Genomic DNA, 71,221 nt, shown 5'->3' with positions numbered 1-71,221 from the left:
TAAAAGAGGCAAAGGCAGCGGAGAACCAAGGAAGGAGGAAGTAACTTGTGGAATGCTGAGAAAGGTAAAAACACCTTCAAATAAGGAAGAGAAACAGGCTATGGCCTAATGCCCGCTTGGACCAGTGTAAGCATGCCAGGGCAAATATTTAGGCTAAATTGTGGGAGCTAAGAGCATAAAGTACATTGATTTATTACGGCTAGCAGATATTTAAGAATGTCAGCACAGGTCTTTGGATAAATTTTGCTTTGCTTCTAAGAGAAGTTACTGTTTATTTCTAATAAGACGGGGGGGAGAGTCTCTTTGAAGGGGAACCTCTACTTTACTTTTTACAACACCGTTGGTTTTAGCTGCTCCTAATTCCAGCAGTGACTCCATGGGGACTTGGAGCCCTGGCCCTGGTAGGTCACGGTGGGGTCGGTGTGGAGACGTGCCCCGTGCTGCCGTCAGTCGCGCTGAGCATGGGAGACCAGAATGCAAAGGCGGCAGCTCCCAGTCCCAGGGAAAGGATCCCGATGGAGAGTCCGGGCCCGCTCACCCCGCCCAGTGGTCCTGAGTGCTCTGAGAGGAGTCTCTCGGTGGCTGCAAGGTGACAGCCCTCCTAGACACAGCTGCTTAATGACTTTCTGCTCATGTGTTTCTTCCCAAACCCATTTCTGCATAGCGGAGAGTTAGAAGGTCATGTTTTCAAATACGAAATGTCTAAGTTTTATTTTCCTAGGAGTCCTGAACAAAGTAAAATGGAACATTTCCATATTCCTTCAGAGGAGTGTTTTATGCCAGTGTGCGTGCCTGGACTCTTGACAAAGCCAAGGCCCACCTTTATGCCCGGGGTGCTTGGAGCAGAGGCCTTGACCCAAAACTGCGTGGTGCCCGCAGAGGCTCCAGATGTCTGTGCATTTCCACACCCAGGAGGTTGAGTGGAGGAGGGAGCTGACACCAGTTCTTGCCCTCTCTGCAGGCCAAGGCCGAGCCCCTGAGGGTGGCTCCCCAGTGCCAGGCACCTTCTGGGGTAGAGCGCCTCAGAGCAGAGGCCCCACACTGGCCCCAGGACCAGCTCCTCTTTGCCTTCCCCAACCCCGGCCCTCTTACCTCAGGCGACCGTGTGCCCGGAAATGAATTTTGTGTTGGTCCCTCCTGCAAGCCCTCGTATTCAGGAGAGGAGACTGAACAGGCTCCCGTGCCCTGTGTGGCGGCACGGACACGGGCTCAGACCCACGCCGGCCTCCACGACCTCCCAGAGACTCCGTGTCGTGACCAACGTTCCCAGCGCGCTCCATCTGCAGGGCAGCTCCTGGCCACATCCTCTACCACCCAGGCGACACAAACCCTGCTCTCTGGAAGCGCATCTGAGAGCCCTGAGAAAGGGCGGCCCGTCCACATGCAGCCTGATGGCCACACACTGCCTCCCCCACGTGCCTGCTCTGGGTGCCTCTGCTGCCATTTCTGGCCATGCTGGACGTTTGAGGAGAGTAACCGCCGTGGTGATATTTAAAAGGAACATTCACACCTGGGATCTGGGGATGGAGCTGGGCTGTCGGTGGGCCTCCTCCTGATTCCCCGGACTTTCTTTTTCCTTCAGCTCTCTGACAGCTGATGCCTGCTGTGCTTCCTCCATGGCTCCCGGCCCACATGCAAACTCCACAGCCACCTTCCAGGGCCACCTTCCTAGGCCACCTCCCAGGATCACCCCACAGGACCAACACCCAGGGCCACATCAGGATCATCCCCCAGGGACACTTTTCAGGGCCACCCTCCCAGAATCACCTCCCAGAATCACTGCTCGGAATCATCTCCCAGAATCACCTCCCCGAGTCACCTCCCAGAATCACCTCCCAGAATCACCTCCCAGAGTCACCTCCCAGAGTCACCTCCAAGAATCACCTCCCAGAATCACCTCCCAGAGTCACCTCCAAGAATCACCTCCCAGAATCACCTCCCAGAGTCACCTCCAAGAATCACCTCCCAGAATCACCCCTCAGAATCACCCCCCAGAATCACCTCCCAGAATCACCTCCCAGAGTCACCTCCCAGGGCCACCCCCTAGAATCACCCCCCACAATCACCTCGCAGAATCACCTCCCAGAGTCACCTCCCAAGAATCACCTCCCAGGGCCACCTTTCAGGGCCATCTTTCTAAGCCCCTTCTGGGGCCACCACTGGGCTGTCCTTGCCCAGGTTGACAGTTTCTTAAAGAATGTCTTGTTTTCTCCCTGTATTTCTTTACCATCAATTTTTTTCTAATTAACGCCTCGATGGCCCCCTCCTGGAAGATATCTATGCCATTCTAATTGCTGTTAAATCAGCATTAACAAGCTGCAAATGCCCCCTGTTGTGTGTGTTGTGTGGCGCTGTTTTACCTCCGCTCCTGCCTCGAGATGTTTCCTTTTGCGTGTGAACTAAGCAGACAGGGAAAGGGCTGGGGAACTCCTCTCTCCCCTTTGCCTCCCTTTGCTGCCGTGGAGACCACGTCTCGCCCATCAGCTCTGTGGGGTCCCAGGACAGGCTCTATTCCAGAGCCACAGATGCCCAGTAAGGGGCGAGGGGCGAGGGGCAAAGGGCAAAGGGCAGCTTCCCCTCCAGGCTGCATGACCAGTGAGTCTCAGTAGAAGCCAGGTTAGTTTTCAACACCACCTAATACGTTAAACAAAGATCAATTTCACATGCCAAGATTACGTTAGACAAACAAAAATACTTTTATTATATAAATAACGAGTTCCAGAAACACTGCTCTGTCATCACCCACACCTGGCTTCATCTCCAGCACTAGCTCCAATCACAGCCACCAACTTTTCAAAGGAAGAAAAGCTTTATTGATGTTTTTCATCCTGGGAAAGGGGGGTGGTTCTTGATGGTTCTCAAAGAATGTCTTTTAATAATATGCACATTTAGAAACACACTTTAAATAGCAGATCATAAGCAATAAATCATTTTTGAAAGTATGTGAGGCGCCCACTTGAGAATTGCTCATGCTCTCTCCCTCTCGTCTCCCTCCCTCTCTCCATCTCAATCTCCCCTTCCCCCTCCATCTCCCTCTCGCCCTGCATCTCCCTCTCCCTCTCAATCTCCCCCTCCCCCTCCATCTCTCCCTCCCTCTCCCTCTCTCCCTCCCTCTCCCTCTCCCCATCCATCTTCCTCACCCCCTCCATCTCCCTCTCCCCCTCCATCTCCCTCTCCCCCTCCATCTCCCTCTCCCCCTCCATCTCCCTCCCTCTCTCCATCTCCCCCTCCCCCTCCATCTCCCCCTCCCCCTCCATCTCCCCCTCCCCCTCCATCCCCCTCTCCCCCTCCATCCCCCTCTCCACCTCCATCTCCCCCTCCCTCTCCCCCTCCATCTCCCCCTCCCTCTCCATCTCCTTCTTCCCCTCCCCATCCATCTCCCCCTCCCCATCCATCTCCCCCTCCCCCTCCATCTCCCCTCCCTCTCCGTCTCCCCTTCCCTCTCCCCTTCCATCTCCCCCCTTCCCCTCCATCTCCCTCTCTCTCCATCTCCCTCTCTCTCTCCATCTCCGTCTCTCTCTCTGTCTCTGTCTTACTCATTGCATATCTATTGATAGATGACATAGATAGATAGATAGATAGATAGATAGATAGATAGATAGATTATCATCTGAACTTCCTCTGCTTCAGCCATTTTTATGGGAGGAATATAATGCTAAAAGTTCTAAAATGGCAGACTTGCTTTCTCATTGGAAATGTATAACATTTTCTTGAATGATTCTGGGAACACAGGTGCTATCATGGGGGTGGACATGCGTTTCCTGTAAGCTACTAGGTAGAAATGTACCAGTGCCAGTCACCCACAGTTAGATACTAATGTGGTAAATGTGTTTCCTTTTAGAAATGGAGTTGGTTTTCCACACTTCACATCATTCTGGCTTCTTAGGAGTAGAAATGAGGCTCCCGAAGCCTCTAAGAAGATCCCTTAGGTCTCAAGGCAGAGCCGTGAACAAGAGTGGCATGATCCGTGCATTCGCTCTAAGCTTTGGGGGTGGGGGGCAAGCACGGACTCTGGTTCCAGCGAAGGTGCAGCACAGCCCACCTGCAGGGCAGCGCTCCAGCCGTGCTCTGCCACACGGATGCACCTGCACTGACCAGGAACCACCTAGATCTGGGCAGAGATCCTGGTTTTGGAGGAATCCAAGCAGAAATTCCTAGTGAGGTCTTTATAACCTATGGGTCTGAAGCCAAGCTAAGCTGTGAAGCAGTGAAACTAGGCAGGAAGCATCCATTTCTGTTCCTAAACAATGGGGACTAGCTGGGCCTGGTGACCCCAGGCAGCTCCAGATTTCGGCATGCCTTCCAGATCACCAGGGGCTCCTCTCAGCCATCACCTGGACAGCAGATCAGTGTGTCCAAGCATTGGGGTGCAATGGTCCTAGCAGGCCACAGCCTTGATTGGAAAAGAGAGAGGGGGATGTGTGTGTGTGCGTGTGTGTGTGTGTGTACCATTCACTCCTATTTTGAAAAAGAATGGAAAAATAAACCAAGACAATTTTTATTTCGGCAGAGGGAAGGAAGTGGGTGCAGGTGATAAGGACAGAAGTGACACTTCTCTCAGTGTTCCCTGCTTCATGGTTTTTAAATACAAAATGAAATGAAAAAGAAAATAGGCACCAAAATGGAAAACAAACAAAATTGATTATCTTTCGTTAGTGTCATAACATGGGAAACCTTTACTGATGGTAACTTTCGTTTGTTTTTTAACGTCTTAACTTTACTGAGGAGGCGTCATAGGCATACAATTTACCACATATCCACAGTGCAGCTTGATGCCCTCTGGCGTTTGGACACCCATGAGCCCATCGGTTAGGACGGGCAGCGTTGCCCTCTCCATGGCCATGGTGTCTCTCCCAGCTGCCCCTTCCTCCCTGGGCCCCTCAATGCAGGACTGCTGCTGCTCTGCCTCCTGCCACAACAGATGACTCTGCATTTTCCAGAGTTGTATGCTCATGAAATCACACAGCAAATTGCCTAGAGAGGTCCAGCTCCTTTTGCTCTGTCATGATTCTGGACCTGCCTGTGCTGCTTTATGGATCAACAGTGCCTTCCTTTTCATTGCTGAGTAGTATTCCATTTTGTCAATATACCACAATTTGCTTACTACCTACGACCTTACTGATGGCAATTTGAGTTGTTTCTAGTTTTTAGCTATTACAAATAAACCTACTGTGAATATCTGTGTGCAGATGTTGTAGACACTTTATTTTCTCTTGGGTACACACCCAGGGGTGGGACAGCTAAATCACATGGTGGGTGTGTTTATCTTTCAAAAACCCCCCATACCATTTTCCACAGCTGTGTCATTTTGCTTTCTCACCTGCAGTGCACGAGAACTGCACTTTTTCCACATCCTTGCCAACACCTGGCATGGTCATTCTTTATCATTTACCCATGTTAAAGTGTAGATGGAGGCCTCACTGGGGTTTAAACTTGCATTTTCTCAATCTCTAGTAATGTTGAACATCTTTTCAGGTCCTTATCTGCCATCTACCTATCTTCTATAGGGAAATGTCTGTTCAAATGTTTCGCCCATTTTTTAATCAAGTTGTCTGTTCTCTTACTGAGTTTTTAGAGTTCCTTATGTTCTCTGGATGTAAATCCATCATTATCAAATATGTAATTTGCAATTAGTTTCTCTCAGTTTGTGGCTTACCTTTTCATTCTCCTCACAGCATCTTTTAAAGAACAGAAGTTTTTAATTTACGTAATTTATGTTTACAATATGGGTTTTGTATGTGTGTTGGGTTTTGTTTGAGATCATGCTTTTGGTGTCATATTTAGGAAGCCTTTTCTTAATCCAATGTTATAATGATTTTGCCTATGCTTTTCTCTAGGAGTTTTCATAGTTTTAAGTTTTACATTTAGTTTTATGACACATTTTAAGTTTTTTTTAAAATATAGTGCATGGTATGGACAGAAGTTTTGTTTGCTTGTTCGTTTGGAACACATAGGTATACAACAGTTTCAGCACCATTGGTTGGAAAGATTATCCTTTTTCCACTGAATTGTCTCTAAACACTTTCTGAAAGTCAAATGTCCATATATGTGTGGATCCATTTCCAGACTCTCTAATCTGTCTTGTTGATTTGTCTACCTTTATGCCAGTGATACAATGTTGTATATAATATGTTGTATACCACAGGTTTACAATAAATCTTATTTATTATGGTAATCTAAATATTATCATGCATTTACAATACATCTTGAAATTAGGTAGTATCGGTCTTACAATTTTGTAATTATTTTTCAAAAGGCAATTTCAATCAAAATCACTTACGGTATTTTTTTTTTTTTTTGGTAGCAAGTGACAAGCTGATCCTGAAATGTGTCTGGAAATGAAAAGGCTCTTGAACAGCAGAACATCATCTAGTTCTTCACACTGTGCTACCACCTCTTCTGTAGGTTTGTGATTATTTGAAAAATAAGTGTAGTTTTTAAAAAATTAATCAATTATATTTCCCAAAAAGTTGAAATCCTTGCATTCAGCTCTCTTTCGTTCTAGAAAATAGCCCTTCAACTTTCTTGTTCAGAAATAGAAAAACGAACTTCATTCCTCATGTATCCTCATCGTGGGTCCCTTCAGTCTTCATGTTATCACCTTTTCTGTGTTCAGCTGTGACGTGCATACTGATTTTAAACAGGATTAAAACATCATTTTGTTTTCTTACCTCTCTCTCTAAAATTCTGACATCCTCGAGAGTTTCCCACAGTTGTTAGTGATTCCCCATTTCTAAATATGGGATCGCATCTCCCACAGTCCTCTCAGGCTGCAATTGTGCACACATGTTAAAGTAATTACGGGACACTGGGAGGACAGCAGTGACTCTATTTGCTTGTGCTGATGTGCTTCCTCGGGGTAGCTGTGAAATTACACACAATTAGTTGAAGATTCTCCTCGTGAACAAAAAAATAACGCCATCCACATAATAGGTGGTATCATCATCCCTGAAATTCCAGGCCCTTAGAATGAGCAGCATACAAAGACCTGTGGTTTCCTCCCACCAACACGTGAAGGGGAAAGGGTCCTCGTTACCAGCCAGTGTGAGCCAAACACATCCCTGATGTGAACTGCACATCAATGCCCCTGTTGAAAGAAAAATTTTAGCAGAATTAAGTTTAACAGAGTTTAATTGAGCAACAAACGGTTCACGAATCAGGCAGCCTCCCGTGCCAGAACAGGTTCAGAGAGACTCCAGCACAGCCACATAGTGGAAGAATATTTAGGACAGAAAAAGGAAAGAGATGCACAGAAGACGGAAGTGAGGTGCAGAAACAGCCGATTGGTTACATCTCGGCACTTGTGGTATTTGAGCATGGTTTGAACAGTTGGCCACCTTTGACTGGCCAAAACTCGGTGATTGGTGCAAGAGTAGGCTATGGTCCATTTACACCTCTACAGAGAACCTGTAGGTTGAATTTAAAATATGCAGATAGTGCAGCTTTAGGCTACACTTGATTTAAGAGATCGCAAAAGCTTCCCAAATGCTCAGCTCTCAAACGTGCCGGTTCCGCCAGCTGCTCAAAGATGTCTCTTCCACCTCTGCATGCAAATGATTCTGTGTGTTAGATAATCAATAGTGCAAGCAAGAACCCTGCTGCACCAGTAAAGTGGTATTTGTTAGCTAGGAGACCAAAACCATTTAATAGTAATGATGATAATTAAACATTCAGATTGGTGTCTGACAGGAGCGTCCTGGGGGAGGACAGACGCAGCTGAGACAAGGAGCAAGAGGATTGGCAGGAGGAAGCGCCGGAGCATGGGGTGCTCACATCCACTGAGGGCTGCCCCTGCTGGGCACCATCCTGGGTCCTGTGCGGTGCTCACACCAATGGAGGGCCGCCCCTGCTGAGCACCGTCCTGGGCCCGCTGAGGTTCTCACACCTGCCTGGGGCCGCCCCTGCTGAGCACCGTCCTGGGCCCGCTGAGGTTCTCACACCTGCCTGGGGCCGCCCCTGCTGGGCAGCGTCCTGGGCCCGCTGAGGTTCTCACACCTGCCTGGGGCCGCCCCTGCTGAGCACCGTCCTGGGCCCGCTGAGGTTCTCACACCTGCCTGGGGCCACTCCTGCTGGGCAGCGTCCTGGGCCCGCTGAGGTTCTCACACCTGCCTGGGGCCGCTCCTGCTGGGCACCGTCCTGGGCCCGCTGAGGTTCTCACACCTGCCTGGGGCCGCTCCTGCTGGGCAGCGTCCTGGGCCCGCTGAGGTTCTCACACCTGCCTGGGGCCGCTCCTGCTGGGCACCGTCCTGGGCCCGCTGAGGTTCTCACACCTGCCTGGGGCCGCCCCTGCTGGGCACCGTCCTGGGCCCGCTGAGGTTCTCACACCTGCCTGGGGCCGCCCCTGCCGGGCACCGTCCTGGGTCCGCTGCGGTGCTCACATGCTTGATCTTCTCAGCGTTTCTGGAAGTGGATGCTTTTGCACATTCATCTCACAGGTGAGGAAAGTGCAGCCTGGGGCGTTTCCAAAGTCGGGGAAAAATATGTTACCGTTGGAGCCCGAATTTGAACCCTGGTCTCCCTGAGTCCAGACCTGCAGGAAAGAAGGGAGCAATTTAAAAAGAAGCAGAAAGAAGGTGCCAAGGGAGGCACGGAAGCAAAGGGAAGGGGCTAGGTGTGGCCACGGGTTGTTTCTGCAGACAGCGTGTCACCGCCTGGTGGCCGGGGACCGCTGGATGTGAGATGTGTTTGTCACTTGCTGCAAGTGCTGGGAGATTTCTCTGTAATTCTCATAAGGAAAGGGGATGCCTTTTGCTGCGTTTTTGGGAGGATTCTCTGCAGCTGCCTCTTTCTGGAGCCCTGGGTCAGGCTGAAGATCCCCGCGTCCCCCCGGCGTGGACACCAGGGGGCACCCCACCCGCACCAAGGAGGTGCAGGCTCCCACAGCCATAACAGGGAGGAAGAGTCCAACCCACCCACGCAGACAGGCGGCTCACACTCAGTGTCGACCTGAAGCAAAGCATTTGGAGTTTCCGTGTGCCCTGACTTTGGGGAGCCAGGCTGTGCGGGGACCGAGTCCTTAAGTGCAGAGTTCAGCTGTGACTGGGCTGACAGTGACCCTGCTGTCTGTCCAACACGCAGGGCAGGAGGCTCCTTCTAGAAGCTGCTGCAGTCTGCAGAGCACGGTGGCTCTGGGGGTGCCCCTGGGGTCCAGTGCAGGGTGGCACGAGGCCAGGTCAGCTCCAGAGAGATGCAGGCAGCACTGCCCACCGGGCCCCACTGCCACCCCTAAGGCAAAAGACCCTGTTTTTGTCTCTTCGCAGACACCTGGGCTTTTTATTAAAACACAACATCCCTAATCAAGCAATAAAGATGGAATCTGAATCCTATCTCTGACATCAATTGTCTTCTCCTTCTTTTTTTTTTTTTTTTTCTTTATTGAGACGGAGTCTGGCTCTCTCACCCAGGCTGGAGTGCAGTGGCGCAATCTCGTCTCACTGCAACCTCCACCTCCCAGGTTTAAGTGATTCTCCTGCCTCAGCCTCCTGAGTAGCGGGAACTACAGGCGCCCCCCAGCATGCCTGGCTAATTTTTTGTATTTTTAGTAGAGACGGGGGTTTCACCATGTTGGCCAAGCTGGTCTTGAACTCCTGACCTCAGGTGATCCACCTGCCTCGGTCTCCCAAAGTGCTGGGATTACAGATGACATCAATTTTCAGTGAACTGGGTTGGAACACTTTTGAAGACATCGCAGGCTGTTCTCTAGGCAAGGGTACAGGGAAACTGTATTGTTAATCTGCGCCAGTTGTAATTACAGTGGTCTAACAATTGCTCTAGGAAAAGTACCCAACGACAGATGGCAAAAGCTACAGAAATACTATGTCCTTTACCTGTTGAATCCACACAGAGGAATCTCAGCTAAGAAAAAATCCTAAGTATGGAACGTCATTACATATAAAATATGTTCATCAAAATCCCATTTCTAATAAAAATTGTTCAAAAATTATTTGAAAGCCTTAAAGTAGGGGTAATGTAACTCTGCTGAGTACCTCCACTCGGTAGAATATGGTGCAGGCCTTAAGATCTGGGTTCATCATTGTACACAACATAGAAAATGCCCTTTACCGCATTTGTGACTATGTAAAAGACAGGCACAGGAAAACAAAGCTAGAAGAAACTAAGCCAAAATATTAGTGCATTTGTGTTCCAATAATGAGATTCTAGCTCTTCTTTTCTGGGCTTTCGAAATTGTATGTGATATGGATTTATTTTGATTAACAATTGGAAAATAAATAAAACGTATTTCTTTTTTAAAATAGATTTTAAATTTATTATTATGAGAATACTGACTGTTGCTCAATAGAAAGCCAAGATCTACCGTGACTAAGTCTACACCTCCAAGAGTGCATTAGCCAGAGTGCTCCCCAGAGTGACGACGTGCAGGCTTGGCAGGAAAATAATGGCAGCCAAGGCTGGGGAGAGCCTGTGGTCCCGCTCCGCAGCCCAGGGGAGGGAGGCTGCATCAGGGTCGGCAGCGAGCAGAGGACTCCTGGGCAAGCTACTTCCCTCTGCTCTGCATCAGTTTATCCGCCTGTAAAAGGGGTGTGAAAATATGCCACACCTTGCAAGCTTTTTGCAAAGATTCAAATGAAATAATTCATATTGGGCCAGGTGCAGTGGCTCACGCCTGTAATCCCAACTCTTTGGGAGGCCAAGGTGGGCGGATCACGAGGTCAAAAATTCGAGACCAGCCTGACCAACATGGTGAAACCCCATCTCTACTAAAAGATACAAAGAAATTAGCCGGGCATAGTGGCACGTGCCTGTAATCCCAGCTACTCCAGTGGCTGAGGCAGGAGAATCGCTTGAAACAGGGAGGCAGAGGTTGCAGCGAGCCAAGATCACGCCATAGCACTCCAGCCTGGGCAACAAGGCGAGACTCTGTCTCAAAATCAATCAATCAATAAATAAATAATAAAAAAGAATTCATATTAAAACTCTTGTATAAAAGATGATTACAACAAAAAAATCCATAACAATAGATGCAGATCAGGTTTCCTCTTCCAGGTGACACAATACTAATTCATTCATTCACCAAAAATGTCTTGGTCTCATCTAACATGCAAAGCATCCGTCAACGTGCTTAGCACTGAGGACCTGAAGACAGAGGAGACATGATTTCTTCCCTTGAGCATTTTACAAAATCCATATGGAAAAGCCAAGAGAATCTTCGACAACTAAGTCTAATGCCGTGCTTCTCTGGTTGGGGATATGCTCTATGTGTTTGCATTAGTGGTAGCAACCTCAAAGTCACTTTATGTCACCCCACACTGCGGTAATTTCTTGATTTTTAAATTAGTGTGAATTTTTGTTTCTTCCTGGATTGTTCTATAATCACCCTTGTTCTCTGGGAAAAGAAGCACTTTCCATTTTAAAGAGGAAAACAATTTTGGAATTTTGTTTATGTGGTTTAAGTGGCAAATAAGAAAGACAAATGAATTTCCATATTTCCAGATAACCTCAAGGAAAGGAGAAATGCTTGAGGGTCATTCCTCCTCCAGTGTGGTTAGTCTGTGGATATAATTTGCCTCTGTCTGCCTTGACTAGATGCTCCCAGGGGCCCCACCCATTCTCTGGTGTCCAGAGGGCTTTTTCCCCTGCTCTTCATTCATTTTGGCATATTAAGAAATTGGGTTTCATGTTCCACCTAAAACCACAGGCGAGGTAGTTCTCTCGCGCAGGTGTGTAGCTCTCTCGCCTTGCAAAGCAGCACACACTAGGACACTCCTCAGGAGCCCAGCCTGGTTCGGGTTTGTATCGCACTCCGGGTTTCTCTCCAGAGTAAAGATGACTTCACGGTGGCAGCAGGGGCTTCCCAGTCGCTTGGAAAATCCTACCAAGAAAATTGTTCTGTTCATTCCGTGAATCTCGCTATTCCATTTTTAAGTGCATTACCCTCTTCTGGAACCTCACAGTTGCCCATAATAATCCACACAAAAAGCCTCGTGTGTGTGCGCTTGATCATTGGGCAGTCATGCCAGTTCTATCAGTGGTAAGTAGAGGCGTGTGTTCCCACTTTAGAACGCTTTGCTCTCTGTGTACCCGATGACGAAAACAGAAAAGCAAGGAGCATGCTTCTGTCGTTTATCATAGCAGAAGAAAAGCATTCAGCCAACATTTGCTATCTTTCGACTTCCAGGTAACAGCCCTTCTAAGGGATGTGAGGTGATATCTCATAGTGGTTTTGATTCGCAGCTCCCTGATGGCCACTGATGTTGAACACCTCTTCCTATACCTGTTGGACATTTTTATGTCTTCTTGGGAGAAAATGGCGATTCAGATCATTTGCCCATTTTTTAATGGGGTTTTCTACTATTGAGTTGTATGAGTTCTTTATACATTTTGGATACTAACCCTTGATATGGTTTGGCTCTGTGTCCCACCCAAATCTCATGTTAAATTGTAATCCCCAATATTGGAGTGATTAGATCTTGGGGGCAGAGTTCTCATGAATGGGTAGTATCATCCCTCAGTGCTGTTCTGGGGATGGTGAGTGAGTGAGTTATCATGAGATCTGGTTGTTTAAAAGTGTGCGGCACCTCCCCCCACCTCTTTCTCCTGCTCCAGACATGCCACGTGCTGGCTCCCTGTTGGCCTTCCGCCGTGACTGTAAGTTTCCTGAGGCCTCCCAGAAGTTGAGCAGATGCCAGCACTGCTCCAGCCATGCCATGTGCTGGCATTCTCCTGCTCCAGCCATGCCATATGCTAGCTCCCTGTTGGCTTTCTGCCATGACTGTAAATTTCCTGAGGCCTCCCCAGAAGCTGAGCAGATGCCAGCACCATGCCTCTTGCACAGCCTGCAGAACTGGGAGCCAATTAAATCTCTTTTCTTTATAAATTACCCAGTCTCAGGTGTTTCTTTATAGCCGTGCGAGAATGGACTCATACAGCCCTTTATCAGGTCTATGGTTTCCCAATCCATGTGCTGCCATTTTATTTTGTTGATTATTTCCCTTGCTTTGCAGAAGCTTTTTAGTTTGATGTAGTCCCATTTATTCATTTATTTATTTATTGCTTTTGTAGCCTGAGCTTTTGATGTGACATCCAAGAATCACTGCCAAGGCCAATGTTAAAGAGCTTTTAGCTTCTGTTTTTTTCTTGTATTTTTATGGTTTCAGGTTTTACATCAAAGTCTTTAATCCATTTTGAGTTGATTTTTCTGTTTGGTGTAAGATAAGGGTCCAATTTCATTCTTTTTCACATGGAAATCCAGTTTTCCCATTACCATTTGTTGAAGAGACTGACTTTTCTCCATTGTGTCCTCTTGGTGCTCTTGTCAAAAACTAGTGGACCATCCATGTTTGGATTTATTCCTGGGCTCTCTATTCTGTTTCATTGGTACATGAGACTGTTTTTATGAAAGTCCTGTACTGTTTTGATTACTATAGCTTTGTAATATAATTTTAAATCAGGAAGTGTGATGCCTCCAACTTTATTTTTCTTTCTCATTCTTGTTTTGGCTATTTGGAGTCTCTTATGTTCCATATACATTGTAGTTTTTTTTTTCTATTTCTGTAAAGAATGCCACTAGGATTTTGATAGGGGTTGAATTAAATCTGTCCATTGCTTTGGGCAGTGAGGACATTTTTGCAATATTAATCATTTCAAGTCATGAACACAAGATCCTTCCATTTATTTGTGTCTTCTTCAAATTTCTTTCATCAATGTTTCATCGTTTTCTGCATACAGATCTTTCACCTCTTTGGTTAAATTTATTCCTTGGCATTTTGTTTTTTTCTATGTGTTGTAAATGGGATTGTTTTCTTGATTTCTTTTTCAGCTAGGTTATTATTTATATATCCTACAACTTAACTGGATTCATTTATTAGTTCTAACACTGGTTTCATTTTGTGGAACTCTGAGGTGTTTTACACATATGATCATGTTCTCTACAGATGGAGATAATGTTACTTCCTCGTTTCTGCGGATGCCTTTTCTTTCTTTTTCTTGTTTGATTGCCCTTGCTAGGACTTCCATGCTATGTTGAACAGAGTGGCAAGAGTGGGCATCCCTGCCTCATAGCAAATCTTGGTGGAAAAGCTTTTAATTTTCCCTCTTGTACACAGTTGGTGGAAATGTAGATTGGTACAGTCATTATGAAAAACAGTATAAGCTTCCTCAAAAAATTCAAAATAAGAACCACCATATGACTCAGCCTTTCCTCTGCTGGATATAGATTCAAAATCCATGAAACCAGTGTCTCAAAGAGACGTCTGCACCTGCATGTTTATTGCAGCACTGTTCACAACAGCCAAGATGTGGGGGGGAAGAAAACCTTAAGTGTCTATTGGCAGACAAATGGTTAAAAAAAACTGTGGTACATACACATCATGAAATATTATTTAGCCCTAAAAAGGAGTGAGATCTTGTCATTTTGCCACTGCATGGGTGAGCCTACAGAACATCCTTCTGCTGAGTGAAATAAGCCAGACACAGAAGGAAACATATTGCATAATCTCACATGTGGAAACTAAACAAATATTTTAAATCAAATATACAGAAAGAACAAAACAGTGGTTTACAGGGACGTGGTGGGCGAGGGGAATGGGGAGACGTAGCAAATGTGTAGGTGTCTGGAGATCTCGTGTACAACATGGAGAGATGTAGACGTGTAGGTGTCTGGAGGTCTTGTGTACAACATGAGGACTGCGGGGAAGGAAGCATTTGGAATTCGTGCTGAGTAGATTCTTGCCACTGCTGTGGTCAGGCTGTGTGTCCCCACCCACCTCATCTTGAATTGTAATCTCCAGGTGTTCAGGGAGGGACCTGGTGGGAAGTGATTGGATTAAGGGGCTGTTTCCCCCATGCCGTTCCTGTGACAGTGAGTGAGTTCTTACGAGATCCGGAGGTTGTATAAAGCACTTTTCCCTGTTCTTGCTCTCTCTCTTTCCTGCTGCCGTGTGAAGAAGGTCTTTGCTTCCTGTTCAGCTTCCACCATGACTGTAAGTTTCCTGAGGCCTCCCCAGCCATGCAAAACCGTGAGTCAATTAAACCTCCTTTGTTTGTAAATTACCCAATCTCAAGTAGCATCTTTATAGCAGTGTGAAAACAGACTACTACAGCCACCTTGTCACAAAATCAAACAAACAAAATGAGTAACTAGGTGAGATAATGGATATGTACTTTGGTTCATCATAGTAACCTTTTTACTGTCTATCTGTACCCCATAATATCATGTTGTATACTTTAAATATACACAATACACACACACACACACTATATATATATATATATATACACATATATATAATTTTTTTAAAAAAGAAGCATTTGGGTCTAAAATAGGCAGGGTTATCTGGGAACCTGAACCCCTAATGTTTCTCTTCCACTCTCCACTCATCTCCACGCCTGGAGGAACAAATTCTGATGACATCGAGCATCAGAACCCAGCTCAAGCCCGGCATAACTTTGCCCTAAGAAACAATTTTATGGAATTATTCATGAGGATGTACTTGCAGACCAGCTGAGCATAACCTACGTGTCTCTCTCCCTTGGAGGTCTCCATGATAAATGTAGGAGGGACCTTTTCTTTAGGTGAACATCTGCCTTCTGCAGTGGCTGCCATCTGGGCCCAGGGCTGGAACCCACCTTGGGTTATTCTCTGTGTAGATCCCTCCTGACAACAAGGGCATGGACCAACACTCCATAAAGGGCAGGCAGCTGCCGTGGTTTCGATCAGCCCTGTTAGAGTGTTTAACTGGGGCTTGCAACAAGAAAAGAAACTTTTTTTTTTTTCGAGATGGAGTTTCACTCTTGTCACCCAGGCTGGAGTGCAGTGGTGCAATCTTGGCTCACTGCAACCTCCGCCTCAGGTTCAAGCAATTCTCCTGCCTAAGCCTCCCAAGCAGCTGGGATTACAGGCACCTGCCACCACACCCTACTGATTTTTGTATTTTTAGTAGAGATGGGGTTTCACCATGTTGGACAGGCTGGTCGTGAACTCCTGACCTCAGGTGATCCACCCGTCTTGGCCTCCCAAAGTGCTGGGATTACAGGCGTGAGCCACCATGCCCAGCCAAGAAAAGAAAATTTCCCAGAGTAATTTATCATAGAAGAGACTGATTTACGAGCAAAAATCACTGCATGCCCAAGTGTGCTGGCAGCATCTAACGGTGCCCGCACCTTCCAGGGTGAGCGTAGGGCAGTGCAGCACCTGAGGATGGCAGCGGGCAGCCTTCCCAGAGGCCTGGCCCAAGCCTGCATCCCTCTCTCCAGGCCCGCTCTGCTCTGCACCTGCTTTTCATGCCAGGGTCAGCAAACTGCAGCCCACCAACTGTTCTTGTAGTGTCTGTGAGCTGAGGATAATTTTATATTTCAAAAGATTTGAAAAAATAATCAGAAGAAGGAGAAGACTTCGTGAGGGGAAAATTATATGACAGCTAAATAAACATCCATGTCTAAAGCTTTGAATGTCATCTTTGCTTTCTCTGCTGCCACCTAAGTACCTACATCGTACCCTCAGTTTTACCTCCTGTCCCACAAGGGCTAAAACACTTGCTCCCTGGCCCTTTGTGGGATAAGCTCCGACCCTGCTCTGTGTGGGAGTGACTACTCTTCCCCTGCATGAGGCTGCTGCCGCCCCATGAGACAGACCCAGGACGAAGTGTTGACTCTCTTAATTCTGGCCTCAGGGCCATGCTCCAAATCCTGGTCACTTCTTTCTGGGCCAATTCTGAACCGTCCCCATGAGGTGAGGGGGCTGCTTATTTGTGCCATGTTTGCTTATCTTCATGAGCAATGAGTTCATGTTACATGGAAGGGATGGGTGGAGGAGAGGGGCCTGTGAGCTGGGCGAGCGAGGAAGGGGCTGGGACACCAGGGTCTCCCCGCAGGTGAGAGAGGAAGGGGCTGGGACGGCAGGGTCTCCCCGCAGGTGAGCGAGGAAGGGGCTGGGACGGCAGGGTCTCCCCACAGGTGAGTGAGGAAGGGGCTGGAACACCGGGGTCTCCCCGCAGGTGAGAGAGGAAGGGGCTGGGACAGCAGGGGCTGGGACAGCAGGGTCTCCCCGCAGGTGAGAGAGGAAGGGACTGGGACGGCAGGGTCTCCCCACAGGTGAGCGAGGAAGGGGCTGGGACACCGGGATCTCCCCGCAGGTGAGCGAGGAAGGGGCTGGGACAGCAGGGTCTCCCCGAAGGTGAGCGAGGAAGGGGCTGGGACAGCAGGGTCTCCCCGAAGGTGAGCGAGGAAGGGGCTGGGACAGCAGGGTCTCCCCGAAGGTGAGCGAGGAAGGGGCTGGGACAGCAGGGTCTCCCCGAAGGTGAGCGAGGAATGGGCTGGGACAGCAGGGTCTCCCCGAAGGTGAGCGAGGAAGGGGCTGGGACAGCAGGGTCTCCCCGAAGGTGAGCGAGGAAGGGGCTGGGACAGCAGGGTCTCCCCGAAGGTGAGCGAGGAAGGGGCTGGGACATCAGGGTCTCCCCGCAGGTGAGAGAGGGAGGGGCTGGGCCAGTAGGGTCTCCCCGAAGGTGAGCGAGGAAGGGGCTGCGATACCAGGGTCTCCAGGCAGGTGAGCGAGGAAGGGGCTGGGACAGCAGGGTCACCCTGAAGGTGAGCGAGGAAGGGGCTGGGACACCAGGGTCTCCCCGCAGGTGAGAGAGGGAGGGGCTGGGCCAGCAGGGTCTCCCCGAAGGTGAGCGAGGAAGGGGCTGCGACACCAGGGTCTCCAGGCAGGTGAGTGAGGAAGGGGCTGGGACACCAGGGTCTCCCGGCAGGTGAGAGAGGAAGGGGCTGGGACACCGGGGTCTCCCCGCAGGTGAGACAGGGAGGGGCTGGGACAGCAGGGTCTCCCCGCAGGTGAGAGAGGAAGGGGCTGGGACACCGGGGTCTCCCCGCAGGTGAGACAGGGAGGGGCTGGGACAGCAGGGTCTCCCCGCAGGTGAGCGAGGAAGGGGCTGGGACACCAGGGTCTCCCCGCAGGTGAGCGAGGAAGGGGCTGGGACAGCAGGGTCTCCCCGAAGGTGAGCGAGGAAGGGGCTGGGACAGCAGGGTCTCCCCGAAGGTGAGCGAGGAAGGGGCTGGGACAGCAGGGTCTCCCCGAAGGTGAGCGAGGAAGGGGCTGGGACAGCAGGGTCTCCCCGAAGGTGAGCGAGGAAGGGGCTGGGACAGCAGGGTCTCCCCGAAGGTGAGCGAGGAAGGGGCTGGGACAGCAGGGTCTCCCCGAAGGTGAGGGAGGAAGGGGCTGGGACAGCAGGGTCTCCCCGAAGGTGAGCGAGGAAGGGGCTGGGACAGCAGGGTCTCCCCGAAGGTGAGCGAGGAAGGGGCTGGGACAGCAGGGTCTCCCCGAAGGTGAGCGAGGAAGGGGCTGGGACAGCAGGGTCTCCCCGAAGGTGAGGGAGGAAGGGGCTGGGACAGCAGGGTCTCCCCGCAGGTGAGGGAGGAAGGGGGTTCCACCACTTGGGCAACACTGAGGTTAACCAGCGAGTGGAACACGTGCTTGCAGAGGGTGCCAGGAGACACGTGTAAGCATGTTGAGCAGCATGGTGGTGGGGATGAACGCCCTGCAGGCAAGAGGCCTGGAAGAGCAGCTGTGGCGGGATCACGGAATACGGCACTCTACAGTGAACACGTGGACCCACTGCTCTCCACACATCAGCAAGCACAGACCTGAAACACGGCACTGAGTGAAATAGCAGGTCAAGCTTACAAATAACCAGGGCTTCCATTGGTGTTCAAAGGTGGCACTTCTACTAACTCATAATACAGTCAGTTGAGACATACAGATTATGATCATCCATTGAACAGATCAGGAAACTGAGGCTAGGGCATCATACTGCCTCTGAGTATCAGAGCTGAGACCGGAAGCCAGGCGCCTGGAGGGCTCTTCACAGCAATGCCATAATCAGAAAAACACAGTGTGATTCCCTTAATATAAAGTTCAAAACCAGACCAAACCACAGATGGGGAAAATGTTTAAAGATAAAATTGGGTGGGTGACAATCCCAGCCCCTGAGTACTCCCTCCCGCTGTGCGGGACGAGCCTGTGCTCTGGGCGGGTTCTCAGGAGTCTTGCCTTTTTAAGCAGGACAGTGGTGTCCTGAGTGCTCCTCTTGCTAATTCATACTCTCTAGATGTCTCTGTTCATTCCACACACTCCTGTACCGAGACCCGCCCAGCCCCAGTAAAGCCTGCTCCATCTCCCTTCAACACTCTGACCCAAACATGGGACTGTGGTCACCCCTCTCTCACCCAGCAGAGCCAAGACAGGGTGACAGCACTGACTCAACAGAGATAAAAAGGTGATGTGGACCTGGGAGTCACCATCAGACAATGTGGCTTCCACAGCAGCTCCTGGAAAGCCTCTGTCATCAGGACCTGGTTCGACCCAGAAGCCTGCACTGTGAACGAGCCTCCCGCTCCATCACCCGCACCCAATGCTCAGGGTCTCCAGGACCAGAATTTGGGAACCACCAATCTAGAAAACGTAGCCCACAGCTAAGCTCTTCCCTTCACACTTTCACCTGCACCCATGCCTTCAGGAATTCAAGTGTTACTGAGCACCTGCCATTGCCTGGCCTCTCTTCTAGGAGAGGTGAGCACAGTATTTATACAGCCTGAATGTGCTGGCTGCAAAGAAAACTGAGCAGGGTGCAGGAGGCCGGGGGCAGGGAGGCCCCAGGCAGGCCCTGGCTGGAAACATGGGCCTGGAATGCACACCCACCGCCTGGAAACCTCAAGGTCCCCACGAGCCAGAGCAACCCAGCGTTTTTCACGTCTCGCCTAGTCTCACCCCCATAAATGCTCCTCCCTGTTGCGGGGTGGGGTCTGGGGACCCCCCTTCCCTGGGGGAATGGCCTCCCTTCCCCGTGCAGGGCTCCCAGGCACCTGGACGTGGCAGTATCCACCAGGTCAACGAACAGCCAGGCAAGAAGCCCTCTGTCCATCTGGCTCCAGAGGATGTGGTTTGTTCCTTCGGCCTCTGAAGCCAGAGTGAGTTTTGGACGGGGTATTCTGGCCCTCTGGGGTCGCGTCCTTCTCTGCATCCCTGACAGCTGCCGGGCATGGACTGGAGCCACAGCAGGACCCACCCAGTCCCCTTGCGCCTCCTCCACACGCTGCTGGTTCCCGTGGAAGTGAATGCGTACACAGGCACCTCTGCATCCGGCTCTAAAGCGCTTGGTGACTCCATGCCCTCCCTCTCCGGCCTGGCTCTGGGGGCTGAGCCTGGGCAGCAGGAGCCCTCCACACCCACACTCCCTCCTCTCCCAAGGGGACCCCTGGCTCCTCATGCTCATAGCTTCCCCTGGCTGCCCCCCAGCTTCCCCCAGCTGTCCCCCGGCTTCCCCCGGCTTCCCCTGGCTGCCCCCCAGCTTCCCCCAGCTGTCCCCCGGCTTCCCCTGGCTGCCCCCCAGCTTCCCCCAGCTGTCCCCCAGCTGTCCCCCGGCTTCCCCCAGGGGCCCCCCAGTTTCCCCCAGCTGCCCCCCGGCTGCCCCCCAGCTTCCCCCAGCTGCCCCCTGGCTGCCCCCAGCTGCCCCCCGGCTGCCCCCCAGCTTCCCCCAGCTGCCCCCTGGCTGCTCCCAGCTGCCCCCCGGCTGCCCCCAAGCTTCCCTCGGCTGCCCCGCCGGCCGGGGGTGAGGGCTGTGCTCACTCCTCCCTCAAGGCCCAGCACAGACGTGCAGGGAAGGGGTAAGGTCCTCACCCCAGTGGTCAGTGCCCACGGTGTCCACGCTCAGAGCTTCCCCACAAGCACTGGGACTCAGCCCAGGCTTCTTCCTCCCCCAGGGCGTGAGGGTCCTGAGGGTTCCCGCAGCCCCACCCCCAGGGGAGGCGGCGCAGCCCAGAATGTTCCCTGGACAGGACGAGGCGCCCGCGCTGGTGACTGACTCGCTGGACGTCCTGCTTAGGACACCACGTCGCTGGCATGGGCCTCTCCTCGCCAAGGTTTTCACACAAGCCCAGACCACCCCCTGCGGGGACTGCCCCAGTGGTTCCTGATCCCTACCTCTAAAAATCCGGCCTGACGGAGGGTGCCCTGTAAAGATTTCACTCCCTCCCCTTCTTGCCAGCAGGTTCACACCGCACGCCCCTCTCCCTGCAGGGAGGGAATCAATTCTGCTTTAAAAGACACCTAGGAAAGGGGAGACCCACAGTCGCAGAGGAGACGTCCTCTGTTGTTGTTTGCAATCGGCTCTCGGCTCCTCCACGGCGCCCACCTGCTTGTCTGAGCTCTGCCGTCTCTTCCCACAGCAGGTCCAAGTGGGCTCTCGGGGAAGCTTCGCCGACAACCCTGTGTTCTGAGCATGTAGATCCAGCCTCTCCTGGCTGCACAGTTTCTGTCACAGGCTCCTTCTCTGTTTCCACCTGGATTTGTATTTACTTGAGATATTTACTCAACATGCTAGTCTGCTGCCCGGTATACAGGGAAAATTCAAATGATGGCTGCTGTTATTATTTCTCATTCCATCTAGATTCCAATCCTCTCAGGGACAAAACACTACCCTTTACTATTGTAGCCTGACCCTAATATTGCTAATAATAACTGACATTTATTGAGTGCTGGCAAAGGGGAAGGCCTGTTCTAAGAACTTCATGCATATGAGTCATTAACTCCTTACAACCACTCCATGATGGTCAACACCATTTGGAGACCCAGTGTACAGATATGGAAACTGAGGCACTGAGGGCCTAGCACCCCATATCCAGGCAGTGTCAGAGCTGGGCTTACAGATGTAGAAACTCAGGCACGGAGGGCCTAGCACCCCACACCCAGGCAGTGTCAGAGCTGGGCTCACAGATGCAGAAACTCAGGCACGGGGGGCTAGGCCCTCACCCAGGCAGTGTCAGAGCTCGGCTCATAGACAGCAAGAGCTACTTAACCTGTTGTTTAATCCCTAGGGCTGTTCATGCTACAATCGTGGGCTCAGCCATTTTGGTTCTTAAAATAATGTGTTTGTGTTCTTGGAGACGGAGGAAGAAGATGGCCATATTTAACTGGAACACTTCTCTCCCTGAAGGACCAGCGCTCTACCCAGTTGTATGCAGTTTCCTGGAAATGTAAATTTTCCCACAACTGGTAGGTGTAGCACTAAGCTGTTGGGGCCAGGACTTGCCATACATAGAAATGCACAAATCTCTGCTGTTTCTTGTTACTCACGGGAACTCAATCAACAGCTTCGCCACCAGATTAAGCTGCAACAGCGGGAAACACCCTCTGAAGAGCAGCTGCCAGGACCTTGAGATTTTATGTGATTAAGAAAATCGCACTCTCTTTGCTAGGAAGCCTCTGGTGCTTGCACAACACTTTAAGACCAAAACTCATAAATAACATCGGTAGTTTAATTACCCAGGCCAGCCTGAGAAGCTAAATCGCATCTCCCCACCTCAAGTTCTCAGACATCCGTCAGTGACGCCCAAAGTTAACACGTGGTCTAAATGCATCAAGTTCCTGTTAACACTTTCCACAGGCAAACAAGGGTCCCTCCCTGTGCCCCGGGTTTCTGGTGTTCACCAGGGTGTGCTGGATATAGGATCAGGTGTCTGGCCTTGATAAGCACCAGGTCTCCAACTGAGGGGTTCTGCAGGGGCAGGTTCTCCGGGCAAGCACATTCGGTCACCTGCAGAGCTGCACGTAGACCAGCCATGGAGAGGCTGGCTATACCATGTGGGGAGGCATGGGGAGGGCTGGCACGAGTGACTTTTCATAGTTGCCCTGTAGCTCTCTAACAGGCAGCCAGGGTGAAGGCAAGTGCAGAGGGAGGCTCTCCTTGTGGTGGCCGGAGACCATGCGGGACACCTGGCAAGCACGTTCACGTCAGGCACAGAATCCGCACGTGGTCCTCCCGTCTCCACAGGTGGGCTCCCTGTACCCTTCCTGGTCTCCACCCATCATCCCGTTTTCTCCACAGCGCTTCCCCTTCAGTATGTTAAGGTTGAAAAGGGGTGCGAAGTAAAGAAGTCACCACACCATGTGATCCAGCTTGAGTCTTGCTCTGCTGCAATTTTTATCCTGTGTCTGGGGTGGCAAGTTGGTCCTGCCCCGCTTGCGGAGAACTTTGCAGGCACACAGCACCAGGGCCACTTGAGCCACTGGGAGCTTCCCCTCCTGAGCACAGAACATTAGGAAGCAAGCTGGGGTTCACCTGCAGCGAGCTCTCAGCTGGGGCAGTCGCACTCCCTTCAGGAACCTGTATCAGCAACAAATCAGACCCTTCTCACAGCCACTCACAGCAAGGCTGAAAACACACCTTTTTCCTGGAAAGTCTGTCTGATTTCTTAGCATCTGAGATTCTAACTCAGGCCAATTCCTAAAAGACATATTTCTTCTGACAGAAGAGTAAGTTTTCCTGAGCTGTCAACACTCACAGCAATTCAGGTCCCCCAGTGCACTCCCAAGCCGTCCCCAGAAGGAGGAAGTGGGCTCCTCGCTCCTCACCACAGGCTTCTTCTCCACCAAACACGGAAGGCGTGCGCACCGCCCGCCCAGAAACAGGACGAGCCTGTCCAGCCAAGGTGCCGTGACTTTCCATCAATCTGTCACTCCTTACACCTCTTCTGGACGCATGCCCAGCAGAGAATTAGTCTCTGAAACCTGCAGACTTCCTGACAAAGAGGAGGTCTTCAAGTTCCGTCCAGGGGAGCCAAGCAGGGCCTGGGTGCTGCCAGGGCGTGTCTGAGCCAAGCAGGGCCTGGGTGCCGCCAGGGCGTGTCTGAGCCAAGCAGGGCCCCGGTGCCGCCAGGGCGTGTCTGGACTCAGTGGGTCCTTTGCACCAACTCATTGGACCCAGACGTCAATTCAAATGCGTGGCATTAAAATGTGAGGAGAAAATAATAAACCCACGTGTCAAGAATGCCCCCTTGATCAAGAGGAAAGTGGCCCAAACCACCCGCTAGAGACCCAACTTTCAGAAGGCTTTTTGATGCATGATGAATTAGGCAGCTGGTGGCACCTGCCAGAGCTCTGCAATCTGATCGATCCGTTCTGAAATCAATCAACAGCAAGGTATTGAGTGCTTACTGCAGCCTTCCACAAATTATGTGCTACAAGTGAAGTCCAGGCACGTAGCCACCTTCCAGCGCCTTGCAGTTTAATACGGCACATAAACATAACTCACAGGAAGAAAGGTTTAGAAAATAACCACGCAGATGTTTTCCACCTACATACCAACACACACCGTTACTGTTTTCTAGCAAATGTCCACCGCTCTGCCACGTACAACACTCCCCACTGCCTTAGACACTATTTCCAAATTAGAAAACAAAACAAAACAGCGAAAGTTGCTGGAGTGAAAATCCAAGCTGAGTATGAGAGTGGACACGAGAGGCTGGAGGCAATAAGGGTTCATGGGACCGAGTTCTGTTGGGGAAGGTGAACAGGGTCTGGAGGTGGATGGTGGTGATGCTCACACCGCAGTGTGAATGTGCTTAATGCCACTGACCTGCACACTTAAAAATGGGTAAGACATTGAATTTTATGTTACATATGTGTTAGCAAAATAAAAATATATATTAGTTGGAAACAGGGAGAGGATGAGAAATCACAGTTATAATTTTTTGCCAGATAAAGTGATCTCAGTCAATTCATTCGACTGCTGCTAAAGAGAAAAAGCAACAAAATATTATTTCTCTCATTAACAATTTTCTTTTGGAAATTGACATCGAAGTCCTGCTTGTTTCAAATCTTTGGCAATGCAAGAGAAACTGACACACAACTTATTCAGGGACACTCACGAGGTGACCACAGACTTCATGACAACCCAGAATTCCTTCCTTCCATGTTCTAGCTGGACACACTGCTGACAGAATGTCCCTATGTCTTACTGCACTTACTCAAGCTCAGAGAACCCTCAGTTTCATAAATGGATGCCATCAGTTTCTGGACACATTGCCCAGAAGGCTGAAGCGATCCTACCACTTGCTTGCATTTGGTCTGAGCACCTGGCCTGAGTGCCTGCTTGCTGAGTGCCTTCCTGACATGGGCTAGACACAAACTGAATGAAACGGCAGTCTGGGAATTCAAGCAGAAAACATCCTGAAGTTGTCTGGATTCTGTAAGGGTGAAGAATGGGCAAAATTCGCCTGCAAACCCCACCAGCTCCCCTCCACCATGAAACCAGTCGTTAAGGAGGAGCCAGTGGTGGGACGCACCCTCCACAAAGAGGAAGACATGGATGTGTCTTCGCACCGATTCTAAGACAGGTGACCCGAGCCCACAGAGGGAGACGAGGCCCTGGGTGGCGTCAGGGAGGGTGCATGGTAGGATGGGACATGGGAGAGGCCTGGGGGGAGGGCAGGTGCATGTCCTGGCACCTCAGGGGAGGCGTTCACAGCCAAGGGCACCCTACAAGCAAAGGGGCAGCATGGCTGAGTGAAGGCCCAGACTGGACCTCAGCAGGCCATGAGCTTGAGAACAGGAGGGACCGGACCAGGCAGAGTCCGCAAGGGACAATCTGGATTTCCTCCATGGAGCCTGCCAGGACCACGTGGATGTACCTGCATCCACCTGGGGCCCCGGGGACCACACTGTGCACCAGTGCTTTATCACCGGCCGCAAATGGCAAAGGCAGCGTACCGTGGGAGACGTGTTTCTCCGGAGAATCTTGCGGAGCAGCAGAGGCATTCCATGTGATTCCTGTATGCCCATTTCCTCGTAGACAATGGGATCCACAGTGTGGCAGCCTTGAGGTCCCTAGGAGGTCTGCCTTCAGAGCCTGTGCTCTTAAACCACAGGATCCCCTCCTCCCGTGGTTCACTGTGAAGTCTGACATCCTCAGGCCACAGGCTGGCCTAATACGGGCCTCGTATCAGTTACTGGGATCCAGTTTCTCCATTATATAATGGGAAGACTAATGAATATTCATAGGTTACTTATGAGGAATAAACAGACCAATGTTTCCGAAACACAGTGCCTTATATAGTAAATGCCTTATAAGAAGAAAATGGTCTAAAAGTTGGACTATACATAGAATTTAATTCCCTTTAATTCCTTGCCTTTCAGGATTATCTAGTTATAAATATTTATATTTTGTTGATTTCATATTATTTAAATAGTTTATACTTATTTTAAATTAATGCAATTAAAAAATAATAATCAGTCTAGCAAGGTTGTGTGGGAACACAGTGCCTAGGCGTGGCTGTTGAAAGCGTGAATCAGTACAACTTTCTGAGGGGCAACCTTTTCAATGTACATAAGCCATTCACCTCTTGTGTCTGTTTCCTAAAGATATAAAATAGAGATGAACACGTATTTAGCTGCCAGGGGACATGTCGTAGCAAGTGTGTCCATCGAGGTCAAGTCGGGAGATGATGCAGACCCAACGACTTAAAAAAGAGAATTCAACATAAATAATCACTAGCCGTGAATTCAAGGACTGAAAAGAAAACACCGAGGTGCTCACTGAGTGAGCTGCAGGAAGTGGAAGGAGCAGGCTGGTGCTCCCAGGGACTTCCTGGCAGGAAAGACACAGATGGCCAAGTGTAGGCCCAGACCTGCAAAGCCACCACTGTGGGCGATGGGGGCTGAGTGAGGAGTCACCCCGTAGGCAGCACAGCAGGGATGGGGTAACTGCATCCAAGCTGCAGATTCATAAACTGTTACATGCACCAACAAAGACTGAACATCCATGTAACCACGATCCAGGGCAGGTGACAGAGACAGAGGACAGCACTCACCCAATGCCAAGCAAAGAGCGCAGGTTACCTGTGTGATGTAGTGTGGCTCTGTGTCCCCACCCAAATCTCATCTCGAATGGTAATCCCCCCATGTCGAGGGAGGGAGGTGACTGGGTCATGGGGGCAGTCTCCCCCATGGTGGTCTCGTGATAATGAGTAAGTTCTCACATGATCTGATAGTTTTATAAGCATCTAGCATTTCCCCTGCTTGTACTTCTCTCTCCTGCTGCCATGTGAAGAAGCTCCTTCCTTCCCCTTCATCTTCCACCATGATCGTAAGTTTCCTGAGGCCTCCCCAGCCATGCGGAACTGTGAGTCAATTAAACCTCTCTCCTTCATAAATTACCCAGTCTCGGGTATTTCTTTATAGCAGTGTGAAAACACACCTATAGTGGTGTGAATGCACTGTGTGCACTATGTAATTTCATTTTTAACATAAAATATAAGGCCCCCAAAAGATAGAAATGCACCCTAAACAGGGTTGTAGAAATGTGACTCTGGAAGGTGAGATTGTGAAAACTGTTTCTTTTTCTTTCTTTTGCTTTTTCCAATTGTTCTATAATAAGCATGTATTACTTTTGTAATGGCAAGAAAACAGTATGTTTTTTGTTGTAATAGATTAAATGTATGAACAAACAGGTGAGTCTAGTTCACATTTAGGTTTGGGGCTGGGAATCCTGTCTGTTCACACCACAGAGCAATGACAAACCCGGTTCCCAACACTCATCCCACTCCAGTTCCGGGCTGATGCTCCCAGAAAATACCTTCCTGCGGGGAGTTTTGCAAATAGGAATCTTTCCAGTGATGGTAAATATTGGTAAAGATACCAAAACACTTCTTCCTCTGGAGGCTGTTTGCTTACTTCCCGGTCACGCTCGGTTTCTGCCAACCATTCTTTGAAATCTCCGTGGATTCTGTTTAAATTTCCCCTTCTCTTTGCTTAAGAAAATGTCATTTTTTTCATTTACTAAGTATTTATTATTGACCCAGTTATTTATACCCCTCCTTATTTTATGAGGAACTTAATAAAGTTGGCATTCATGTGTAAGTTTACCAACATACAATTAAATTACATGAAATGGCAATATTCAACTTTTTTTTCTTTTTTGAGACAGAGTCTCACATCTCACTCTGTTGCCCAGGCTGGAGTGCAATGGCACAATCTCGGCTCACTGCAACCTCTGCCTCCCTGGCTCAAGCGATTCTCCTGCCTCAGGCTCCCGAGTAGCTGAGATTACAGGTGCCTATCACCGCACCTGGATAATTTTTGTATTTTTAGTAGAGATGGAGTTTCACCATGTTGGACAGGCTGGTCTTGAACTCCTGACCTCAGGTGATCCGCCTGCCTCGGCCTCTCAAAGTGCTGGGATTACAGGTGTGACCCACCGTGCCTGGCCTATTCAACCTTGTTAAATTAAAAAAAAAAAAAAAACAGCAACTTCACATGGTTCAATCTAATGTAAAACACGTGTCTAATACTGAAACACACTCTGTAAAATTAATTTGGATTTTATTTTCCATTCAACTTTTGTTTAATTGGCAGATCACATAAAATTGCATATAGCCATGTACAATGTGGTGTGTTGATACATGTTTACATGGTGGGATAATTAAATCAAGCTAATTAACATATTCACCACCTCACATACGTACTGTTTTTGTGGTAAGAAGATTTAAAATCTACTCTTTTAGCAATTGTGAAATATATATTATTATTAGGTGGGATTGTACTACACATTGGGCAGATTCTGGTTATAACACTGAAATGGATTTAGGTTTTACATGGATAACTTTTAGACCACGTTTACCTGTAAAACCTATGCCTTTCTTCTACATTCTTGTTTTCCTTTCCCCCGATCCTCCAAAAAGAAAAAAAAAGTATGACTCTGACATGCTTTCTTCACATCAGAAAATATTTTACACACATTTCTATTTACACTCTCCAATGGTTGTAATTACAAAATCTATTAAAATGTTTTTAAAAACTTTAAAATATCAAACACAACCACATATGTGCACAATATAATTTAAAAAGGAAAACAATCATATTTCCCCAATGAAACCTAAAATCTGTATTTCCTAAAATATTCTTATATAATTTATATGTTTTTCTTAACTATAATTCACTAAGATAATGTTATTATTTTATTGTGTACTAAATTACTACATATTTGGATATCCTCTTTTATATCATAGTTCTAGCTAAACTGGTTAGTATTTGTGAATCTTGTTTTTTCTCTTAGCTCCCCATTCCTTCCAGCATATGCTGGAAATTTTCTGTTATCTTCAGCATCTTTGATCTGTGTGGACAGAATGCTGAATGTAGGTGTGAAACTTAAATGCAAATGAAACTTAACTGAAATGCTACATGCTTTCCGTTTTCTTCAGTAAGAAGCATGCACATGACTAGCACTAGCTAATGCAGTCTGAGTACTTACAAGATATCTAACATTGTTCTAGTTGCTTCGTGTCTGAGCTCCTGTATTTCTGCGATTTTTGTTGGTGATAACTTCTGTTAGTACCCTCACTGTGCAAATAATGAAACTGATGCACAGACAGCAAGTAAGTGGCCAGAGGTCACACATAATCTTTGTGTTTAACTGGCAAAGCAGAGAAAAAAGCAAGGTTCACCTCACCCTCATTACTGAGGATGCAGCAGTGTCCATGTGTGTGGGGTGCTGGTGCAGGAAAGGATGGCGGCCACTGGAACCAGATCCCCACTCACATCCTGGGAAAGCAAGGTGGCAAAGGAACACAGAGGGCCACAGTTCCTCTGCCTGGATCCTCAGGACCAGCAGGCCAGTTCAAACTGAGGCTTAGCTGCACACTCTGGCTCTTAGAGTCCTTGGGCTGCACGAAAAGAATATGCAACTTCATGCACCTTCTGGAATGGCTACCACGAAACAGACAGACAACACCAGGTGCTAGCGGGATGTGGACTGACAGGGGCTCCTGCACACTGCTGGTTGGATATGCAATGCACAGCCGCTCTGAAAACTGGCAGTTTCTTAAAACATTAAGCATCTGTCTACCCTATGACCTAGCCACTCCACCCCAAGATATCTACCCATTTCCAAGAGAAATGAAAACACATGTCCACAAAACGTCTCATACAAGAAGAATCAGGAAAGTTCGTCTATAACAGCCACAGACTAGAAATAACCCAAATGCCCATCCACTGGTCAACAGACAAAAGAGGTTGCAGTATCACCCTCAAAAGGAGGGAAGGATGATTCCTGTAAGATGGACAAATGTCAAAAGTTCTGGAACAGGCAGGGCTAACTTAGGGTGCTAGAAATACCAACAGTGAATGCTTGGGGACTGGGCCAAAGAAAATGTATGAGCTATAGAAATGCTCTTCCCTGACTCCATATATGTGTGAGTTACACGGGTATATACAACAGTCAAAACTCATTAGACTGTATCGTTATGATTTGTCCATTTCACCATATGCTTAAATGAAAAAGCAAACAAATCACAAATATGCATAATCTATGATCCAGCAATTCCACTTCCGTGTATATCCAACTAAAAGAAATGTGCAAGTGTCAGGGCAGCAACAGCCGAAAGAGGAAACAACTGGATCCTGTGTTAGTAGCAGAGTGGATAAACTGTACCTATGTTCATGGGGATACATTATTATTCATTCTGCTACTAAACTTAACTATATCCCCAGGGATATAGTTACATGCTGCTACTACATGCAGCAGTAAAAATGAAGGAAATGGCCAAGTGCGCTGGCTCTCCCCTGTAATCCCAGCACTTTGGGAGGCCGAGGCGGGCGGATCACAAGGTCAGGAGTTCAAGACCAGCCTGGCCAACATAGTGAAACCCTGTCTCTACTAAAAATACAAAAAGTTAGCCGGGCGTGGTGGCACCTGCCTGTAATCCAGCTACTCAGGAAGCTGAGGCAGGAGAATCGCTTGAACCCGGGAGGTGGAGGTTGCTGTGAGCCGAGATCTTGCCACTGCACTCCAGCCTGGGTGACAGAGTGAGACTCCGTCACACACACACAAAATGAATGAACTGTTGCTACGTGGCATACCATGGGTGTGGCTCAAACATAATATTGAACAAAAGAAGCTAGACACAAAAGACAGCATGGTGTCATTTATAGAAAACCCACCAAGAGGCCAACTAACCTACAATACTGCATGGCGGGACATGTTAGGAGGTGGTGGGGGCGGTGACAGGAAGGAATGCACCAGAAACATGTGGGTGACAGGTCTGTGCCTACTTGCTAACGGGTGTCTCCATGTGTCAGAATTCTGTCTGCAGCCTGGTAAAAGCAGGTTGTGGAAAGATGCGATACCCTTCCCCTCCCTCTTGTTATTCTTAGAACTGACATATCCTGAACAGAGCCTAGCAAATGGTAATAATCAGATGGGTTGGGTCCGTGTACAGCATCAACCTGCTGTTTTCTGTTTGTTTGCCTGTTTTGTTTGTGCTTGTGAGTTCTCTGTCAAGGCCATACCTTGGACATTTGGGGACTCACAGCTGGGGCAAATGAAGAGGTGAAAACGCTCTCAGTCCTCCTTTGCTATCAGGTCAAGAACTAAATTACAGAAAGATCCTAAGAAAATCAATGTCATCCATGCTCGTTTGAATAGTTTGCCCCATAGAATAAGTAAAAAACAAACATAAAAAGACCCACAAGTCCTCTTTTGAAGTCTTTCTTTTCATTTTATATTATTTTTTTCCAGATAATTTGCAGATTGCAATCTCACCTTTTCAAAGCAATTGGACGCGTCTTCATACCAAATTTCACTCAAGGGAACCTGTGTGCTCGTCTGCAATGCACTCTGGGCAGAGAACCTGTGTGCAAGTCTGCAATGCACTCTGGGCAGGGAACCTGTGTGCTAGTCTGCAATGCACTCTGGGCAGGGAACCTGTGTGCAAGTCTGCAATGCACTCTGGGCAGGGAACCTGTGTGCTCGTCTGCAATGCACTCTGGGTAGGGAACCTGTGTGCTCGTCTGCAATGCACTCTGGGCAGGGAACCTGTGTGCTCGTCTGCAATGCACTCTGGGCAGGGAACCTGTGTGCTCGTCTGCAATGCACTCTGGGCAGGGAACCTGTGTGCTAGTCTGCAATGCACTCTGGGCAGGGAACCTGTGTGCTCGTCTGCAATGCACTCTGGGCAGGGAACCTGTGTGCTAGTCTGCAATGCACTCTGGGCAGGGAACCTGTGTGCTCATCTGCAATGCACTCTGGGCAGAGAACCTGTGTGCAAATCTGCAATGCACTCTGGGCAGGGAACCTGTGTGCAAGTCTGCAGTGCACTCTGGGTAGGGAACCTGTGTGCAAGTCTGCAATGCACTCTGGGCAGGGAACCTGTGTGCTCGTCTGCAATGCACTCTGGGCAGGGAACCTGTGTGCTCATCTGCAATGCACTCTGGGCAGGGAACCTGTGTGCTCGTCTGCAATGCACTCTGGGCAGGGAACCTGTGTGCTCATCTGCAATGCAGTCTAGGCAGGGAACCTGTGTGCTCGTCTGCAATACACTCTGGGCAGGGAACCTGTGTGCTCGTCTGCAATACACTCTGGGCAGGGAACCTGTGTGCAAGTCTGCAATGCACTCTGGGCAGGGAACCTGTGTGCTCGTCTGCAATGCACTCTGGGCAGGGAACCTGTGTGCTCATCTGCAATGCAGTCTAGGCAGGGAACCTGTGTGCTCGTCTGCAATACACTCTGGGCAGGGAACCTGTGTGCTCGTCTGCAATACACTCTGGGCAGGGAAACTGTGTGCAAGTCTGCAATACACTCTGGGCTTTATGTCTAAAGGTATGGTCCTTTGCTTTATTCTCTACCTTTGCCCTAAGAGATAAGCATTGCTTGGAGTAGTTCCATAGCAATTATCATTAATCTTGTTGTGTAATTGTAGAAAGGTCTCCTAACCTCTAAATCATCTTATTTCTTCAGTCAGTCAGCAGGGTTTTTTGCAAGCGGAATGCAGAAGCCATGTAAGGCCACAGAACAGTTACAGACGATGAGGAACAGTGAGCATCCCCCTCCCATTCAGTGGGAGCCACCTGCGCCGGCCCACCCCACAGACCACAGCGAGGATGCGCGCCTAAGAACGGTGGTGGTTGGAACTAAGGTATGAGGACTATACACCATAAATATTCCTGAATTACTTAGTTCAGAGGTAGAGAGAGTTAACATAACTGCTTCTTTTAATTATATGATCTGAAGTATACACGAGAATAATCACCAAACTCCCATGCTAGGCGATATGGTGTGGGTCTGTGTCTCCGCCCGAATCTCACATTCAAGTGTAATCCCCAGTGCTGGAGGTGGGGCTGGTGGGAGGAGCTGGATCGGGGGGTGGATCTTCCATGAATGCCTTAGCGCCCTCCCCTCCATGCTGTTCTCTTGAGGGAGTTCTCAGGAGATCTGGCTGTTTAAAGGGCGCGGCACTTCCTGCCTCTCTCTCTAGCTCCTGCTTCGGCTTTGCCTTCCACCATGAATGAAAGCTCCCTAAACCCTCCCCGGAAGCAGACGCCACCATGCCTCCTGCATAGCCTGTAGAGGAAACCTCTTCTTTTCCTTATAAACTAAACCTCTTTTCCTTAAAAATTACCCAGCCTCAGGTATTTCTTGACAGCAATGCGAGAATGGACTAATAACACCAGGTATACGCCAACAGTAGAATAAATATTCATTTAATCCGATACAAAATTTTTAACAGTTATACAATTACATATATTCCCCCAAAAGTTTATTATTTCTCAAAGATTAAGGTGTATCCTTACTTTGTAGTCATAACTGAGTGTCTGCTTGTTAATGGTATTGCAGTTTATATAAAATAAAAATGGTGGAAACAGCGTGTGCTACTTTCTGGACTTGCTGCCCCCTGTGGGGTGTGTGTGCATCTGCAAGTGAACCTGTGGTCTGTGTCTCTCCTGTAGCTGCTCAGACCACTGGAAGGCACTGCCTTCCCTGGCCTAAGCATCAACGCTCGTTTTTATCTCCATGAACTTCAATAAGCTTCCTTCTAAAATACATAATTCACATGTAAAGAAATTATTCCTTCTGTATTTTAATTTCCTCTCAATCACTTAGGGTCCTCACAATGAACAAGATTTTGGTGCTAATTTTCTATTGCTAGTGACCTCACACATTACTGAGCTCTACCCCTTGCATTGAGTGGCCACAGATTTCCTCTATTTCATGTTATTTTTGACATCCTCTCCTGTAACTTTAATACAGAGCTCTTACATACCAATAATAAATATCTCGAGTAAATTTTTGATAAATATTTAAACAGATAATACCAGAGAAGGTGGACAAATATATAACACGTGTCAAAAAAGTTCAATCTTAATACTAATCCACGGGAGTGACCCCCTCCTTTCTTGGGGGAAATTTCTTTGAAGTTCAGTGGAACTTCCTGTGCAAATGTCCCATCTTTTTGCTGCTCTCTAGAGACAGGATGATAGCAAGTTTTACTCCCAAATCTTTAAATCTACAGTTTATACTGAAAAACTAAACTATGTAAAATTCATCAGTCACCTCATAAACATTAAGATACCTTGGGAAACTCATACAAAAGTAATGGTTTAAACATGACTTCAGACTTAGTAAATCATCCTTTTAGTTTTGCAAAACAAAGTAAAACATCCATTATATTTAAAATCTCTATTATATCAAATGTGGGGCACATCAGACAACTGAAATGTCACCAGCCACAAGCAGCCCATGAAGAAGCGTGTGTGTTGAGCGTCCTGCTGGCAGAGGTGTATGGCCGCTCCATCTCTGAGTACATTTCACAGCTTGTACCATTTACATGTCACCGCCTTAAGGCAGAGCTCTCATTCCCCTTCTTAAGCAGGTAGTTGGAATCACGTGGAGCTGTGAATTACACAATCCATTAACAGCTTCTCCTCGCCCTACAGGGAGGCGACTCCCATTGTTCTCAACGAACAGCTGCATGCAACAGAACTCCATGCCCGGGAACCAAACGAAGATGGAGCCAAATGACAGTAACCGCCATCATCTGAGCCGTAGACACGCCGAAGTCCTACCACGAAGTAACCACCACCACCTGAGCCGTAGACACGCCGAAGTCCTACCACGAAGTAACCGCCACCACCTGAGCCGTAGACACGCCGAAGTCCTACCACGAAGTCTACAGGGGGGAAATTATGAGCTTCTGATAATATTTTATGCGATTCTTTTATACATAAAGGAAAGTCATCTGCTGACTGATGAACTTAGGCAGCACCTACCAGCATAATCCCAATGTGCCTTTAGCAGCAATATAATTATGAACTTCATATGGTTGCTTCGTCATGCAGAGAAGTCACATATATTTGCTGTAACTTTATTAACAGCCATTTCCTTTAATAAAACTAAATAAGCTGCTATAGTGTTTATCGAGTTGTAGATGAGGAGTACCTATAACTTCTCCCACTTTAAAATTTCTCTTGACTACTCACAGATGCGAGGCCTGAAGACTAGATGAAGTTGGTGGCTTTATTTTATACTTCAAGGAGAGTCACTAATTGTTAAACTTTTGATTTAACGACACATTTAATGCTTTAATAATTTACCCATATGTAACTAGTATTAACGTTGTAAATGTGTAATGTTTCACACCTTTCTATGCACAAACTACCCATGTACACCACACGCACACACACACACATGCACACACATGCACAATTTTTAATTAAGCCAATGTTTTCTAATCTGGTCTTTTGTCCTAAAAAAAATTATGAACAATTTTCCATGTCAACAATATCTGTGTACTTTAGTGAATGCCATCCTGAGATGCCAGAGTGAGTGATCAGTATGAGGAGAGATGAAACGGGTCAGCGGCAGAGGCTGCAAAATCCAAGGACAGTGCCAGGCATGCAAGCGTTGTGCAATATGGAGAGCAGGTCAAAGCAGCAGGGACGGGGAGTCCATTTAGCCAGTGCCACGGTGCCAGAATAATCAACCACATGGGAAAGATGCTAGACTCCTACATCATACCACATGCAAAAAGAAATTCTGGGTGAATGAGAGATATACATTTAATATTAGAATGTGTGTAATATCAGAATAAAATGTACCGAAGTATTGCCTTCATGTTGAAATGGGAGAAAACTTTACGATGGCACAGGAGTTATGAAACACATTAAAAAAGGAAAAGAATTACATGCTGATAAGTCAAAGTTACCACGAAGCTGTGGAAAAAGATAGATTGGGGGAAAACATGTGTAACACACATGGCAGAAAACTGGCAGTAACCTGCATCTACAACAAGATCGCACAAATTAATAAGATTTAAACGATGAAAAAAATGATATGTGTACACGATTCCCAGTGAAAGACACAGAGCTTGCTGACGTACACACGGAAAGGTGCTCAAACTCACTGCAAGTCACGGCACCGCATGCTGAATAAATACTGAGATGCCATTTATTTACGACTCAAATCCAGGGGAAAAAAGTTGTAAAATGATGACATTGGTGTCAGCAACATATTGGGTGTGGAGTTAGCCCTATAACACATTGCTTGTTATGGCAACAATAAGAACTAATTGCACAATAATAAAATAAAACTACACATGCCCACTGACATCAGGAATCCCATCTTAGAGAATACAGCCTATGGCAATAAAACCAACAGCACTAAGGCGATATGTATGTGCTTGGTAGCATTGCTATACGTAGTGGGAAAAAACCAACAACTGAATGTTCATCAGTAGAAAAATGATTGAAGTATATCACGTAAGGAAACACTTTTTATTAAAAGTTTATGATTTTTTATTAAAATGTTTATTTTTTATTAAAAGATGAAACTATAGAGTTATATGTACAGTATGAGTGTATAGTGTGAGTACAGGAGTGATAGATAATAGGTAGATAGAGAGAGAGATAGATTTGTGAAAGACTACACAATAAAATATGTAAGGAAGACTTGACTCAAGGACGATGGAGAGAAGACATCAAATTTTCCTTAATATCTATTGCATATTGTATATTATTTTGTAATAAAAACACTTCAAAATATTTAAAAAATTATACAGCACAGGAGATGATTTAAAAGACCACGGTGCAGTTTTTTAATGTTCTTTGAGCTCAATGACGAACCAATTACCATGTCTTTATGCAGCAAGTATTACTAGACAGCTACCTCAAACCAGGTATATTGTTCTAAGTGTCTAAAATACATCAGTAAAAAAACTAAAGGTCTCTAATCGCACCACTCTTACAGTCTAGTGGGGAAGGACAAACAAGGAGTAATCATCATTTTAAAAAGGCAAACTATGAAGTATGCGAGGAGATAATGTGCTTTGAAAACAACAGTGCAGGTGAGGGCTCAGGAGGCTGCAGAGTGGATGGGAACCCTCCCAGAAGAGGGCACAGCATGGAGCTGAGAGGGCACAGCATGGAGGGAGGGCTCAGGAGGCTGCAGGGTGGACGGGAGCCCTCCCAGAAGAGGGCACAGCATGGAGGTGACAGGGCACAGCATGGAGGGAGGGCTCAGGAGGCTGCAGGGTGGATGGGAACCCTCCCAGAAGAGGGCACAGCATGGAGCTGAGAGGGCACAGCATGGAGGGAGGGCTCAGGAGGCTGCAGGGTGGATGGGAACCCTCCCAGAAGAGGGCACAGCATGGAGCTGAGAGGGCACAGCATGGAGGGAGGGCTCAGGAGGCTGCAGAGTGGATGGGAACCCTCCCAGAAGAGGGCACAGCATGGAGGTGATAGGGCACAGCATGGAGGTGAGAGGGTACAGCATGGAGGGAGGGCTCAGGAGGCTGCAGAGTGGATGGGAACCCTCCCAGAAGAGGGCACAGCATGGAGCTGAGAGGGCACAGCATGGAGGGAGGGCTCAGGAGGCTGCAGAGTGGATGGGAGCCCTCCCGGAAGAGGGCACAGTATGGAGGTGAGAGGGCACAGCATGGAGGGAGGGCTCAGGAGGCTGCAGGGTGGACGGGAGCCCTCCCAGAAGAGGGCACAGCATGGAGGTGAGAGGGTACAGCATGGAGGGAGGGCTCAGGAGGCTGGAGGGTGGACGGGAGCCCTCCCAGAAGAGGGCACAGCATGGAGGTGAGAGGGCACAGCATGGAGGGAGGGCTCAGGAGGCTGGAGGGTGGACGGGAGCCCTCCCAGAAGAGGGCACAGCATGTGCAAAGGTCTCGGGCATCTGAGAAACAGCAGATGCAGGGAGTGAGATGAGACAAGGGGAGGAGAAGGGGTCCGAAGGAAGAGGGTCTCAAGGGCCATCATAACCTACAGCTTTTCTCTGCGTGAAGCTGGGGGCCGTGCCAGGGTTTTGAGCAGAGAAGTGACAAGGTCTGACACCCACTGTTGTGTTCAAAACAGGCCATGTGGGGGAAAGCACAGGAGCAGGAGGGCCTGTTGGGGATCCCTGCAGTGGAGCAGGCAGAACAAGGGTTCCTGGTGACCCAGGGCTGAGAGGTCATTGGACGATTCCAGTCCATAGCACGCTGCTTAGTTGGAGCTCGGTATTTTCAAGAAGTTTGCTATTGATGTGGTATTAGTCTGTTTTTACACTGCTACAAAGATACTACCGAAGACTGGGTAATTTATCAACAAAAGAGGTTTAATTGACTCACAGTTCCACATGGCTGGGGAGGCCTCAGGAAACTTACGATCATGATGGAAGGGGAAGCAGCCCTTTCTTCACAAGGTGGCAGGGGAGAGAAGAGTGAATGAAGGAACTTCCAGCCACTTATAAAACCATCAGCTCTTGTGAGAACCCACTCACTATCACGAAAACAGCATGGGGGAAACCCCATGATCCAATCACCTCCCACCAACACCTGGGGATTACAAGTCAAGATGGGGTTTGGGTGGGGCCACAAAGCCTAAACATATCAGGTGTTTAATGGCTAATATTTAAACAACAGTAATGTTTATTTATTTATTTAATGACGTTGTATCCTTATAAACAGTGGTTAAAGACCAAAAATCACTCTCTGGAGCACCAGTTTTAATAATCTCATTTATTCTACATATATATCATGATTTATTCAACCAAGTACTTACATAGATTGCTTCCAAATTTTGCAGTTATAAAGAGTGTTCAAATAAGCAGCCTTACAGAGTCATCTTAGAATGTTCTGCTGATCGGTTCTTTAGAATGCATTGCTAGAAGTGAATCACGGAGCATGTTCATTTTAAGGCTTTTGACCATTCTGCCGAATTGCCCTCCAGGAATTTTCTCCTGATTTGCAGTCCCACTAGCAGTCTGTTGCAAGAGGGTACATTTCCTCCCTAGCAATGGGTGTTATTATTATGGTTGTTCTTTTTGATCTCTGCCAATCTGATTGGGGAGAAGGAAGTTTTCTAATTTGATAAATCGTGTGTGTATTAATGTTGGCTTACTGCACAAGTAAATTGATCAACAAGAAAGTAACTTAACTCAATAGAGAAAGTGACCCACAGCCACAGCAAACTTACAAAAAAAAAGTTTCAATTCTCTTATGCCTCTAAATGGACCCTGCTGACAGGCATGCACGCTTTACACGTACTTATAGTCATAATGTAGTTACAATTTTACATGCGGTTTCTTCTTCCTGGCACTTGGCATCTTATAAACATTTTCTTCATTGCTATGTAGTATTCCAAATTATAACTGTAACGGTTATGCGATACGTAGTAATTGACTAAATTGTGTACTTTAGGAACCTCTGATGATGATCAAAGAAAAGGAGGGGAGAAGGCCTGTCCCTCAGAGCTGGACTTGCTGTCACCTCTGTGGAGTTTACGAGGGACATGAGAAGGAGACGCATGCCTAACTATGTGAGCCTTGAAAAGAAAGTCAAAGGTAGAGAAATAGAAAAGCAGACATCACACAACATGGGTAATTTAGAAAATACAAACAAAATTAGTATTCAGAGAGAGATCCAAGAAGCGATTGCATCCAGAAAATAAAAATTGTAAAATATGAACGTGACCCAGAGGCTAACAAAGACCTATTAAAAATTAAAAATATGATCAATAAAATAATAGAAGTGCTGGAAGCCAAAATTGAACAAAATATTCAAAAACAAAAAGTAAGATAGGAAATATGACAGAAAAAATAAAATCAGAAAGGCTTAATCATGGTAGTCCAAACGAGAATTAAAATGTTGCAATAAGGAGACAGAAGAGATAAATAAAAAGGAGAAATTATCAAAGAAATAGAGAAGAATTTTTCTAGAGTCAAAGAACAAAGCTCCTTTCATGTTGAAGTTTACCAAATGCTGAGTGTGATGATTAATTTTATGTGTCAACCTAATGCCTGCTGAGCCACAGGCATTTGGTCCAATGTTATTCCGGATGTTTCTGTGAGGGCGTTTTCAGATAAGATTAACATTTACATCGGTGGACTCTGAGTAAAGCAAATTGTCCTGCCTGATGTGGGAGGCCCTCATCCAATCAGTTGAAATCGTGAAGAGGAAAAATCCGACCTCCCTTCACCAAGAGGGATTCTTTATCGTTGTAGGGAGAGAAAAACAAAGCTCTGATAAAATGGGCAAAGATTCCAAGTTTATGGTAAGTAAATGGTAGGACCAGTGAAACAGGAGGTGGGGTGAAGGAGTCAGAAAGCTGGTAAAATTGTAAAATTGCCACAATCTGGAAGTGAGGTGGGACCTTCCTACAAATCAGTGTGAAGACCCTTAGTCCTCCTTGTGGAGGCCTCAAAAATGTTCCCTGAGCCCAAACTCTTTCTCAGAGGCACCTGTGATAGTGCATGTCATCTTGTGTGTGTGAGAAAGAGAAAAGGAGAGAGAGTGCAAAAAATCCAGCACATCCTACAATCAACATAAATTTATATGACAAAAGGGGAGAGTACGATTGAGACAAATAAACCAAGTCTAACTTTTCCAGACCTGTTTTTTTGCCTGTGACCTTCTGAACAGGGGACAACGGCAGAACAAAGGACTATGCAATCACTGGAATTCCTGACCAAGCTCACATTCTAGGACTCAAACTGAGATTGCATCAGTGCCTTTCCTCTGGAGGCTACGCTAACAGAGCTAGTTACATCCTTCACCCCAGACAGCTCTGGAGGAGACACAGTTCATGCAGGCAGTGGTCCCACGGTTCTCCTCCAAGTCAATGCTATGACACAATCTAAGATACAGAGGACCCAATATTTACCCAGTAACAAGCTCCTGAGGACCACCAATGAGGGCTGAGCTATGCCGATAAGGGAGAGAGAAGCCAGCAAGCCAAAAACTCATTTTAAGACATTAGAGGAAATAATCCAGTGAAGCACGCCCACAGAAAATAGGCAGAAGGAAGTTGAGAAGGAAAACAGCATGCGTGGATGAGTTAGAAAGCAGACACCAACAGAGAGGACCACCAAAGCCAATAGCTCTTTCTTTGAGAAACTGATAAAACTGTGAAACCGTTGCCAAAATGTAGAGAGAGCACAAATAACCAATGATAGAAAAAATGTGAGGAGGCATCACGGCAGATTACAAGACATCTGAAGATACTAGCTCAGGTCATGATGCCAGCACACTTGAAAACGTGGACAAAAGGAACAAAACCCTATGGAATAATACATCTGCAACAAACTGACTTGAAAAAATAAAAAGTCTGAATAATTAAACAACTATTTAAAAGCTTGTATTCAAAATTAAAATTTTCACACACAGAAATCCCAGGTAGAGATGGCTTCATTAACAAATTCTGCCAAATATTTTAGAATAAAACGGCATGGGTCTTACACACATTTTCGCATAGACTATCAAAAGAGGGAATGCTTTCACTCTATGAGGTCAGCATACTATTGATTCCGAAAACTTGAAAAAGACAAGAAAGGAGAATTATGAGCTAATCTCCTTGGGAATATAGATGCAAAACTTTAAAACCAAATACTACCCAACTAAATCTAGCAATATATAAGTGGGACAATATGTCATAACCAGGTTGATTTATTCCAGAAATGCAGGGTTGGCTTTATATTTGCAAATCAATCAGCATAATTTATGAAATAAATAGGGAAAAAAGGAGAAAAATATTTTAATTCCCTCAATATCTTAGAAAATACCTTTGATAAAATTCAACATCATTCTAGGAACAGATGATTATTTTATTAATCTCATAAAGGGCATCTTCAAAGCACACACACCATCGTCTCAGTGATGAAATATTGAAAAGCTTCCCACTGTCCTTGAAAGTGACACATGGAAAAGGAAGCATGATAGCATCACCATTCAACATTCTCCTTGGGGCGCTAGCCACTAAAATAAGGCAAGAAAAATGAATAAAAGATTTAAGGGTCAGAAATAAAGACATAAAACTGCCATTAATCTCAGATGATATGAATGTATATGGAAAAAAATCCCAAAGAATCTCTAGATAAATGATTCAAATGAAAAAATGAGTTTAGCAAAGTTGTTAGATTCTTTGTTGGTATTTTTATCTATCATCAACCAAAATAAAATGAATTTTAAAAAGGTAACTGGCAATAGCATTAGGGAATCAGGAGCCCAGGAGAGCCAGTGTAACGCCATTTTAAAACCAACTGCCATCCTGCCTCACGGTCCTGAGATGTTTACAGCTAAGGAAACAGCTCGGTCATGCCTGCAAGACAAACTCCTACCACAACAGAAAGTCCAGGTGTCCCAATGCCTGTAACAACATATGCCTTCAAGATAATTATAGTAATGCTCCGACGTACTTACATACTGAAATGTCAAGAATAGTTTTCTTTAAATCAACAGACTAATTCTGTCCCGCTGTCAGCCCACCCACATATAGTCACAGCTTAGCATAGACTTTACATAGCAAGACCCCATATCAGAAAAGCTTAAAATGAAGAGGTGCATTCCTCCACTTGCTGTATGAGGACATCAAACTCAAACTCTGCAATGGAGTAGTATCTAAGAAACTTGCTTCTTTCACTGCACTCTGCCACTCACCTTGAATTCCTTCCTGCATGGGATCCAAGAACTCTCTCTTGGGGTCTGAATCAAGACTGCTTTTCTGGTAACAATAGCATCAGAAAAGAAGAAGAAGGAGAAGAAGAAGGAGAAGGAGAAGGAGAAGAAAGTAGGGACAAATCTAATGAGAGTTCTACAAGACTGCCACGTCTTTCTATACAGAAAATTATAAAATAATAATTAGAGATATTAAAAGAAACGTCTATGTACATACATACCATGAAACACTACGCAGACATAAAAAAGAACTAGATCATGTCCTTTGCAGCAACATGGATAGAGCTGGAGGCCATTATCCTAAGTGAACTCATACAGGAACAGAAAACCAAATACCACATGTTCTCACTTACAAGTGAGAGCTAAACATCAGATACACGCGCACATAAAGAAGAGAACAGGCCCCAAGGCCGATTTGAGAGTAGAGGGTGGGAGAAGGGTGAGGAAGGAAAAACTATATATCCAGTGCTATGCTTATTACCTGGGTGACAAAATAATCTGTATGCCAAATCCCTGTGGCATGCAATTCACCTATACAACAAATCTGCCTATGTATCCCGAACCTAAAAGTATTAAGAAAAAGAAGAAAACTTTTATAAATAAAGGGGTATTCCTTGTCTGTGGATTAGTAATAGAATGTTCAAGATTGTAAAGATGTAATTTCTCCCCGGATGGACTACAGAGTCAATGGAGTCTTATCAAAATACAGTGGACTTCTGGTATTTATTTCCTTGCTGATTCTAAATTTTATGTAATATAGCAAAGTACCAAAGATATTCAAGACACCCTTGAAAAATATGGTGGGAGAACTTGCCCTACAAAATATCAGCATTTCTTTTAAAGACAAAACAATTATGACAAGTGCAAGAACAGACAGATGCACTAGCCACATGGAGACTAAGACCCAGAACATTCCGGAAAACACACAGATATTTTACTCAGGACAAAGGTGGCGGCAACATGCAAGAGTTCAAAAAGGACAAGATTTTTCAATAAATATTGCACTGGAATATGTGCTTAAAAACAAGGAAATTGTGACACCTCCTCCAAATACAGCACATGAAAAGCCATTCTGGGTGGATTATAGATCTAGATAAGAAAGGCAAAATGATAAGGTTTCTAGAAGACAGCATTAGGTAATGTCTTCAGTAACCTGGGTGAGTAAACATTTCTTCAAAAGGGCACAAAAAGATTAATAATAAATAAGACTATGTAAAAATTAAGACCTTCTGTTTACCAAAGGACACGATTCAGAGAGCTCACATACAGGGAGAAGACATAACTGATAAAGGGCTCACCTCCAGTCTGTCTCTCTCTCTGTCACTATCTTCATCTCTCTCTATCTTTAAAAGGCATCTAAGACAAACCCACAGCTGACGTCATACTTAACAGGAAAGACTGAATGTTTTCTTTGGCCCTTTCTGTTCAACATGGTGTTAGATGTTGTAACCAGAACAACTTGGCAGGTAAAAGAAGTAAAAGGTACCCATCCTGGAAAGAAAGCAGTAAAACTATCTCTATTTCCAGATGACATGAGCTTCTAGGTAGAAAGTACAAATAAATTCACATGCACACACACACACCCACACACACACACAACTATTAGAACTAATAAACAAGTTCAGCAGAGTCGTAGGAATCAATATACAAGAATCTTTTTTTCTCTTTTTGAGACACGGTCTCACTCTGTTGTCTGGCTGGAGTTCAGTGGTGCAAACACAGCTCACTGTAACCATAACCTCCTGGGTTCAATGGATCCTCTAGCCTCAGCCTCCCTCCTGAGTAGCTGAAACTACAGGTGCATGCCACCATACCCTGGCTATTTTTGTATTTTTGGTAGAGGCAGGGTTTTGCCATGTTACCCAGGCTGCTCTGGAATGCCTCAGCTCAAATGATCCACGTGCCTCCGCCTCCCAAAGTGCTGGGATTAGAGGTGTGTGCCACTATGCCTGGCCTTCCAATCAATATTTAATTTTTATACACTAACAATGAATGTTCTGAAAATAAAACTAGAAAACAATTCCATGTACAGCTGTGTCAAAAATAATAAAATACTTAGAAATAAATTTAACAAGTACAAGACTTCTATGCTGAAAACTACAAAGCACTGTCGAAAGAAATTAATGAAGACCTAAATAAGTGGAAAGACATCCTATGTTTATGGTTCAGAAGATTTAACCTTAAGGTAGCAATACCTGCAATAGGTAAACAAATTTAGTTGCAATTCCCATCCAAATCCCAGATGACTTCTTTGCTGATTGACAAGCTGATACTAAAATTCATATAGAAATCAAAAGACACTGGCCAGGAGTAGCAGCTCACACCTGTAATTTGGGAGGCCAGGCAGGCGGATCACCTGAGGTCAGGAGTTAGAGACCAGCCTGGCCAACATGGCCAAGCCACATCTCTACTAAAAATACAAAAATTAGCCAGGCGTGGTGGCATGTACCTGTAATCACAGCTACTTGGGAGGCTGAGGCAGGAGAATTGCTTGAGCCCAGGAGATGGAGGTTGCAGTGAGCCAAGATCGCGCCACTGCACTCCAGCCTGGGCAACAGGGTAAGGCCCTGTCTCAAAAAGAAGAAGAAGAAGAAGAAGAAGAAAAAAAAAGAATCCGAAGACACAGATCAGCCAAAACAATCTTGGAAAAGAAAAAATTGGAGGACTCACATTTCCTGACTTCAAAACTTATTACAAGGCTACAATGATTGAAACAGTGTGGTACTGGCATAAGAATAGACATATATTGCAATGCAACAGAACTGAGAAACCAGAAACTGATTTCTGGATCAACTGATTTTCAACAAGGGTCCCAAGACAATTCAACAGGGAAAGAACTGTCTTTTCAACAAATGGTACTGGGACAACTGGGTATGCAAAAGAAGGGGCCCCTACTTCACACCATATACAGAAATTAATGCAAAATAAAACAAAGGCTTAAATGTAAGTGCTAAGTCTACAGCAAAATCTTAGAAATCATAGCTGTAAACTTTGTCTTCGGATTAGACAATGCTCTGTTAGATCACCCAAAGCATAAGGAACAACAACAAAGTAGATAAACTGGAATTCACCAAAATTACAAACATTTTTTGCTGCAAAGGACACTATCAAGAACATGAAAAAAACTCACAACATGGAAAAATTATTTGCCAATCATGTATTTCATAAGGGAAGTGCAAATCATGTCTGATAAGGGAATTGTATAATGAATACTCACATCTCAATAACGAAAAGACAACGTAAATTTTAAAATGGGCCAAGGATCTGAATAGACAGTTCTCCAAAGGAAGTATACAACAAGCATATGAAAAGATGCTCAACGCCCTTAGCCATCAGGGAAACACAAATCAAAACCACAGGGAGATACCACTTCACATCTGCTGGACTAAAGACAGCGGTTGGTGTGCACAATGAGGAAATGGAACCCTCATACCCTGCTGGCTGCTGGGATTCCACTTGGAAAGCAGTCTGGCAGCTCCTCACAAGGTTAAGCACAGTAGTCACCTACGATCCAGCCATTCCTCTCTTAGGTATAATGAAAACATATTGCCACAGAAAAACTCATACAGGAATGTCCTTGCAGCGTTATTCGTAATCGCTAAAAAATGGAACAACTCACATGTCATCAGCAGATGAATGGATAAACAAAATTTGGCACAGCCATGCAGTGGAGTATTATTTAGCCACACAAAGGAATACAGTTCTGACGCAATCTGCAGCACAGACGCACCTTGAAAACGCTCACCGAAAGGAGCCCCCACAGAGACCTCCTGGCGTGTGACCCCATTTCCATGAACTTCCAGAACCTGCGGGGTGGTGGTTCTATGTGTGGGGGTGCAGGAGAGGGAATGGGGGTAGCTACCGATGAGAACAGGGTTTCTTTTGGGGGTGGTGAACACAACTTCGTTAATATACTAAAAACTGGAACTGTACACCTTAAATTAGGTGAGTTTTATGGTACGTGAACTGCATCTTAAGCAATTATTTTAAAAATTTAAAAAGCAAGCTGAGCAGCCTGGCCAACATGGTGAAACCCCATCTGTACTAAAAATACAAAAATTAGCCAAGTATGGTGGTGTGCGCCTGTAGTCCCAGCTACTCGGGAGGCTGAGGCAGGAGAATCGCTTGAACCCGGGAGGCAGAGGTTGCAGTGAGAGGAGATCGCGCCACTGCACTCCAGCCTGGGCGACAGAGCGAGACACTGTCTCAAAAAAAAAAAAAAAAAAAAAAAGCAAGGTGCGGTTTCCAAACTGCAGATACCCATTGGGAAACGTGGGTAATACGGTTTTGAAATCTCTACTGCGTCTGCAATGGTAACACGGTCCTTGCAATGTGATAATGTCCCAATAATTTATCTTTATAAACATTTTAAAACCTTAACAAGCCCTTTCTCCGCCTTTGTTCCACTTGCGCCTCTTTGCCCCTCTCCCCCGGGCTCCTCCTCCCGGCTGGCCCTCCCCGCTGAAGTCACGGAGGCGCTCAGCTGGCCCCGGGGTCTGGGTGCGCCCGCCCTGCCCGCAGCCGGCGAGGGGCCCTGGGGGGTCGGCGGGGCGGGTCCAGGGGAAGCCGCGGTGACCTCGGGGCGCGTGCAGACCCCGCCCTCCGCGCCTGGCCACAGATTCCAGCCCACCTTGGCGACCTGCGGAGCCGGGGGCGGAGAGAGGAGGCGCAGGAGGACCCGCGACACAGCTCGGGATCCGCGCGCGCTGGGCCTCCGGCGCCGCTCGTGGGGTTCGGGAGGCCGGGACCCTGCCCGGGAGATGTGGACGCCGGGCGGACCCCCGGGGCCCGCGGGCTGGGACCGCCGTAGGTTGGGCGCGAGGTTGCGCGCGGCGTTCGCGGGGTTGCAGGAGCTGCAGGGGCTGCGCGCCACGCAGCAGGAGCGGGTACGGGGCGCCCTGGCCCTGCAGACCCCGCCCGCGCCCGCCGCGCCGTGCGGCCCCCACGGCCTCCACGGCCCCGAGCAGCAGCTGGAGGCGGCGCTGGCCGCGCTGCAGGAGCAGCTGGTAAGGACCGGGCGCCGGGACTCGGGGCTGCGAGGTGTGCGGGCCACAGGCGCTGCTCCTTCGGCAGCGACTGTGTGTTAGTGGGACGGGGGTGTCTGATGGATGGAGGGGACGTCCTTTGGGATTTGAATGGAATGCAGTTCGGTCTCCAAGGAGGGGGACATGGCGGCCCCGCGCGCAGGTGCCTAGAAGTGAAGCGCACAGGTGAGGACCCTGAAAACTGCCCGGGGCTGCAGCCCGCGCTCCGCCCTGCGTGGATGTGCGCCTACCCACGCCAGCATCCAGAAGCTGGCAGATTTGGGAGAGACACCCTGTTCGTTACAGGGTTACAGCATTGTTCTGACCTGCAGGTACTGACCGGCGTTCCCCTGGCGGAGGTCGGCTCGGGATCCGGGCATCACTTCCCGGGGGACCAGGTACCCCCTGCTGTCTTGGGTTAGGGGCAACAGTGTCCGCGTGGTAAAGCGCACCCCGACTTGTCCTCAGGAATGTGCTGACGTTTCTTAAGGTCGTGTCACTGTAATAAAGTATTGGGGGAAAGCATGTAACTGACAAAGGCCTCTTCAACTTTAAAATGTGACCTGACCTGTAAGGAGAGGCGTATCCTCTGATCCAGAGGAGAGAGACTCTGATTTCCCTGCCACTGGCCCTCTTCAGCACTGAAGAGGCGCTCTGAACCCCTCCTTTCACACAATGAAAGGAACTCCAGTCATTACCCCTCTGCTTATTATGTTATTGTATGATTTTGTTAAACTTACTGGAAACAACTCACAAGCGTTTTCGTAGTTGCTGTATTTTCTTAAAGACAAACTAAAAAGGCTGGAGAAAGATATCTGTTTACTTGTGTTACCTCTGTTACACTAAGTGAAATTTCTTTTACATTAGAAATTTAAGTCTGTCCTGTTAAAAGTTGCTGCCTTTAAATGTTGCCCAGGTGAAGCTGCGGCATGACCGTCTGCCTCGCTCGCTCAGCCAGGTTGTTAACATAGCAAACCCTTCTGGATTAAAGAATCAGGAAGTCCAGTGTCTGGGACGCCTCCCAGGTTCCCCGTTATCTCCTGACCTTGTGGAAGACGGAGGTGGCAGACTGTGTGGGATTAACCTGGGCCCCCAACTCTGCCCCTGATGCCTCCTGAGAGGAAAGTAGCTGGTGTACAGACTTTGTTTACTCACCCAGTGACCAAATCCTGGCCGTCTGTTTAGGTCGTTTGTGTGTTTGCACCAGACACAATCGCAGCCTCTGTGTGACCTCGGCTCAGCACACGACAGCCACAGATGTGTTACACACATGTGACGGGAAGGGAGGTGCTGCTGAGATGCTGTTGTGTGTTTGCATCAGACACAATTGCAGCTTCTGCGTGACCTCAGCTCAGCACACGACAGCCACAGACGTGTTACACACATGTGATGGGAAGGGAGGTGCTGCCGAGATGCTGGCTTCAACTGCTCTGTCAAGGGGGTGAGAGTGCAGGTGATGATTAACTTGGCTTAAGAAATATACAAATCAAACTTACAAGCACTCAGCCTCTAATTACAAGTAGCCTTTTGGAAGAGAAGATCAAACAGATTTTTTGTTTATTTTATTATTATTTTTTAATGTGGGGACCAGAAGGAACACGCAGACTTTGTTTTGGAACTTTGTTCTCGGGACGGATTATGTGATCAAAAGAGAAGAATAATTGAATTTGTGTGACATCAGCCCAGGGCTTAACACTTTTACATTTTTCTTACAGTGAAAAACATTAGGAGTGATAGCAGTTCTATAGTGTTGAATACAATGAACAGCCTTGCTTGCTGGAACGGTTACACACTCCAGCAGCTCCCGGCTAACTCAGGGTTCCCTCCGCCCACCCTGGTGCTCACCTGTCCATTGGTCATCATTCAGGTGTGAAGGCAGGAAGAACATTTATCAGGCCCTGAGCAGATTTAGCCTACAGGAATTCTCAGGTGAGAACGATTGTTAGCATTTCCAGGGATTTAAACAGTCAGGAAAATAGCAGCACTCATCACTTCAAGGCTTGTCGCAATGTGCTGCAGCGTTTTAATTACCGTGCCACAAGAAAGAGTGCAGTAGAGGGTGCTTAGTAGGATTTTGCTGAATAAATAGATGAGTGACTTGTATTGCTGCGACAAAAGGGAAAATGATTTCAGAAGTTGGGATCTCCCTGTTCTGGGTTTCTAAGCTGATGAGATCCCCATGCCCTCCAACCCAAGTGGGTTTGCTGCTGTGTGGCCAGTCCAGAGAGGGTTGACTGTGTCCTCATGTATGTCTGTGAGGAAACTTGTCGTTCCCAAGAAGTGCCGGCCATTCCCATATTCATAAGGGTTAGGTTCCCCAACAAGCCCTAGAGAGAAGGACTTCATCCACTCCCTGGAACTCAGGGCCCATGAGTAGACCGAAAACCCCATCCTTCACCAGTGGGCGCCGTCTCCACAGGGGGAGAGACACAGAAGGGCTCCGGGAGTCTGCAGTGAAATCTTATCCTGAAGAATTTCCCCGTCTTGACATGGCTGGTCGTGACTTGTTCTGAAAGTGGCAGCTTGCAACAATTCCTTTTCCCTGGCAGCTTCCCACATTCCATGCTGCAGGAGCAAGCTGCACGTCTGATTCTGCAGCATCAACATGATGCCTGGCATTTTCCTTGGGCCGGCTGTGCTTGCTTTGTGAGCACACGGGAACCAAGGGAGGCAGGGTGAGGTTCAGGGCCACGCATTAGAGCCAGGCAGCCCCAGAAACCTGCAAGACTTCAGTGCTCCTTTTTCTCCACAAGTCCAGTCTGTGGACCAGGGACCCCTTTGCTGTTGATTGACAGACCTCCTTTAAACTTAGGTAACAGCATTTACCTCTCTCCTGAATGGAGGGGACAGCCTTGGAATTCAGGCATAGAATGTTTCCTTTGTGCATCCTAGCTCTCAGGGATAGAAAGGAGGTGTTTCAGATCCCATCTCCATATCCTGAACAGTAAGGCATTTTTCATGTTCATCCTCCACACGTGTCATAAAGGTGTTGCGATGTCTGGACTGTTGACTTGCCCACGGAAAAGGCATAGCACATGGAAATCAGGTCATTCTCTTGCGGTGCGTAAAGAATGCATTGCAAAGAAAGGGATTAACCTATTTTTTTTTTAACGGCACCCCCTGGAATAGAAATCCTCAAACTTTTTGTTGTCTTAAGGAACTTGTGTGGTCCCTGGGAAGCTTGTTAAAATGCAGGTTCCCAGGCTTACCTGGTAGAGTCTCAAGAAATGAGTGGGGCCTGGAGCCTGGGGTCTGCAGGTGTGCCCAGCTGATCCCACTGCCTGGAGAGGCTTGGTATGAGCGCCTTTATACCAGGCCCTCATGCCCCTTCCCCAGGCCCAGGGGTTTGGCATAGATGCCCCCAGAGCACACCGTGAGCAAGGCCGCCTGGAGTTAGCCTGAACGCTTGCAGAGGGCCGCCTGGAGTTAGCCTGAACGCTTGCAGGGGGCCGCCTGGAGTTAGCCTGAACGCTTGCAGGGGGCCGCCTGGAGTTAGCCTGAACGCTTGCAGGGGGCCGCCTGGAGTTAGCCTGAACGCTTGCAGGGGGAAGTGAAGCACGGCCATCCAGGGCTTGCTTGCTGCTGTGGAGTGAGTTGGTCCAATCATGGACATGCGTGGAGATCACGCTCTAGGGCTGGCCTTGCAGTGGACTCTCCTCCTTCCTGGCCACATATATTTTGTGACTATGAGCACAATGTCTGACCCTAAGAAAGAGTTAATGAAAACCACAGTCAAACAAACCCCAAGTTCGGGACAGCGGTCGGGGTTAGGGACAGTGGTCAGGGTTACAAGCACGGCGTAAATCCTGAATGGTGGAGTCCTGCAGACGTAGACGGGACCTGAGGACGTAATAAATAACCTGTGAGTGCCTGAGAGCTCTGTGTGTCCTGCAGCCCCTCGACCATTAATCAGAAACCAGCAACTGAAGGCCTGGCTGGCCAAACATTAATCACAAAGCAATTAACCCGGCACAGACACGGGGGTGGGAACGGGGCTGGGGGAGGAGGACAAAGCTGGCTGGGGTGCAGGGGCTTCCCTCCTTCAGAAGAAGGAGAGTGTGATTTGGAAGAGGACGGGGCACTTAGATCCTTTTAAACGTTGAGGTGTGGCCTCACAAAGGAACTTAATTTTCTGTCAGTACCATGGGTTTTGTTTTACACCAGGAAAAAGAAAAATCCTGTGCTGTAAGTATCCACCCGGCCCCTTTGTTTGGATCCAGGCTTCCTCTTTGCATAGCTGGTGTGGGAGAGCCCGCCTGTGTGTGCTGCTCAGGCTTGGCGGGTGGTGCTGTTCACTTGGATAGTGGTTTACCTGTGTACAAATGTGCAGGGTAAGGAGCCAGTATGTTTACGTGAAGCTGGGTGGTTCTGGAAGCATAACATTTTGATTAAATTCAGGATTGGTTTTTGCCATGTTCACATTCACAGATAATATTATGGCTTCAGAGGCCGGGCGCGGTGGCTCACGCCTGTAATCCGAGCACTTTGGGGGGCTGAGGCGGGCGGATCACGAGGTCAGGAGATCGAGACCATCGCGGCTAACACGGTGAAACCCCGTCTCTACTAAAAATACAAAAACTTAGCCGGGCATGGTGGCAGGCACCTGTACCAGCTACTCGGGAGGCTGAGGCAAGAGAATGGCTTGAACCCGGGAGGTGGAGCTTGCAGTGAGCTGAACTCGCGCCACTGCACTCCAGCCTGGAGGACAGAGCGAGACTCCGTCTAAAAAAAAATATTATGGCTTCAGATTCTGTCACTATGCAAACTTTGGAGGTTGTTGGGAGGCCCCTGAGTTGGGTGCTGGAGGAGGAGGTCTGCTCCTGGCACAGAAGCTGTGTGCTGGGTCGAGCCTGGCCTCCGTCCCCTCACCCGTGCTGATAGTAGGCACTTGCGTTTGGAAAATCTGAGAAGTCATTCTCTCATCAGAACAGGAAACCATTGCTATCTGCCTCTCTCGTAATGATTTCTCATATTGTGGAAATTACTGAAGTAATTCCCTGAGGCCTAGGTTATGGGGCTCAGGGGAACTCCTCATTTCCCACGTAAATTTTGAAATATAATTAATCATTTTCTTAAGAGAAACAACCACATAATTACATTCATTAATTATTTGCCTTAATCGTAGTTGTTCATCAAAACAAGAAATGTTTTAGAATTGAAAGACACACACACACGCACACATGTACACACACACACATGCTCATTATAAACCCTTTAGAGTGGGGGAAGCTGAGGCCAGGAGAAGGCGCAGCCTCTCAGGGCAGGGCTGTGATGGAAACTTCTAAATACACAGTCCCTTGGCCAGGCACATGCCTGTAATCCCAGCACACTGGGAGGCCAAAGAAGGCACATCACTTAAGTCCAGGAGTTGGAGACCAGCCTGGGCAACATGGCAAGACCCTGCCTCTACAAAAAATACAAAAATTAGCAGGGCGTGACGGTGCATGCCTGTAGTCCCGGATACTTGGGCGGCTGAGGTGGGAGGATCACCTGAGCCCGGGGAGGTCGATGCTGCAGTGAGCCGTGATCGCACCACTGCACTCCAGCCTGGGCAACAGAGCAAGACCCTGTCTCAAAAACAAAACAAAAGATCCTGAAGGCCGATTTTCAAGCTGCATTTATTCCAGGTAAAGCTGACATTTTCCATGTATTGCTGAGAACCTTCTCCCCTGGTAGCTCTGCCGAAGCCTGTAACAGTTCAAAATGTTACTTCTTCTATCAGGGAAGGAGAAGGGACTTATAGTGAAGGGGGAGCTTTTCTTTCTTTCCAAGGGACTTTCTTACCTTCTTGAAAAGTCAAAAGGTTTGTGCTCCCCAGGCACCAGGGACCCAGAGGCGGCCGAGTGAAAGGACGCCACCGCACCTGGGCATGAGATGCGTAAAGCGTTAGTACAGGAGAGTAAACCCTTATGCAGGCTGAAAAACGCAGCAAAACAGACAGTGCAGATAGTTCCTGTCTGCCAAAAGGAGGTGTTGTTTTTGATCCTGATTTCACTCAAGCTGTGGAATTCTGTATCCTTATAAAGAAATGTAATTTGAAAAGTGAGGATAAGTAAAGCAGTCTGATCTGGAGAAAACACGTGTGTGTGTGTGAGTGTGTGTGTATGAGTGTGTATGTGTGTGTACGGGTGTGTGTGTTTGTGTGTGTGAGTGTGTGTATGTGTGTGTGTATGTATGGGTGTGTGTGGATGGGTGTGTGTGTGTTTGTGTGAGTGTGTGTATGGGTGTGTGTGTTTGTGTGTGTGAGTGTGTGTGTATGTGTGTGTGTGTATGTGTGTATGGGTGTGTGTGTTTGTGTTTGTGTGTGTGTATGGGTGTGTGTGTTTGTGTGTGTATGTGTGTGTGTGAGTGTGTGTGTATGGGTGTGTGTGTTTGTGTTTGTGTGTATGTATGGGTGTGTGTGGATGGGTGTGTGTGTGTGTATGTGTGTGGGGGGCGATGGGTGTCAGTAGAGCTTTCTTTTTGTGACAGTGGAAGAAGGAAATTGCTTCAGAGTGAGCAGGGGCAGCTGCTGCATTTAGAAGACGTATTTCGCGTGGACTTTGGGAGTTTAAATTGCATTCACAATGCATGTTTTCACCCCTTTGAGCCTTAAGTTCTGCTTTCCGTAGGTACAATAGTTCCCTTTCTCTTCTTTCCCTTCTCAGTCCCGGCTGAGACAACAGGACATCGGCCTGAAGACCCACCTGGACCAGCTGGACCTGCAGATTAGCAAGCTGCAGCTGGATGTGGGCACAGCCTCAGGGGAGGCCCTGGACAGCGACAGCAGGCCCAGCTCAGGTACCAGGGCGCCCTGACCTCCCGGACACAGGGGCAGGCACGCAGCACAGGCAGAGGTGAAGCCTATCCCGCCAGCCCCTCTTGGGCTGAAATTCCATTCCAGGTATCCTAGTGTCCGTGCAGGGAGATGGCCGCTTCGTCAGGCTGATCTGAAAGTTACGAGGCAACACTGAAGCCTTTCTCAGGGCATATATATTAATTGGCTACCTCGCTCTTATTTTTTTAATTTGCAAAAATCACATTGTGGTCTAAGTGACGTTATTGCACTCAGGAGGCCTGTGGCTGAAGCACCTCCCCAGACTGGTCTCCTCAACTTGGCAGGCACCAGGGAAGAAAGAGAGAGACAGGGGCCAGAGGCCTGTCCTAAAAGGGCTGAAATCCAGAGGAAGAGGCCACCTCTTAGGCAGGCATCGACCACCCAGGACTAAAGGGACCACTTGCCAGGAAGAGGGAGGGCCAGGGCTGCAGAGTGCAGGTGGAGTGGGCCCTGACCGACCCACTGACAGCTCCTGGGAAGAATCCTGAACATTCTCACCTGAGCCACTCTCTCCCAGGCCGGCCGCGTGGACGATGGCACACAGCCTCCGGTAGCCTCAGCTCAGGGGTTCCCCTGGGCCCACCTGTGCCGTGACAAGCTCAGGAGGAGAGGGGGCCCTGGGCTCTTCTGGATGGGGGTCACTGACCTGCCTTGTCTGCTCCGTCCAGGCTTTTACGAGATGAGCGATGGTGGATCCTGCTCCCTGTCCACGTCCTGTGCCTCCGTCTGCAGTGACCGCATCTCTCCCTCGCTGGGCAGTTTGTTGCCTGTGGCCCAGGCCCACAAGGCCAGGCCCAGCATGGGGGACTGGAGGCCCCGGTCGGTTGATGAGACTACTGTGCCAGCGTGGAGACCCCAGGCTACTGAGGAGGGCGCCAGGCCCCCGGGGAGCGTGGAGGATGCAGGCCAGCCGTGGGGCACATTCTGGCCCAGGCCTGTATCTACAGGTAAGAAACTGCCAGGGAAGGTGGGGGTCTCATCTCAGGCACAGGGGATGGCGGAGTGCAGTCCCCAGCTGCTGAGGGCAGAGCCGGGGACCCTACACGGAGCATGCTCTCAGGCTCTAAGGGACGCTGGAAGGCCTCCGTGGGCCACGTGGTGGTTTGGATGGAGGCAGGAATCAAATGCGGCTGTGCGCATCACCACCAGCTCCAATAACACACAGCACTTTTCCCTGTATTTAAAATGGACATCAGCAAGCTTAAAAAAATCCTTCAAAAACCCTGGATCCACTGGTGTTTGGAGTGAGAGTGGGGTTGAAAGCGCTGGTGGGGAGAGAACCGGGCTCACACCTGGATCCCACCCGCTGGCCCAGGAGGGGCTGTAGTTGTCTTCAGACTGTCTCCAAAGGCACAGATGTCATTTTTGGCCTCGTTTTATTTCTAATACAAGGCCTGGTTTAGTAATAACCATTTGGTCTTTCTTACTGAGAAGCCCCGTGGTTTCCTCCAGAGCATCTGCAGGGACCAGCTTCATGCCCCTGGCCTCCCTTGGGGCTCCATCCCACCGCTGCGGGGCCTCTTCAGCCTCCAAGCCCTCAGGGAAATGAGGGCGCTGAACTGGCGATTCTCACTGCCCATGCACTCTCCCGCAAGGGGCAGGATCAGAACAGGCTGAGGGGGCCGCGCTGCAGGCGCAAATAGGGCCCCGCACCCTGTGTCTACACGCAAACGGCCCCGCACCCTGTGTCTACACGCAAATGGCCCTGTGCGGTGTCTAGATGCAGACGGGCCCCACGCCTGTGTCTAAATGCAAATGAGGCCCTGCACCTTGTGTCTAAATGCATTCCCGTCTGCCCCGCACCCTGTCTTAACCGCATTCCCGTCTGCCCCGCACGCCGTGTCTTAAACGCATTCCCGTCTGCCCCGCGCGCCGTGTCTTAAACGCATTCCCGTCTGCCCCGCGCGCCGTGTCTTAAACGCATTCCCGTCTGCCCCGCGCCCTGTGTCTTAAACGCATTCCCGTCTGCCCCGCACGCTGTGTCTTAAACGCATTCCCGTCTGCCCCGCGCCCTGTGTCTTAAACGCATTCCCGTCTGCCCCGCGCCCTGTGTCTTAAACGCATTCCCGTCTGCCCCGCACGCTGTGTCTTAAACGCATTCCCGTCTGCCCCGCGCCCTGTGTCTTAAACGCATTCCCGTCTGCCCCGCACGCTGTGTCTTAAACGCATTCCCGTCTGCCCCGCGCCCTGTGTCTTAAACGCATTCCCGTCTGCCCCGCACGCTGTGTCTTAAACGCATTCCCGTCTGCCCCGCGCCCTGTGTCTTAAACGCATTCCCGTCTGCCCCGCGCCCTGTGTCTTAAACGCATTCCCGTCTGCCCCGCACGCTGTGTCTTAAACGCATTCCCGTCTGCCCCGCGCGCTGTGTCTTAAACGCATTCCCGTCTGCCCCGCGCCCTGTGTCTTAAACGCATTCCCGTCTGCCCCGCGCCCTGTGTCTTAAACGCATTCCCGTCTGCCCCGCACGCTGTGTCTTAAACGCATTCCCGTCTGCCCCGCACGCTGTGTCTTAAACGCATTCCCGTCTGCCCCGCGCCCAGTGTCTACACGCGGACCGCAGTGACTGTGAGTCGCCGTCTCCCATGGGACCCAGGAGTTCCTGGAAGCAGTGAATGAGCAGCGTTTCCATCCCAGCTGCCACGCATGAAATGAAATCAACAGTGCACTAAATCGTCTCCGTAGTTACGTGTTTGTTCATTTTTCTCGTTCCCAGGTGATCTTGACAGAGCCCTGCCGGTGGACACGGGGCTCCAGAAAGCCAGCACGGACGCCGAGCTCCTCGGTCTCCTCTGCCAGGGGGTGGACATCCCACTGCACGTGCCGGACCCCAAGTATCGGCAGGACCTGGTGTCCCAGGGCGGCAGGGAGGTGTACCCGTACCCCAGCCCCCTGCACGCCGTGGCTCTACAGAGCCCCCTGTTTGTCCTGACTAAGGAAACCCCACAGAGAGGTGGCCCCTCGTTCCCTAGGGAGAGCCCCATGGGCCCCGCAGGTCTGAACACCATCCAGACTGGGCCGGTCCTCGAGGCTGGCCCGGCCAGGGCCAGAGCTTATATCGACAGGTTGCTGCATCTGTGGGGCCGGGAGACCCCAGCGAAGGGTAGCGGGGAAGAACAGGGACCTCTAAGGCATGCAGCGTCCCCATCTCCACAGAGGCAGGGTGGCTGGAGTACAGACGGTGGAGGGCGACTGCTGGTCTTCGCCCCAGGGAGGGAGGACGAGGGAGGGCCAGCTCAGAGCAGGGGTGCCGGCAGGGGCGGGCCCCAGCAGCAGCGATACATGCCCCTTGAGGGTCCCCAGCAGTCTGGCAGCCTTCCAGAGGAGGGCTCCAAGCCCTCAAACAGCTGCGTCCTCAGGGAGACCATGGTGCAGGCTTCTCCCAGCTCGAAGGCCCAGCAGACACCCTCAGCTCAGGACTATGGACGAGGCAACATCATATCCCCATCCAGGATGCTGGACAAGAGCCCCTCACCGGCCTCTGGGCACTTTGCCCACCCATCCTTTGCTGCCAGCCTGAAAATGGGTCCCCCCAAGAGCAAGGCTGAAAAAATCAAGAGAAGTCCCATGGACAAGGTGCTGAGGTTTGCAAGGCAGCCGCTGCTTCTACTGGACAGGCCTGAGGGAGCCCATGCAGCCCCCCAGCCATCCCTGGAGTGGGACCCCGCCCACTGGCCCCCAGGGAGGGGCGGGCTCCAGCGGAGGCCAGCCCTGGCCTGGGAGGCACCCGGGCGCTCCTGTTCCGAGTCCACCCTCTACCCCATGCCTGTCCTCGTCCCCTTGGCAGTGGCCCCGAAGGAGAGCCACCGGACCTCAGCCCAAGCCCTGTTCCCCTTTGAGGCGTCACTGCTCACCTCAGTGGCCAGGAGGAAGCATCGCCGCTGGCAGTCCACCGTGGAGATCTCGGCCCGGGCCCGCCTGGCCGGCTGTCCTGAGTCTAACCTGGGGCCCCCCAGGCCCGTGGCCAGGAGAGCAGGTGGCCCACTGGCTCGGGGCCGGCCCTCACTGGTCCGCCAGGACGCCTACACCAGGAGCGACTCAGAGCCCTCCAAGCACTCGGCCGAGTGTGACCCGCGGTTCCCGTCAGTCATCCCGGAGACCAGCGAGGGAGAGTCCAGTGACCACACCACCAACCGATTCGGAGACCATGAGTCCAGCAGCAGCGACGAGGAGGGCGGCGCCCAGGGCAGGGACTGTGACCTGGCCCTGGGCTATGTGGCGGCCGGGCATGCGGAGCTGGCCTGGACCCAGGAGGTCCTGGTCAGCTCGGGGCCACTCCTGTCCCCCGTGCCCAAGCTGTGCCGTATTAAGGCCTCCAAGGCCCTGAAGAAGAAGATCCGCAGATTCCAGCCGACGGCCCTGAAGGTCATGACCATGGTGTGAGGCGCAGTGACTGCGTCAAGAGAAGCCTGCTGCACACAGGGGCCCTTTCCGTGCAGTGTCCTGTGCATGTCTGGGTTTCGGTGTCGTCTTGCCAAGTCGCTTTATCTTCTGAGGCCACCGTTTAACAGGAGTCCCCGCAGATGGGTTCTGCCCTGTGGAGTACGGCCGTGAGTCCCCGCCCCAGCAAAGACTTCCATGCGGAGCTCTGGTTTCAGATGCCAGCAGCCTCCCCGGCCGGCCTAGTGTCTCTTTTCAAGCTCTGCCCAGGATGCTGCTTCCCAGCATGCACCTCGTTTCCATGTTGTCATCCTCCCGTGGCTTCCCCTGCCCTCACTCCCCTCTGGCTGGGGAAGTGTTTCCCAATCCTTTGACCATTCCTCCCCAAAAGCATTTTAAAGAGGCGGTTGCAGGACTCTGAGCTGGAAATTGAATTTGAGTTTAAACTCCACGTTAAGCTGTCAGCATACACAAACACCCAAATTATGCCATGATCTCAAATAAAAGGAACATTTTTTTCCCCTCTTTTAACCTCTTCTTCCCTGATTCCTTGTGTGGCACATGGTAGGGTCACCATAATCATGCCTGCCCATCACAGGGCACGTGCCAGCTTTGGGCGGGGAAGGCATCTTATAAGTGAGTAGAGACTAAACTCTGGTTTTAGTATAAAAAGTAGGGCATAGGCCGGGCATGGTGGCTCACGCCTGTAATCCCAGCACTTTGGGAAGACAGGGCGGGTGGATCACAAAGTCAGAAGATCAAGACCATCCTGACCAACATGGTGAAACCCCATCTCTGCTAAAAATACAAAAAAAAAAAAAAAAAAAAGCTGGGTTTGGTGGCATGCACCTGTAATCCCAGCTACTCGGGAGGCTGAGGCAGGAGAATTGCTTGAACCCAGGAGGCGGAGGCTGCAGGGAGCCAAGACTGCGCCACTGCACTCCAGCTTGGGCAACAGAGTGAAACTCCATCTCAAAAAAAAAAAAAAAAAAGGGCATAAAAGTGTTTTGGGGAAAAGAAAAAAAAACTTTTTTTTTTTTTGGTGTTTACTTTTCCAAAGGGAATTTTCCTCAAATTTTCAAGAAGAAAGATAGCAGTGTTTTCAGGTAAGCTGCCTGGTGAGGGCCACGGCATTTTCAATTCAGAAAGCAGCTTTCTCCTGAAAGATTAAAAGAATTTTACATGAAGGTGGAGAAGGCCGTTGAAGTCCCCGCGGACGTCCTGGGCCCCTCAGGGCTGATGCAGCGGGGCAAGATCGTTGGGAGGAAGCCAGTCAGAAAACCAGAGGAGGACAGGAGTAGATTTGGAAGGAGGCGTGAAATATTCCTAGAACAAGGAGTTGGTTTTAGATGCCTGTAAGGAACTTCACGTCTGGAACAAAGCGTAGGTGAGGGGAGGCTGCTGCTTAGCTCCCTGACAGTGAAGATGGTGGAGGCAGGGTCTGTTCTCTGTGCACACCACGAGAAAATGCAAGCATTTCCCAGGGGTCAGAGCAGACAGATTCAAACACCCATTGAGCTCATCTGTGTGCAGTTTCACCTGCCCTTCCTGAAATCTGCTTCCTAACAGAAGGCCAGAATCTTCCTCAAGCTTTCTAAACACCTGCATTGAAATTTAAAAAGATGATTCAAACCCACTCATGGATGGGGGTGTTATTGTAAAAGTTAATTCACAGGGTATTTTATAAAAATGACAACATTTTTATAATGAAGCGTGGCTTCTCCAGGACCACTTAGCAGGTGAGGCTGTGACGACAGCCCCGTAGCCTGAGTCCCTGTCCTCACTGAGGACTGTGGGCGCAGCCTCAGTCCACGCATGTTTTTGTAGCTGACCGTGCTGAAGACGTGGCTAGGAAGTTCCATTGAGTCACACGTTCTGCTCACTCATTGGTGCTTTTCGCAGGAGCTTGAGTGCACTCTCCAGAAAGTGCAAACTTCCTGTTCATCCTCTGTGGTGACCTAGCTTGTATCACAACTCTAGGCAGCTCCGACTCCGTGTTGCAGGCCAAGATCACAGGGAATCAGCCCAGAAGGAGAGTGAGTGCAGTGGATCTGGGCTCCTCAGGGTTTTCTGACAGTGCCCGTCTTTTAGAAAGCTAGGCGTGGTTTCCTAAACATTCAGCTTCCAACCTGCAGCCCGGAGGGGTGCATTCCAGCCAAGCGAATCCCATCCTGCTCCGCACAGTCCTGCAAGCTGACCAGGAGAACCATGCAGACTCCAGACAAAATGCAGCCGTCGCGTCGGGGGCAGGAAGGGTCCTCAGTGATCTGACAGTCCAAATCAATCAATCAATCAATAGTTCTCCTTCCCTTGTCTCTCCATCCTCTCTCTCTTCCTCAATAATGTGCTCTCTGGCTTTTGCTTTCTCTCTCTCTCCCTCTCTCATGCTCTCTCTTTCTCCCCCATTTTAACTGTGGAGGCCCAAACATGCATTTCAGTTTGCCTGAGGCCCAAGGCCTTGCCAGTGATCTTCTACTCTCCAGTAGCTTTGGAGTAAAGAAGTAGAATTCTCACAGATTCCATGGGGGTCCTCGGAGGGTTCCCTAGCCCTCCTGCCCCGTCTACCCGGCACCCTGACTCCTTGACTCCGCTCAGTGTTCTGCGGGACCAGGCAGCCCAGGACAGGAGGACAGCTCTGTCTCCAGCTCCCATCCCGCCTGGCCTCCTCATAGCCTGGCTGAGTCGGCTTCCTCCTTCATCAAATGAAGCTGATAGCTCCTCAGGATTTGGAAGGAGGCGTAAGCTGGCAGTTTGAAAATGGGACCCACATCTGTCTGTGCTCCCCACAGTAGGGGCAAGGGGTGAGTCGGCCCAGGTTGTGGCCTCCCTATAGTGTGCAGAGTTGGTGAGCCTCCCTGACCCATCTGCAAACATCGCCCAGGCACCACCAGGAAGAGCGGGCAGATGCCACGTGCAGGCCCAGGGCAGATAGCAGCCTGGGGAAATGCTTTAAAACACAGAGTTAACAATTAGAACGCCAGTCATAAGAAGCCCGTTTTTGAGAGGGCTGACGACAGGGCGCTGATGGGCGTGGTAGAGTCTTAAGCACTGTGAATTCAGAGAACAGGGATATTGCAAGAAGGCCAGGTGGCCCAGGCAGGCACGCAGAAAGAGGATGGATGGAGATGCCCTGTGGTGAACATTCATCTCCTGAATGTCTTATGTTCTGTGCATATTTTTCCTCTAAACAGACATAATTGTAACCACTCACACAGAAGCAGAAATGAACCAGGAAGCCCACTAAGGCAGAGCGTGGCCTGTCATTTGAGGGGGTGTGATTGATTAGATGACGGGGGCAGACTTCAAGTGCGTTGGAAGACAGAGGAGCTGTTTCCCTCTCTCTCAAGTGATTAAAAAGTAGACAATGTAGAATTTGACTTCCGGGGTCTTTAGAACTAACTTCTAGCATGCTTACAATAAAAATATTTTAACAAAAATAAAAATAACAGGATAAAGTTGCTCTTTATCCTTTCTATCCTAAAATATCCTATCCTCTTCTATCCTAAAATGAAAGGATAAAGAATTAAAGTTAAGCTAAAGTAAAAAATATGTCAGGAATTCTAAATTATAAGAATTTGTGAAAGATTTAATTATAATATTAGGGAAAATGTCCCAACCTACTTTAGCAAATCATACGTTATCATTGAAGAAAACAGAGCGTATCATTACTGATCAAATTCAGGAATATAAGCGGGCACCCCAGCAAAGTTTTCTCTCTACATCCTCTTGCTCCAGCTTGTAGAATAATTAAAGCCTGTCTTGGTCCATTTTGTGTTGCTGTAACAGAACTGGGTAATTGAAAAAGAAAAAAGGCTTATTTGGCTCATGATATGCATGGCTGGAAAGTTCGAGACAGGCAGTGGCATCTGATAAGGCCTTTATGCTGCTTCTACCCATGGCAGAAAGCAGAAGGGGACCGGGCGTGTGTAAAGAGACACATGGTGAGAGAAGAAGCAAGAGACAGAAGCCGAGGAAGCCATTCTTTTAATCACCTGCTCTCTCGGGAACTAGGCCATTCCCCCAGAGCGAGAACTCACTTAGCTCTGAAGGACCGTGTTGGTCTATTCATGAGGGTTCTGCCCCCATGACCCAGAAACCTCCAGGACCCACCTCCCAACACCACCACATTGGGGATCAAATTTCAAATTTCGGCAGAGGTTTTGGTGGGGACACACCACACGCAAACCATAGCAGAGCCCTCTTATGACAGGATCCGAGGTTCTGTACAGTTACTGGATCCTAAACATTAAATACATAAAGCCTGATGGAAAACGGGAGCGCATCTGGAATTGATTTAATGCCGTCCCACCTTACAGGTCAAGTATGTATTTAATCTCTGCGAATAAATGAAAGATCAGTGAAAAAAGGGCAAAATTATTATATAATACAGATTTCATGTGGCTTTAATGTGATGGTGCCTAGTTTTTAAATGGTTGATAAAAGGTATATTTATTTTTAAAGATTAAAGTCCACAAGAATTTGTTGACTGTCTTTTTCCATCACGTGCATAGTTGGCCCTGCTAGGCTTCGAAATGATGCTGTAAACTGGGCATGTTCACACACCGCGGCCCTCAATCACGTCACATGGGCCCCGCCACTATCCAGCAGACACAGCCCTTTTCAAAGGGGGCTTGGCTGGTGAAAGCCATACACAGCGTGTGTTCTTTCATTCACTCAGTTACCAAATGTGCTGAGCTCACTGGGTGGCTGCCTGTGCAGTCAAGGTTGGGAGGTGCAGACAGGAAGGGGCTCCTCCCCTCCTCTCCTGAGCACTGGGGCTCCTCCCCTCCTCTCCTGAGCACTGGGGCTCCTCCCCCTCCTCTCCTGAGCACTGGGGCTCCTCCCCCTCGTCTCCTGAGCACTGGGGCTCCTCCCCTCGTCTCCTGAGCACTGGGGCTCCTCCCCTCCTCTCCTGAGCACTGGGGCTCCTCCCCTCCTCTCCTGAGCACTGGGGCTCCTCCCCTCCTCTCCTGAGCACTGGGGTTCCTCCCCTCCTCTTCTGAGCACTGGGGCTCCTTAAGGCAGACTCATCCCTCCCTCCTGCTGCAAACCCTTCCCTCACATAGCCTTGGGCTCCTGAATCCCACTAAATAAAATCAAGCTATTGCATAGGTGAAATGTTTGCTGGTTCAACTATCCAAATTATTTTTACCTCAATTGAGTTAAATGCTGCTGCAACTTTTATGGCCTGGAGTAGAAAAGGCAATCACATCAAAAGGTGCCCTGGAAATGATAAAGAATTATGAAAACAGCCCTCTCTGAAAACAGGTTATGTATATAGCAAGAGCAGTGGCGGGTAAATGGTCCCAAAAATATGGCTAAGAGAACAGGACCATGGTTCAACATTCCTTACACATTTGGGGACAGCATTGCATTTGGGGGCCCAGCTGGAGCAGAATTTTAGCTCTCCGCTCGTGGAAGTAGAGCATGGCTGTAATACCACAGCTGCTGACTCAGCCCCTGCTGCCAACCGCTGGGAGACCAGACCCAGGAAAGGATAGACAAGCTGGCTAATCAATAACCCAAGGACAGCAGAGTCCTACCTGACACTGGGCCTTCCTGAGGAGACGGAAAGCAGTGAACCTCTGTAAAAGCTTAGAGGTAAGCTGGGTGAAGCTGGGCAGTGAGGAGCTGGATGGGGGTCTGGGAAGAGGCAGGCGGAGGGAGTGGGGAGAGGGACAGGCGAGTGGAGGGAAGAAGAGAGAGAGATGGTGCAGGAGCAATCCAGGGAGAGGAGCGGGCCCGGAGCCGGGAATGAAGCTGGACAGTCACCAGGTGTGGACTCGTGGGTCATCCCATAGCCCCCAGTTCCACCTGGGACAAGGGGAACAGCCACTGCCGGCTTTGAAGTGTGGAATAAACAAAGGCCGCCGGGTGTGGACAAAGGTTGTTTATTCAGGGCTTGCTGTAGTGAGTGGGCTGGGCAGGCAGAGATGCTCACAACAGGGAAGCTTCCCGTGAACACACAGAGCCCCGGCTGTGCCCTGTTGGAGGCCAGGCTCTGGGGACACCACAGCTCTAATGAGAGGCGGGCATCCTGGGGGCGTATCTCGCCTTCTTTGGTTGGTCCCGAGTTGGAAGCAGGGACAAAAATTAGGAAGCTGTCAGGACTGATCAAGTCTCGGCCCTCCGGAGCTGGTCACAGAAGTTACTGTTGAGCTTCCTGGGCTCTCACTAAAGATGGCAATGTGGCTCCCTGAGAGCCTGACCGGGCCACTGGCCTCCAGGGCTGTGTATTGCAGAAAAGGAGTTGGCTTTCTGGGCAGGTGTGGGTCAGAGTTCTGCTTTTAGATACGATCCAGCCTTGGACCCTTGTGTGTTCGGTTCCTCAGAAGCAGAGGTGTAGGGAGAGAATGTAATTACATTTGTGTTTTAGAAAGACCCATTCTCTGGGAGGCTGAAGTTCCAGAGAAGGGGCCTGGCCCAGGGTCTGGGCATGGGGACTCCATGCCTGGGAGAGAGGCCCACGCAGGTGGCTGCCACAGGAGGATGCAGAACTCCGGGCTGCTCGGCCTCCGGAGGCCCCGGTCGCTGGCCGCTGTCACAGGCAACAGCAACAACGGGCTCCAGGAAAACCGGAGACTCTCCCACGGCGTTTCTTCTTCATCCCCAGCAAGAAATGAGAGTTTTTGTTTTGTTTTGTTTTGTTTTTGTTTTTTTTTTGTTTGTTTGTTTGTTTGTTTTTTGAGAGAGAGTCAATCTGTCGCCCAGGCTGGAGTGCAGTGGCACGATCTCGGCTCACTGCAACCTCTGCCTCCCAGGTTCAAGCGATTCTGCAGCCTCAGCCTCCCAAGTAGCTGGGACTACAGGCACATGCCACCATGCCTGGCTAATTTTTTATGTCTTTAGCACAGATGGGGTTTCACCATGTTGGCCAGGATGGTCCCAATCTCCTGACCTCGTAATCCACCCACCTTGGCCTCCCAAAGTGCTGAGATTACAGGTGTGAGCCACCACACCTGGCTGAGAGTTCTTACTGAAATCAGAATATTCTTATAGAAATAATGCTCTAGTCAATCTTTTAATTTCTATTTTTGAATTTTTAATTCCACTTTATTTCTGTTTTTCTTTTGGCTACAGTCTCCTAAGCAAGGGCAGGGCACACACCGGGACAGAACAGCAAATCAATGACTTTAGTCGCTAAACTAAAGCTTCATTCTCCTTAAGAATGACCCTCCTCCATCGCCACCCCTCACCCCACTTGAGGACTTATCTGGAATTTCAAATGTTTGTTCCTGCAAATGCATCTTCCATCCTGGGTGGCAGGAAGTGTCTGGTTCCGTGATGATGAAGCAGCCACAAGGCCTCTCTGTGTCAGTGCTGGAGAGAGAGAGCTTCCTTCCTCCTGTCCTGGACCCCTCCTGGAGGGACGCTCCCAAGGCTGAGATGACACAGTCATTTCCCGCATGCTGTCTAGCACTGACCCACCCGTCGCACTTGTCCTGGTGCTGGTCTGCAGCAGCAGTGAGGGGGACCCCTTTGTGTGAGGGCTGCACTGGCCATCCTTCAGGAAAAGGCAATAGAGCCTCTGCAGTCTTTGAACGCCCTCGATGCCTCCAGCGCATTGGCCTTAGGACAACACTCCTTACGGGGGGTCTCTGAGGTCTGCCCGGAAGACACTCTTCCAGCCCACCGGGTCCTGCAGCCAAAGTGCATGGTGTCCCCTGGCCCTGGAACAAGTCTCTGTGTGACCCTGAGGGTCCCTGTAGAAACAGCCACATGGCCCCTCCTTCATGGAGCCCAGCGTTCCTTGTTGATTTTCGGCTTTCTTACCTGGCCTCCACTGTCCATCCTTGAGGTGGGCTGGTGCTCTAGGGACTTCCTACAATGACGGGTTTGTGTTGGGTATAGAAAGAAGCTATTGTAGAACCGTCCGACGATGGAGCCTTCAGGGGCACGGCGGCCCTGGAGCACATGGTGACATGCTGGAGAAGCTGGGCAGTGCCCAGGAGTTGGCACGTGGGGACTCGGTTCGCTGAGTTCGCTGAAAGCAAATCCGTGTTTTGCATCAGCGGCCTGTGTGTCTGCTGGCTCTAAACCTGCCTTGTTTTGTCCAGCTGTGGCTGGGATCTGTGACTCCTTGGAAGGCATTTCACCTCACTCAGAGTCACAAAATTCAAGCAATGACAAGAACAGTGCCTGGAGTAGAATACCATTTAAATTTTATTTACATTCATTTATTCACTGTCAAATATCCTTTTTATTTAACCAAATTTCAAACTGTTAGAAACAGTGGAAGTTATGGAACCCAGAGTCAGGCAGATCCTCAGAGTTTGTCTTTATTTGCAGCTGTGAGCACAGAACTCACGTATGTTCATCTCAGAAAGATCACAGAAGCACAGGTGCTTAGGAGAGCTGACACCAAGCATGTGGAAGGAATTTAACTTCTTCATGTATTGGTACAACTGAAACAAATTATGCCTAAGCTGGGGAGACCTGCACCAGCTACTGGATTGGTTGAGGAAGATGAGGTAATATGAGACCCTATTTAATAGGAAGATTATTTTACATATAATTTTCCACATATAATTTAGGGAAAATAGTAATTTATTAAAGGACTCTCAGGGACTTGTAGTTGAGAAAATGTTAACTATTTGGGTTAAGGGACATGTTCACTAACTCTGAGATTTATAGCATAGTTGTGAGTGGCTGACATTTACTATCTACTATTTATTTTTAACAAGTATATATGATTAATAATTAATATTTACAAAGTACTTCCACAAAAATCTTCTTCTGGTGCTCATGACAATCCTGTGAGGTAGATATTGTGGGTGTTTTATATCTACACTATATTTTAAAGCTAAAAGAACCAAAGCCGAAATGAATAGTTGGCTTGCTCAGGGCACCCACCCAGCCAGCACGTGGAGGTGTCTGAAATTAACCTCAGGCTTCTGATTTCCAAAACCAATCTGTTGCCCAAGGTCCCAGCTCACAACTAGAGCAGAAGCCTCTTTGAACAGATCACAGCTTATGTATGTATTCACCTGTAATCTCCACAGTAGCTACGCCAGTCCATTGCATGTACATGAAGGTACGTGAAGGAATGGATGGAATTCTCTTACATTAGGGAAGATGCTAACCTCCCAGCTGAATTTTGGCGTTAGCACGACACTTAGCATCTTTCTTGGCTGTTAAAATAAAGCATAACAGGGTGGCAGGAGAGGATGATACACCACCACTAAATACAGTTGGATCCCAAAGGTGTGTACTTGGCCTCTCTGTTTCTATTGGTTCATTGCCTTTTTCTTATTCAAAAACATATTTAAAATTTTGAAGTATTTAAAACAAAAAACAAATGCAAATACCACATACCCATTCCTCATGCCCTCGCCAAATGGATCTGGGGCAAGTTAGAATGCTGCTCCATTTCCTTCAAGTAGTTAATTTTCAAACAATAAGTAATGTGTAAAAACTGTAGCTAAAGCCTCTCCCTCCATCACAGAGTTAGCCACAGCTCTGAAGTCAGGACGGATGTCTGTTAAGTTTGCCTATATTTACCTATTTTTTCCTATACTTATTGGTACATGCATGTACCTGAAACACCGCCAAGCATCCTTTTACATTTTCATGCTTTGAATAAATGTCATCATTTTTCCAATGTGTGTGTTCACTCAATATTACATCAGGATACGTGACAATTACCAGGAGAATATTTACTGAGCTCTTTGATAAGCCAGACTTGGTGCCATTCACTCACACAAGTCCTCCTACAGACATGTGAGGAGTAATCACTCGTCACCAGGGGCTGGGACACGGACCCACCCGGGCTGTGCCGACACCTCCACACGCCCGTGTCTGCCCCGTGCTGCCCTTGACTGGGCCATTGCCCCACTGACCAGGCCAAAGTTCATCCGTCCATTCCTCTACTGATGGACTCTTACGTTGCCGTTTCAAGCAACGCTGCAGCAAACATCCATCTCTCTGTCTTTCTGTCCACGCAAGCAAGACTCTCTCTGTATAGATACCGCATGTCTCTCCCAGGTGGCTGTATGTGTTTCCTCTGTCACAAACTACCACAGACTTGGGGGCTTAAAACACAGCAAATTTATCCTCCTACCATTCTGGAGGGCGGAGGTCCACAATCATTCTCCCTGGGCTGAGTTCCAGGTGTTGGCAGGGCTGACTCCCGGAGGTTCTAGGGAAGAAGCTGTTTCTTTGCCTTTTGCAGCTTCTGGAAGCCAGTGGCTCTGGGCCTCCTCTTCCACCGTGAAAGCCGGGAACATCTGTGAGTCCTTCTCAAGCTGCGCCTCTCTTATTTTCTCCCTTATGCTTCCCTTTTCCTCTCATGAGGACCCCTGTGATTATCACACTGGGTCCACCCGGACAATTGGGGATAGTTTCCCCTCTCGGGTCAGTTGATAGCCACCTAATTCCCTTGGCAAACTTCATCCCCCTTTGCCACATCACCTGACATATTCACAAGTTCTGGGGATTAGGATGCGGACATCTCTGGGGGACCATTGTTCTTCTGACCACACTCCCACCTGCCATGCCCAAGGCTTCCAACTTTCTCACTTCCAAAACTTGGTATTGTCAGGCCTTTGTAATGGTGCCAAATCGAACAGATATAAAATGGTGTTTAATTATGTTCATTATGTGCATTTCTCAGTTTATAATGAGGTTGAACAATTTTCATATTTTTCTTGGCCTTCTAGTTTCCTTTGTGAATTAACCTCTACATACCCTTTCCCCCCATTTTCTCATTGTTTTCATTGATGTGTAGGAGTCCTTAAATGTGGACACTAGTTTTTGGTGAGTGGTAAGTTACAGGTTTTGCGAGTATCACTTCCCCAGCTGAGGCTTGTCTATAAATTTGTTGATGGTGTTTTGGCTGAGTGCAGGGTTTTGGGTCAATGTCATCAAATTTAGGGGTCTTTTCATTTATGATCTGTGGGTTTTAAAAAATTGTATTTGTAGAGCTCCTATGCAGTCTGCTATTATACAGCTATTCCTTATTGTTATTAGCAGTTTAGCGTCTTTGCCTTTTGCCTGGAGGTGCCCGTGATACTTGCCCTTGTGCAGGAGGAGAGCTCTGCTGCTGATTCCGGGTGCCTGTCCTCCATGACCATCTCCTCACCGCTGTGGATGGATCCACTCTTTCCCTGATTCTGGGTGCCTGTCCTCCATGAGCATCTCCTCACCGCTGTGGATGGATCCACTCTTTCCCTGATTCTGGGTGCCTGTCCTCCATGTCCTCCATGACCATCTCCTCACCGCTGTGGATGGATCCACTCTTTCCCTGATTCTGGGTGCCTGTCCTCCATGACCTCCATGACCATCTCCTCACCGCTGTGGATGGATCCGCTCTTTCCCTGATTCCGGGTGCCTGTCCTCCGTGACCATCTTCTCACCACTGTGGATGGATCCGCTCTTTCCCTGATTCCGGGTGCCTGTCCTCCATGACCTCCATGACCATCTCCTCACCGCTGTGGAGGGATCTGCTCTTTCCCTGATTCTGGGTGCCTGTCCTCCATGACCTCCATGACCATCTCCTCACCGCTGTGGATGGATCCGCTCTTTCCCTGATTCTGGGTGCCTGTCCTCCATGTCCTCCATGACCATCTCCTCACCGCTGTGGATGGATACGCTCTTTCCCTGATTCTGGGTGCCTGTCCTCCATGTCCTCCATGAGCATCTCCTCACCGCTGTGGATGGATCCGCTGTTTCCCTGATTCTGGGTGCCTGTCCTCCATGTCCTCCATGACCATCTCCTCACCGCTGTGGATGGATCCGCTCTTTCCCTGATTCTGGGTGCCTGTCCTCCATGAGCATCTTCTCACCGCTGTGGATGGATCCGCTCTTTCCCTGATTCTGGGTGCCTGTCCTCCATGAGCATCTTCTCACCACTGTGGATGGATCTGCTCTTTCTCTGATTCTCGGTGCCTGTCCTCCATGACCTCCATGACCATCTCCTCACCGCTGTGGAGGGATCCGCTCTTTCCCTGATTCCGGGTGCCTGTCCTCCATGAGCATCTCCTCACCGCTGTGGATGGATCCGCTCTTTCCCTGATTCCGGGTGCTTGTCCTCCATGAGCATCTCCTCACCGCTGTGGATGGATCCGCTCTTTCCCTGATTCTGGGTGCCTGTCCTCCATGACCTCCATGACCATCTCCTCACCGCTGTGGATGGATCCGCTCTTTCCCTGATTCCGGGTGCCTGTCCTCCATGAGCATCTCCTCACCGCTGTGGATGGATCCGCTGTTTCCCTGATTCTGGGTGCCTGTCCTCCATGACCATCTCCTCACCGCTGTGGATGGATCCGCTGTTTCCGTGATTCCGGGTGCTTGTCCTCCATGACCATCTCCTCACCGCTGTGGATGGATCCGCTGTTTCCCTGATTCTGGGTGCCTGTCCTCCATGACCTCCATGACCATCTCCTCACCGCTGTGGATGGATCCGCTCTTTCCGTGATTCCGGGTGCCTGTCCTCCATGACCATCTCCTCACCGCTGTGGATGGATCCGCTCTTTCCCTGATTCCGGGTGCCTGTCCTCCATGACCATCTCCT

The 71,221-nt window shown here is 48.9% G+C and overlaps 1 protein-coding gene and 1 long non-coding RNA gene across 3 annotated transcripts; one reads left to right on the top strand and one right to left on the bottom strand.

The window, feature by feature from the left end:
* The first annotated feature begins 46,919 nt into the window (after positions 1–46,919).
* Positions 46,920–59,241, top strand: DACT2 (dishevelled binding antagonist of beta catenin 2). Of its 2 annotated transcripts, none has more exons than XM_016956665.4 (4): positions 46,920–47,498; positions 54,164–54,296; positions 55,002–55,280; positions 57,047–59,241. In XM_016956665.4, exons 1-4 carry the CDS (start codon positions 47,253–47,255, stop codon positions 58,711–58,713), a joined length of 2,325 nt encoding a protein of 774 aa, XP_016812154.2. In that variant the 5' UTR covers positions 46,920–47,252; the 3' UTR covers positions 58,714–59,241. The 2 variants fall into 2 exon arrangements, with proteins under 2 accessions (XP_016812154.2, XP_063669759.1); XM_063813689.1 differs by lacking the exon at positions 46,920–47,498 and adding an exon at positions 49,017–51,701.
* LOC107975406 (uncharacterized) lies at positions 52,978–55,064 on the bottom strand. Its single transcript, XR_001718930.3, has 4 exons — positions 54,980–55,064; positions 54,203–54,445; positions 53,301–53,379; positions 52,978–53,204 (listed from the first exon to the last, which is right to left on the bottom strand). It is a non-coding gene; the product is annotated as an uncharacterized LOC107975406 (long non-coding RNA).
* Positions 59,242–71,221: the final 11,980 nt, after the last annotated feature.

This window comes from Pan troglodytes, chromosome 5 (genome assembly GCF_028858775.2).
Source record: "Pan troglodytes isolate AG18354 chromosome 5, NHGRI_mPanTro3-v2.0_pri, whole genome shotgun sequence".
Lineage (NCBI taxonomy): Eukaryota > Metazoa > Chordata > Mammalia > Primates > Hominidae > Pan > Pan troglodytes.
The sequence above is the reverse complement of the archived record's forward strand: the minus strand, read 5'-3'. Positions and strand labels throughout refer to the sequence as shown.

What these genes read in the sequence shown, in the direction of transcription:
- DACT2 (XM_016956665.4), top strand. Translation starts at nt 47,253, where the DNA reads ATGTGGACGCCGGGCGGACCCCCGGGGCCCGCGGGCTGGGACCGCCGT. An exon ending in CGACAGCAGGCCCAGCTCAG is followed by an intron (nt 54,297 to 55,001) that starts GTACCAGGGCGC and finishes TGCTCCGTCCAG; the next exon opens with GCTTTTACGAGATGAGCGAT. An exon ending in GCCCAGGCCTGTATCTACAG is followed by an intron (nt 55,281 to 57,046) that starts GTAAGAAACTGC and finishes TCTCGTTCCCAG; the next exon opens with GTGATCTTGACAGAGCCCTG.